Source organism: Mastomys coucha, unplaced genomic scaffold (genome assembly GCF_008632895.1).
Source record: "Mastomys coucha isolate ucsf_1 unplaced genomic scaffold, UCSF_Mcou_1 pScaffold14, whole genome shotgun sequence".
In the NCBI taxonomy this organism is placed as follows: Eukaryota; Metazoa; Chordata; class Mammalia; order Rodentia; family Muridae; genus Mastomys; species Mastomys coucha.
The window spans coordinates 2,543,978-2,613,809 of record NW_022196896.1 but is presented as its reverse complement, the minus strand read 5'-3'; the positions used below and the strand labels follow the sequence as shown (position 1 = coordinate 2,613,809).

The following is a 69,832-nucleotide window of genomic DNA, read 5'->3' as shown; positions in this document are numbered from 1 at the left end:
TTTTGAATATTTAGTGAGTGACTATTCCTAAGATACAAGCCTGATCTTTTTCTCTGTGGTACACTGTGGCCTAACTCAGTACCTAGAATAATGGAGAGGAATTCTCTTATCAAGCACATTGACTGAGATAAAAATACAAGAAGAGATACTTGCTGAGAGAACTAATCACAACTAAAGACAGCTTAGTATGGTCCTCCAAATTTATTTCTAGAATGTGGTCTTACCACCTTACACAAAAGGAACAATCAGACTACCATATGATCAATGGGTTTGGGAAGTCATGCTCTCAAAGCAAGTAATATAGAAAAATAGGGAGAAAGAGAAGCAGCAATTATATTGTGTATATTCTAACTTTAGAATATACTTAACAGACTGCTCCTTAATTCTGCAAGTATTAAAATTATAAGGGTCTCAAATATGCTTTCTCAATTTGATAAACACAGTCTTATTGCTTTTGTGGTCAATGCCCACCACCACTACCAACAACTCAGCCATTTTCTCCCAGCCACCTGATATGGCAAACAGAAAAATCTTGCCACTCCTTAGCTCTCCTGTATGCCAAGGCCTATGGGGAGGAATAAAAGAAGTATCCTTCTCTGCTGTCAGAAGGAAGGTGGCTTTTCATGCACCAGGAACTTCTCCAAACCACCCTCTGTTGTCCTGGAATAAAAAATAAACAAGATCTTCTCTTTCACATCATGATTAAGGCAAGAGATGGAATAAGCTAGGGTTGTCTTATCTTCTCCTTCCAACTGTTCCATCTACTAAAGCACCATATTTTCTCAAGATTTCAAGTAGATTTGATCTACTTTTCACTATCAGTTTCCTCATAGGAAGTTGCTCCACTATTGAGAAAGTCCCTTGGGTTGAATAAGCATGGGATTTCCATGTGGATAGTGTTCTGTGTCCAGGAATGAGACTTGCTTTGGGAATTGGTGGTTCTGAAAAACTTCTCTGAGGTGGGGGAAATCTTTTAGAAAATATTCTTGGGAAAGTTTCAGTTGATGTTGTTCTAATTGTAAGTACCCAATACTCAGTAATCTCTGAAGAGACAACTTCCAACCTTCCCTCTTTCTTTCCTTCCTCCCTCTTCTCTCCTCTTTTTCTTCCTGTTTTCACTGTCTTATTCACTTATGATGTCATTGACTACATAATGCATCAACACTTCAATTCTCTCTCTTTTTTTAAGTGAATAAAATCACATCTTCCTCCTTCTCCCCTTTTTCTTCCCATTTCTTTTCTGTTTTCCAGCAAATGCTACCCATCTTTTCATTTCATTACTCAGCACTGCTGCTTAGACTGTAACAGTGCCGAAAGCCCAAGAGAAAGCATGAAGTAGCTTGCTGTGAGAATCTCAGGTTTGAAAGGTGTCTTTGGTCTCAGGTACCCAAGGAAATGGATGCTATTCAGTCACCAGCAGGGTTCTCACAGCTTGTTAGTGACACTGGACCCAGATCTCTGGGCTCCTAACCTAGGCACTTTTCTTGCTCTGTGAGGGGTTTTTCTATGTCCCTGTTAGCCAATCGTGGACATCACCTGCATAATCTTCCTCCCTTACTATCCCAATTCCTACACCATTGCCTCCCCAACCTGAGGCTACAGTTCCTCCAGTCTTCTTAGCGAATGACATAGGAGTATGGTGTAATCCTTCTTTAAAAACTCCTTCCCAGGAGAGGCTTGTTTGCCAGCCACGCCTCTTTTACATGATCTTCAGTTTCCACATTCCTTAGTTGATTTTTGAAAGAATACCCTGGTACTTACTTCCTTTACCTTCCCCTTCTCCCATCACGAGTAGCTTAGTTGAATTGTCTTTAGCTCTATCAACAGAATCATTGAGCCAAGGACTCTTGAGCAATAAAATCTAAATGGATTACTTCATTTCTCCAGTTCTCTGGTTCTGGTTTAGTTGCTAAATTTTGTTGTTTGTTTGGTGATTGGCTCATAAGAAGCAGCCAAAGTGTTTGCCTGACTAGACTTAACCAGCAGATAAATTAATTTCTCCCACCAGAGGCTTGATCAAATATACTTAGTATAGCTTGACAATGGAACACGACATAGCTTTAAAAACCATGGTCAGTCACCTATGAGGCCTCTACCTGTGGTAGAAGCACGACTTGAACCCAGGAATCTGAGACCAGACTTTGCAACCCAGTGAGATTCTGGTATGCTTTGAGTCTCCAATGCCCCTCTTAGGCGCAGATTTGATCACCTAGTTCCCACACAGTGGTGCTATTGGGGGAGACTGTGGAGCCTCTAAGACATGGGGTCCCCAGGGCTGAGTCATACTTGCTCTGGGTTCTGGCTTGCTTTCTCTGCTTCATGTTCACTGAGCTCTGACGAGCCTTCACAGCACACTCCTCTCAGCACAGAGTCACTGTCCATGCCTCCCCAGCCCACACCAACCACTCCACACTTAGACTGTCCATGTCAGGGATTTTGGTCACAGTGACTAAAGTAACTAAGGCAGACCCCTTGTTAAAGTAATTAGTTAATAACTAATGCAAACACAAAGAGCTGGAGAGATGACTCAGCAGTTAGGAATCCTTGCTGTTCTTCCAGAGGACCCAGGATTAGATCGTAGCATACTTATAGAGCTCAGAATTACCTATAGCTGTAGTTCCAAGGGTATCTGTGAGCACCAACACACATTTTACACACACACACACACACACACACACACACACACACACACACACACACAGAGTAAATCTTAAACTAAAGATACAAAGTACCTAAAACAAAACAAAACAAAACAAAACTCAAACAAATAAAAAAAGTGAATAAAATCCTAGTGAGTTGATAGTTAAGAAGAAAATGCATATTATTAAGCAGTATGTACTGTAGGATCCCAGTTTTAATATTTAAAAATGCTACATTGTTACTACACAGAAAAGGACAAGTATAAAGTATATACATCATATTGATAAAAAGGTTTTTTATTTTTGGTTTTTCGAGACAGGGTTTCTCTGTGTAGCCATGATTGTCCTGGAACTCACTCTGTAGACCAGGCTGGCCTTGAACTCAGAAATCCACCTGCCTCTGCCTCCCAAGTGCTGGGATTAAAGGCGTGAGCCACCACTGCCCGGCTAAAAAGGCTTTTTTCAAGAGAAAGAAATAGGCATTTTTTTTTTTAAAGTATAGAATAGAGTTTATTTAGGGCATAGGGAGGGGAGTTAAGAGGGTAAGAGAGAGTAGATAAGTGGAGGCTGGCCAAGACCACGTGGAGAGAGGGGAGAAGGGAACGGGGAGAGAGGGGGAGCAAAGAGGCAAGAGAGAGGCAAGAGAGAGGCAAGAGCTTATTTACTTTTATTTTACTTCTTTATCTAGAAGACTTTCAATTAGGGTCAGTGAGATGCCTCAGTAGATAATGGCACTTGCCACCAGTCTGACGTCCTGATGATGCGGAACCCATACGGTCAAAGGAGAGAAGTAACTCCTCTAACTTGTCCTTTGATCTCCACATGTGCACCATTGTATCAAACATAAGCATCAAAGTGTGTGTGAGTAAAAATGTAACTAACATTTTCAAAAACTTTCAATTAGACTTTTATATTAATTAATTTAAAAGTAGCTAAGGGGCGGACCCTGTGTTGAAGTAGTTAATTAGTTAATTAATTAACTAATGAAACCACAGGGGGCTGGAGAGATGACTCAGCAGTTAAGAATCCTTGCTGTTCTTCCAGAGGACCCAGGTTCAAATCATAGCATACTTATACAGCTCAGAACTCTTTATTAGTGCAAAACACCTAGTGTGAGCCACGTTGGTGTGGTATTACTTGCTTCTGTTCCTAAAGCCCAGGCTCCATCTCTGAAGAGGGCACACGGGACCAGGGTGACACAGCTAGGCTTTGTTTGATACCAAATGAATGTGCTGAGTCCTTCCATTGTGTCTAAAGAGCTCTGTTTTGAAGCTCAGTGCAGGCTATACTCAGCGATTCTGCGGGCACTGCACGAGTGGTAAATAAATCCTGCCTCTCCAACGTGGTCTGACTGTAGGGACTGAGTCAGGTTTCTAGTGCTCTGATAGAACACCAGGACCACAAGCAGCTTGGGGAGGGGACGTTTATTTTTATTACACTTCCAGGAAACCTATTACCGGGGAAGTCAGGGCAGAAATCTGAGGCAAGAACGAAAGCAGAAACCATGGAAGAATGCTGCTTACAGGTTTGCCTCTCATGACTAACTCAGCCAGCTTGCTCATAGCACTCAGGACCACCAACCCAGAAATGACACTGCCAATAGAGAGCTGGGCCCTTCCACACCATCCATCAAGAAAATGTACCATAGGCTGGGCCGCAAGCCAATCTTGTGGGGGTATTTTTCAATTGAGGTTGTTTCCAAAATGACTCTAGCTTGTATCAAGTTGATCTAAAACTACACAGCAGAGACTTGCCAAGCACTCTTTTTGCCCCCACCCAAGCTCTGCCTCTCATTTTGTCTTAGTGACTGGTATTTGCTAGTAACCCCTCCGTGTAACTTCTCCTGGCAGGAACATGCTACCACAGACCATACAATGTTGCAAGCTATAGTGACTTCAACCCTCCTCCCCACTTTCAACCTGTCATAATTCAGATGGGAGCAGCTGAAGGAGCCCTCCCTTCTGCGAATTTATACTTGAGTTCACCATTGAGATCACCAGCCAAGAATGATGCACACTGGGGCTCTTGCACCATTCTCAAATATAGGAAGCCCACCACGGTGGGGGGAAAAAAAAGAGATGACACTGAGGGGACACCAAGAGAAATCACTGATGACAGTGTTGGAGCTTCTATATCCAATAGCACCTGGAAACAGAACCAAAAGCCATGTATCCTGCTATTTTAAGCTACTTTGAGTAGGATGCCTTTAGCTCGCTACAGTGAGCGTTTTAATACAATTGTTCTATAGGAGAAACCTTAAAACCATTAAGAGTTGCAAAGATGCCCGTTAGCAAGGCCTTCTGCCTCTACATCTAGGTCTAAAGGCTTTATTGATAGAGGGTAGAGACCAGTGCTTACTGAGCATCTACTATGTGCCAGGGTCTGTGCTGACTGTTGTCATATACAATCTAATCTCCCAGTGATCTTGGATGGTAAGTAGATTACCTACGGAGTTTTAGAAATTTGCTCAAGGTTTACCATGTAGTTCTTTGGTGCTGAACCCATGACTTTGTATCTTTTCACATCCACCAGCGCTATGTGCCTGCTGAGTGTTTAGAGAATAGGGCTTGGTGGAATAAACATCTTCGGTGCTCTGTTGACAGCTCTGAATATGTCTCTGATTCCCATGCATCTATGACATGGCTGGCTTCCAAGATCACAAGTGCACATCGGGTATTATTTCACTGTCTGTCACAAGGCTATTTCCACAGCTGCAGGAGCTTGTTCAGTGCAGGAGCAAGCACATTGTCTGCCTCAGTGAGGGAGGCTAACACCCCCAGGGACAATCAAGTGGGAATCCGAGTCACTAAGTAAACAAGGATCTTTATGTTTCTAAAAGATCAAAGCAAAATGAGCTCCACTTGCATGGAGTGGCTGCTTGCCAAGTTCATTCATGACAAAGTTATTCAGGCAAAACCCTCAAATTCCCCTCTATGTTCCAGGCGGCCTCATCTCTCTTTTCCAATTCCTAGAATCACTTTCTAGATAAAATGCTTGCCCTCTAATCATCAGCGTTCCGGTTGATTTGGTGTGGCATCCAAATCAACAGTCTTGAGACTCATGTGCTCTGCCTTGAGGAGGGAGGAGAAGGTTGTTGCTGTGAGACCTATCAGGAAACAAGCCCACGCTTCAGGGAAGAGAGACCCTGGAACAGAGGCCAGCTGCAAACTGGGGACCCTCCTAAGAAATACTCCCTACACAGAACTTCCTTGGAGAAAATACTGAATGTGGATTAAACACACACACCTGGAAGGAAACAGAACAATGTTGACTGTTTCTTCTTCCCTGCTTATGCTACCCAACAGTCTTGGCCAGCCCCTCAAGGGCTCTCAATTCCTGTCAGTACATATAAGGGCCATGTTCCTCTGGAAGTTAGACAGAAGACAATTAGCTCTCATTCTTTACCTGAAGGAAGTTCCAGGAACAGCAAGGTAGTTTATGGTATGGCCAATGAGATTGTGATGGTTGGTCTTGGATGTCAACTTGACTGTAGTAAGAGTATGGTTCTGGGGAAATGCATCTCTGTGTATCTGTGGGGGATATTTCCAGGGATGACTGATACATTGGTGAGTGACTTGGGGACAGAAAGGAAAGACATGTCCTGCATGTGGGTAGCACGATCCAAGGGGCTGGAGGTTTAGACAGAAGTTGGAAGATGGTGACCTGCATGGGAACTGCAAACATGATCCTTTTCTGAGTCGGAGTGTGTGTGCCTGCCGTTATCATCCACTGCTATCACACTCCAGCTTCTTTCCCTATCAAGGCCCAATACCAGCAATTCTCCAGAGAGCTTCCTGGCAGTCAGCACCGGACTCAGATGCTTGAAGTGTCTAGCGTTCTCTGCTTTTCCAGAATGTTGTTAGGAATTATTGGGTTACCCAGTTCTGATTAGGTAAGCCAATTCTATAACTCTGTTTTTTGTAAAACACATTTTATCAGTTCTGTTCCTCTGGAGAAACCAGTTTTATACAATGGAGGAATGTTTTCTAATCAGCTAGGTGACTTGGTTTGCTAGTTACTTTTTGTAGTAGAAACAAACCCTTATGACTGTTGATTTCATGTATCAGCTTGACCAAGTTAGCTGTTGCTCAGGTAGCTGGTTAAATGTTAATTCTGGATGTGTCTATGAGGATACTTCAGGAAGAGGGAGCACTTCAGTCTCTGATCCAAATGTGTAAGGGCATTATAATGGAGAAATAGAGTCCATAGAGAAATTTGTTCTTTCATCTGGTGCTGGAGTGTTATACTTCCCATATCCTTGTAGATCAGAGTATTGGGTTCTTAGGCATATGTACTATGGGATTTATACCAACTGCATCTCCATCCCTACCAAGCACATCCATCAGCAGCTATTAGGCTGAAATACACCATGATCTTTCCTATATCTCTAGCTTGAAAATGACAGATTGAATTACTCAGCCCCCGGAAACACATTCCTCATTTTCTATAATTTCCATAATAAACCTCCCTCTGAAGCTATCTAGAGATTATTTCTTACTGGTTCTGCTTCTGTGCAGAGCCATGACTAATTTGCCCCCTCAACTTGGTGGCTTAAAGTGCACATCTTAGTATCTTGATGGGAATGGGAACAGAGCTCTGCTCTACAGATCCTATGTGGAATTTAGCTTGTAACGGTCACCATGGAACAGTAAGAAAGAGGAAGTGCTCTTCCTCCCCAACTGGCTCTTGACCCTCCCATCTAAAAATGGCATGCATTGTTGGCTATCGTTGGCCAGGAGTTCTACTGTAAGGGGAAGTACAATCCAACTTCCAGGTTGAGAAAAGAAGAAAAGCTGAGCGTCTTATTGTTTTACCACTAGTAAAGAGACACCATGGCCATGATAATTCTTATAAAAGAGAGCATTTAACTGAGGCTTGCTTAGAGTTTTAGGGGATTAGTCCATTATTGTCATGGAGGGGAACATAGCAGTATGCAGGCAGACATTGTGCTGGAAGAGCTGCTGAGAGTTTTAGATCTTGATCCGCAGGCAGCAGGAAGAGAGAGTGACACCGGGCCTGGCTTCAACTTTTGAAACCTCAAAGCCCAGCCCCCCTGTGATTCACTTCCTCCAACAAACAAGGGTGGCCACCTTCTCAAGTGGTGTCACTTCCTAATAACTAAGCATTCAAATTTATGAGCCTATGAGGGTCCATTCGTATTCAAACTACCATAACGAATGTGTGTGGAAGCGTCTAGCGTGTCAGTGCAGTCATTTAATCCATATGCCAGTGTTGTGTTTGTCCTGGGAATATGCTCTTAAAGAGGCCGTAATGAAGGTTAAATTAAAAAGAAAAAAATCTGTAAAGGACCTGGCACGTGGCCATGATTCAGTACCTGAATCATGTGCAGGCTGTTAATTTGACTAAGATTTTTTTTTAATACACTGCCAAGATTTACCCCAATCTTTCCAACAGTTGTAGGATATCGCAAGTACTTCAGAGGAGTCTAACCTTTAAGAAAAACAATGGTCTCTTTTCTCTGAATCTCTCCCAAATTTTGTTCATCCTAAAACATGGACATAGCAAAATGCACCCCACATTAAAGGGAGCTGACTACACTGAAGAATGAGAAAGTACTTTGAAGGAGAGCTTTACAAATATAAATTATGATTGTACTTTTTATATATAGCAAATATTGTTCTAGTACCTAAACTCAGTGTAAATACCTTAGAACAGTATGGGCTTCAGTAGAAAGAACATAATATTGTCATAATGCTTGAAAAGCTAGGGCTGGATATGTGGTTATTATAATAGTGTGGGCTCTGTTGGCCAAGTATGTCATTACAGTTTCAATGGAGCCATTATCTTGTTAACAGAACACATGGTGAAACCTGCAGGGGCTTCCTGTGACTTCATGAGCGTGCCCACACTCTGGCTTTCCCTAGGGAATGCTGCTGCCGGAGGTGTTTGCAATCTTGTCTACTCCAGCCCTCTCCACACCTGCACTAGGCTGCTAAGGCATTTTTAGTGCGTAGTCATGAGATGGGCTGTCCTGGTGTTGACACCTCTGCTCCTTCCTTGCTTCTTGGGCACTGACCCTTAGTTTTTAGAAGGTGTTCATTATTTTTGCAGATTTTGGGCCAGAGACTCTTAGTGCTCAGCAAGTGATTCAGCTCATGTGAGCCCTGGGGTTGTTTACATTCTCAGGAACTACTATTGCAAAACCCCACAGTTTATTTTATGAAGTGAGGTTATTTTTGCCAGATGAATTAACTTGGTCAAGTTATTTTTAAGTTTTTTTTTTCTTAGCTCCCTAGAGAAGGTCTAGACTCTTTGTGTGTCTAGGAAAAAAAAAGCTGAGTCTTTTTGATGAAAGTTAGAGAAAAAGTCCTGCTGAAGTAGATCAAAGGTTCTTAGCCTTGAACAACAACAACAACAACAACCCCATGTGCACCAAGTGCTGGGAGAAGACTCTCCATGGTTTCCAAGTATGGTGGCTCAACAAGATACAAATGCATGTCAAGCTGCTCCAACAGATGTGCATGGGAGAAAGCCCAGCTGGATATTCTTTTCAGAAGGAATACCTAAGACTAGCCCCACCACAGTCAGCAGCAGGGAATCTAAGAGCCAACAGGAAGCTGAACTTCACACCCTCACTTGGGCTAAAAAGGCATGAAATGATGCATCAAACTACCTTGCAAAAACCTTTAACAGAATTTTAAATAGAAACTTAGACAATTTGTTTTTAATTTTTAAATTGTGTGTGTGCCCTGCCTGAGGAAACAGAAGTTATCAGACTCACCTGAGCTGGCTTTACAGGCAGCTCAAGTTGTGAGCCCCAGATGTGGGTGTTGGCTGACCTCCAGATCTCTGTAAGAACACTACACATTCTTACTTGTGTCCTAATAACTTATAATTTTTATATATGTGTATTTGTGTGTAGACATGGGGTGGGTATACAGCACAACTAGTCAGTACCATTTTTTCCTCCCACTCTGTGAGTCTGGGGTTATAACTCAGGCTGGCAAGTGATGTGTTAGAATAGTGGCTCACCTGGACACAGCACACTAATCCCACACAGTTCCATATGTAAGAGGTTTTATTGGGAGAGAGAGAGAGAGACAGAAAGAGACAGAGAGAGACAGAGAGAGACATGGATGGCGGTGGAAAGAGAAGGGGGAGAGAGGGGGCAGGGGCACTCCCCATATATATATGTGTGTGTGTGTGCGTGTATGTATATGTGTGTATATATATATATATGTATATATATATATATATATATATATATATATATATATATATATATATATATATATATATATATATATATATGTGGTGACGTGGTCACAGGTAAAGGTGGGAGGTGAGCCCAATGGATTCTGGGAATATGGTGACTATTGCCTTGGCATCAGGTCTATGAGGCTCACCTATGTAACGTCATGGGTTTTGGAGGTCCTGATGTCAACAGCAAGAGTTTTTACCCACTGAACCATGTTGTTGGCCCTACAAATAACACCTTGGAAAGATTAGCACGGCTCTTGTACAAGGATGATTTGTAGCTCTGTGGCTTGTTCTGTATTAGCAAGACATAACTTTCTACCCTACCTCTTTGACAACATTGTACATATACATTGATTTCCTCTCATCCCCACCTTCTTATATCCCTCAACACATTTCCTTCCCACCTTCATGCCCTCTCCTTTTCTATTTATTTTTTATGAGACAAAAGCTCAGTTATCCCAGGTTGGTCTTGAACTCACAAAGAAGCAGAGGAGGAACTGGTTCTGCTGCCTCCACTTCCCAAGTTCTAGGATACAGATGTGTATCACTTTGTCTGGTTCTTGTTGTGTTGTGAATTCAATCTAGGGTCTTTGCATGCTAGGCAAACACTCTACCAAGCTACATTCCTAGCCCAACTAACATTTAGAACATAGAGTTGTGTCTTTTGTATGTTCAGAAACTCCTTTAAAAACCTGATGGTAGCCAGGAGTGGTGGACCACACATTTAATCTTATCTCTCAGGACAGAAATACCTCTGTGAGTCCAAGCCACCCTGGTTAGCATAGCAGGTGCTGTATCAGCTAGGACTACATAATGAGGTCCTGTCTTGAGGGAAAAAAATGCTTATGAAAAAACCCACTACCTGGAAAAATACATATGAATGTAAGCTTTTGTTAACAAGTTTTTTGATATCATTATGATGATATCTAAGATCTGCCATGGAGATCCATAAATCCCTTCACCTAAGAACTGAGCCCTCATTCAGCTGTTCAGAACTTACTGGGGCTTCAGTGATACAAGGGCTCAGTCTTGTGCAGCTCAGTCTGCTGGGTGACAAACTCAAAGCTGTACAATGTGATGAGTCAAGGGCTAAGCTAGAAATACAAATAAGAAAATGAAAAAGGTGCAGTTCAATAATCCGTAAGTTTTCAATCAGGTTGTTATTATGCAACAGGCAATTGGGTATTAGAGCACATGGAGTTTGAGTGTTCCACATCCAATGTGAGGGAGGCTCTGGAAGATTCACTTAAGGTCAGTTCTAATGCACAAGGGATATACATGCAGGTGAAGGGAGTGATACCCCAGGTAGGAGAAGCAGCATGTGAATAGGTTTAGTGAGTTGGGGGGAAAGCTACAGACAGTTATCAGGGGTCCACTGGCCCAGATCCCAAAGGCACGCTTTATGGATTGTGGACTTTATCAAGGTCAAATTTGTCACTGAGGGTTTTTTTTTTTTTAAACCAAGAGAATGAAGAGATCAGTGTTTTCTATTAGAAAGATTATCCTAAAATGACTCACTGTTTTGGTATTCCTTCTAGGCTCCACCCAACAGTTACCTGGCAATAGCCAGGTAGGCCTGGCATGTTATAAAAGGGACTATTTGGCCACTACCTTGCTCTCTCTGTCCCTTTTCTCTCTCTGACTCTCTGATCCTTTTCTCCCTATCTCCCTTTCCCTCCCCCTCTCTCTCCAAGCTTTTTTAACTGACCTCTTCCCTCTTCCTCCTCCTCCTTCCTCTCCCTCCCTCTCTCCCCTTCCCTCTCCTTCCCCCCCCCCAAGTGTTCTTGGCTGGCCTCTTCTCTTCCCTCCTCTTTTCTCCCCTCCCCTCTCCTCCCCTCCCTTCCCTTCTGTCCCCTCCTTCCCCTCCCCCCTCTCTCCCTACCCCACCTCTCTCTGACACTACTCCCTTCTCAATTCTCCTTCCCTTGCCCCTAAATAAACTCTATTCTCTACTAGACCCATTGTATGGCTAGTACCTAGGGAGAGGGATGCTTTAGCATGGGCCTGCTGAGATACCCCCTCCTACCACACAATATCTTGCTCTATAAAACATATTCTGGCTCTTTTAAAAACACAACACAGTGGATAAAGTCCACTTGCCTTGCAAGACTGATGACCTGATTTTGTAAGACTCTGTCAAACCTTAGCTCACAGGAGATCCCTGAGTGAACCCCGTGGAGCCTGACTGATGCAAAAAGCAAGAGGATTTTTATTGTTCCAGTGCACTGGGGTCCTCCCAGACCCGAAGGAGAGGTTGGCGACCGTCCACAGCTTGTTCAATGAGCTTTTATACAGCTTTTGAGGGTAGACTTTGGTAACAGCATGAATTGGTTTATGCCCATTTGAGGCCAGTGCTGATCTTTCTCGGCATTGGTGGCCCCAGGCGAGGTGTGGTCTTAATCACCAGAAGGGGGAACTGAAGTACTTTTGGTCATCTGCAGTAAATGAGGCTTCCTGTAAAGTTTGTATTGCTGAGAATTCTGGGAAGGGAGTGTGCATTCCTGGCAAGGTCTTTCAGCAGCCATCTTAATGTTCTCTAAGGTCACACAATTTGAGCCTCAGAACCTGGAAAAAAAAAGGCAGAGGCAATTGCTTGTATCAGTCATGTCTGTTTTTCTACCACAACACAAGAGGCAGAGACATGGATATTATCTGGAATCTCTTGAGTGAGCTAACCTGGAACATGCAGCCCATAGCCTAGCAGAACCTGTTTCAACATGATGGGAAGAGAGATGGAACTTATAAAAGTGGTACTCTGATCTCTACAGTTCACTGTGGTGCATATACATCTACATTCATCTCTCTCTCTCTCTCTCTCTCTCTCTCTCTCTCACACACACACACACACACACACACACACACACACACACTATGAAGAAGGAAAAGGAGGAAGAGACAGAGAAGGAGGAGAAAGAGAAGGAGACAGAGATGGGGGAGGAGGAGGAAAAGGAGGAGGAGGAGGAGAAGGAGAAGAGGAAGAGAGAAGAAGAAGAAGAAGAAGAAGAAGAAGAAGAAGAAGAAGAAGAAGAAGAAGAAGAAGAAGAAGAAGAAGAAGAAGAAGAAGAAGAAGAAGAAGAAGATGATCAGTTGCCTTCTGTGGAAAAATAAATGGATTAAGGATTAGAGAAGGAAGATGTAGGTTAAATTAAGGATGACCAAAAGGAAGAAAACTGCCAAGTTACTCAGAATGAAAAATCTCAGAGAGCCCAGCACTGGCAGGAGAGATGAAGTGCTGGGAGCACAAAAGTCCTACGCCCACAGATAAGCACCCGGGAAACAGTAATGTTAAACACCCAGAATTATCTCTTCAGTAGAAGAGATACAGAACCTTTTAGCTTTTTTGCCCAGAAGGCTGGGAATGGAGCTGGCTAATAGTCTAAGCAATCCTTGTGCTAGGACCAGGGGCTCTCTTAGGCTCGCCCAAGCAGAACCAGAGATGTTTAATAATCTGGGTGATCTCTGTGCTTTCAATATGCCCATGGGCTGCCCTAAGTTCCCCCAAGCCAGACTATGGGTAGCTGACAGCCTGAATGACCTCTGTGCTCATCTGCATGACAGAGAGCACACCAGATCCTCCCCTAGGCTGTTAAGATAACAAACGTACTACAGAGCCCATCTTTATGGAAGAGGTCACATGTACTTTGAAAAGAGTTTAGATGTTGTCATGTTTTAAGTGTTGTGCACACGGGCTTGAGTGAATTGTCACTAGGAAGCTTTTTTCCAAATTTTACTGTGCTTTAAATATGCCTAAACTAAACTGCCCAGTGTCAGCCTCTAGAAGTGTGAATCAACACCAGCAACTGAGTTGTGCTGAAGCAGATTTCCTCCTTACCTCACATGGACGATTATCCTTCTGGCACTAGAGTTTGCCGAGACCCCACCATGGAGTAGCATAGACACATCTGAGAAACAGGAGATCTCTGCAGACTACCCAACCCATTCTTTTCTACTGATTCTTACCTGAGGAAATGCACTGTGCAGTGAGGCAGTGATGGGTCAGGTTAGCAAGATAATCTTGCTACTGAGGGTGTATGTATCATTAGAATCAAAGGGATAGACTTGCTATGATTTAATTATCAGATATGAGAACTCTGCATTAAAATGCTTAAGGACCACAATGATGACGATGACAGTTGCTTGCAAACACAATTTGACAGAGCACTGACTCTCTGCACCAGTTGCCTTCAGGTATTCCATGCACACTGGAGCACTTTATCTCCAAGCAACCCTATGATGCAGGCTTGCATCGTATCAGGATGGAATAGGATATAGCACAGATTGTTTAAATACCTTGTATAAGGTCACTCCCTGAGGAAGCAGAGCAGCATGAAAGTCTTGTTTCAACAATTCTATTTGCTTGGCATAGCACACATAAATACACCCTGCATATAACTCAGTATTAACATCAAAAATGACTTTCCCCCATTGTTCTGGTATTCTCAAGAAGTGCAATTCAAAGGCTTCTATTCCACTTTATCTCTAGAAAAGTCTTAGGAGAGTTCAAGAAGAAAAAAATGCTGTTTTTTGTTTTTTGTTTTTTTTTTTTGCAGATGCAAGCTCTTAAGATTAGAAAACGAGAAAAAAAAAAAACCAAGCAATGGTGGTTTTAAACAATGAATGTTGTTTTCTTTTAGCCATTAGGGAATTTTAAAACTTGACAAACCCATTCAGCTTTCAAAGCATTCCACATTCCCCACCCACAAGCAAATGCCAGAAGGTGCCAGTTTGAGCCAACTCCGAGTTCAGGAACAATTTTCTAAATACTGGATCAGATTTCTTCAAAGTCCACACACCACAGATGAATACTTCCATTGTCTTTAATTGGTCTGATGAAATGTACCTATCAATTTATCAACTAATTAATTAATCTTAAAAGTACACTTCAGCAAGAGATGAGATAGTAAGGTACAAACGCAACCCAGAAAATGATAGGGGATTACTACTTCAGAAAGATTAAAATCGCTGCTCAAGATCTTTGAAATTTTAGAGTTAGGTTTTGTATAGTCTTAAATTCAATGAAAGACTTTCTGGGGTGGGGGGAAATCTCTGATTACACAAAGAAAGCAATTTCCTCAATTTGAATGAGAGTTCTTTCTTTTTTTGGAGAAGAAAAAGAAACTGCTGATTACAATTATTATATTCACTCAAGTACTGTTCACTGGAAATGTACTCTGTGCCTAGCCCCATGCAAGGCACTAGAATATAGAAACTGCAAAGTATAGATAGATCCTATTGCCTAGCATATGTGAGGAGATGAACAAGCAAAGAAATTGTGTAATAAAAGATTGTGTGATAAAAGAAATATGTTCTAGCAGCCTGGGGAGCAAGGCTAGAGGGGTGAACCCATACTGTGTTGCTAAGATTTTGGACTTAGTCTTTAAGTGATGGAGAGCCATTAAGCAGAATAGGCAATCACACAACATTAGAAGGATCATGCTGTTATCAACGAAGAATGGGCTAGAGGGTAGGGAAGCACCACAGGCAGAGTATATTCCACTGTTCATAAAAATCATTCCAGAATTTCTGAGGTCTCCATTTCTGTTCTTCAATCAATTTCCCCTTGCCCTAAGACATAAGCAATTCATAAATTCCTTTTTTAAGATTTAGTGTGTGTGTGTGTGTGTGTGTGTGTATGTACATGAGCCCATAGAAGCCAAAAGAGGACACCAGATCCCCTGGTACTGGTTATTGTGATCTGTTCTATGTGGGTACTGATAGCCAGACTCCAGTCTTTTTCAGGAGCAGCAAGAGATCTTAACTCTGAGCTACCTCTGCTACCCCATATGTCACTTCGAGTCTTTTGAGGTTTTCCCAGTATCTACAATTGCTTTATAATTGAATTTCTCGGTAGTTACATGTGGTGGATTGAAATGTGTTTGAATGCTTGGTCATAGGGAGTGGCACTATTAGGCGACGTAGCTTTGTTGGAGAGCAATGTCATTGTGGAAATGAGCTTTGAGGTCTCATACATGCTCAAGTTATGCCCAGTGTTGACATTGTCTCCTTCTGCTGCCTGTGGATCAAGATATAGAATTCTCAGCTCCTTCTCCAGCACCACGTCTACTTGCAATGCTGCCATGCTTCCTGCCATGATGATAATGGACTGAAACTCTGAAACTGTAAGTCAGCCCCAATTAAATGTTATCCTTTATTAGGGTTTTTGTCATGGTTTCTATCATACTTTCTATAGATTGAATTTACATGTATTGAGACTTATTCTATGGCTTAGAATATGGTACTTGGGTACATAGATGTGCAAATATGTGAGTATATTTTAATTATTATTATTGTGATAAAATACCACATCTAAGGTTAATTTTTCAAACATAACTGACTAGAACCAGATTTTTAATTCAAAATACCACCTAAATGAACCTTGTAGAGTTTGTGCTTCCTTATGAAATGTCATAAGCTAGGCCTCCACTGTATGCACTACTCTTAGCATTATCTTTTAAGTTCCCAGAATCGCTCATTATGCTTAACACTTGATGGCTTTTTCCAGCCCAAAGCTCCATAATATCCTCCAAACAACATGGTCAGGTTTGTCACAGCAATATCCCAAGAACCTGGTCCCCATTTTTGTTTTAGTTAAGTTTTTATTGCTATGATAAAACATCTTGACCAAAAACAACTTGAGGAGGAAATGGTTTATTTGGCTTACATATCCACAGTCATAGTCCCTGGAGGGAAGCTAATGCAGGGACTTATGGCAGGAACTGATGAGGCAGAAGCCACAAACAAACAAACAAACCAAAACAATAATAAGAACACTGCTTACTGGCTTGCTCCCCACGGCTTTCTCAGCCTGCTTTCTTATACAGTGCAGCATCATCTGTCCAAGGGTGGCACAACCAAGGCACAACCCACAGTGGGCCCTCCCATATTAACCATTAATCATGAAAATGCCCCCACCCTGGCCTACAGGCCATCTGATGGAGGCATTTTCTCAAATGAGGTCCCCCTTCCCAGGTAACTCTAGCTTGTGTCAAGCTGACAAAAATCCAACGAGGACAAGTTTGGAAGCTTTAGGAAGTGAGTTCTAGCTGGACGAAGCAGGTTGTTGTTGAAGGTGTATTTTGTCCTCGGCTCCTTCCTCTTTCTCTCTGAATCCTGGCTACCATGATATACCTGTAGAGCACACAAGTACTCATAGATAAGCACTGGAGAAACCAGGAATGTTAATCATGCACTGTTGTCTCCTCAATAAACTTTACATGTACCTGTTTCCCACCAAGAAGGCTGGGAGTAAATGTTAAAAATCCTGGTGACCTTTGCTCTCTGTAGGGCTGGGCTTCACTGAAATTCCCCAGAATGTTTATCTAAGACTCTCCCCAACTAGATCTTTATCTTTATCTTTGTTTTTCAGTTAGTGGGACCCATCCTTAGGAGGATATCACATGTATTTTATAACTTGCTGGCCTCCATTAGAGACCACAAGAACCTGGGCTATAGATAGATCCATCTTCATGGTAAAGGTCTCATGTACTTTGCAAAACACTTCTGATGTAGTCATGCCTTAAGCTTTATTGTGTACATAGGACTGGGATAGTGTTTTCCAGGAAACTTTTCTTCCAAAATTGTACTGTACTTAAATATTTCTAAAATAAACTGGCCTGGCGTCATACTCATGCTGAGCTGAGTCCCCTTCTCGTCTCACAGAGTTCATTCCTTTGCCAGCAGTGGAGCTTGCAGGGACTCCCTGGGTAAACAGCTTTGCTCCTCTTGTACACTCCCAAGCATGGACAGAAACAACAGACCGAGTGACCGTGGACCCCATGGATCCAAATGTGTATTTCCGTCTTTAAGGTAACGTTTCTCAGGTGTTTTAAATTAGTAGGGCTATTATGGAAAATAGTATACAGAGATTCCTTAAAAAGCTAAACATGGGGGCTGGGGAAATGGATCTGGATAACATGTTTGCTATGTAAGCAAAAGGACTGCAGTTCAGACTCTTAGTACCCACATAATAAAAGTTGGCCAGGCACCCCATAATCCCAGTGTCCGAAAACTGAAGACAGAGGACCCTTGCGACATACTCTCTAGACTAGCTGAACCAGCAAGCTCCAGGCTCAGCAAATGACCCGACTTCAGTAAATAAAGTGGACAGTCACGGAGGAAGATATCCAATGTCAACCTGTCCTTCACAGGAATGGGCCATTTGTGTATGCACATACTCATGCATTTATGCCTACACATCGAGTGTGCATAAACACACATCTGCCAGATGATCAATTAATCCCATTTCTGGACATATAACCAAAGGAAGTGAAATTATGCCAAAAAGATCACTGTCTATCATATTTACAGTGCCTCTGTTCTCAGAGGCTAAGAAGTCCATATAGATATTACCCTAGATATCAGTTTTGTGCCATTCAACAGATGAATAAGGAAAACATGATATACAAAGACAAATGTGTTATTTGGCTATTGAGTGAAATCATGCTCTTTGCAATGAGATGGATGGAAATAGGACTGGAGAATATCAACTTAAGTGAGATACCCCAGATACAGAAAGACAAGGCTCTGAGTGTTCCCTCTCAAATGTGGTCTACAGACTTACTGAAGGTGGAATAGAAGCCAAAAACAGTAGGGAGGGTAGACCAAAGGAGAATGGTTCTGACCAGAGGATGGCCATGTACAGAACCACTAACTGTGTGTATATGAAGTCAGTGCACGTTAATAATAAATTACAAGCTTACATTATAATAAAAAGTGGTTTGAAAAAGTCTTATAAAAGTTTGAGAACATAGACTTGAGTTTTTCAGTGCCTTTCGACTCAACAGTGCTGAGTACCTACCACAGGGAGGAACTGTGCTTAGAGATGACTGAACAGCTGGGGATGAAATCGAATGTGAGTAGTTATTGGCTCTGAGTCAAGCGTTAGCTCTGTCACATCTAAAATGCCAGCTCTGGTGGTGGCAGCCTGAGACAGTCTTGTGGGAAGTGCTGTTAACTGAGGCCAGCAACACTCTTCATTCCTTCAAGCCACCTAGACTTAGCAGATTGGGAGGAAAATCAGTTTGTGCAATTCCACAACAGTTAGTGTAATGCCACTATTTTTCTGTTTAGCTTGCAGTAGTTTTGTAAGGTTTTTTTTCCTGATCTGAGAGCCCCATGCTTTTCCAGTGTTAGGAGTTGAGGCCAGGGCATGCTGTCTACTCCTGAGCTGCGTTCCCAGATGTTGTCTCTGAACATCTTCACGCTGCAGCTGATCGATCTCCCAGCTACTATGAAGAGTTCTCTTGGAGTGAAAGTGTCAATCTCGTCATTTTTTGCTTTCCAAATTAAAGCACCTAAAAGTGTTTTGTTCAGCTTTCGGATTTTACATTGGATACCTGTATCAATGACTTGGAAAGAATAAATCAGTTTAGATTATATTAAAATCACTGTAATAGGAACTTAAAAAATGTGGGTGTGCATTTATGTTTTAGTGCACACATGGCATGGCACATGTGTAAAGGTCAGAGGACAAGCTGCGGGTTTCTTCCTTTCCCCATGTGGGGCTATGATGTAACTCAGGTTGCCACATTTGGCAACAGGCACCTATACCAACTGAACTGTCTCTCTGGCCTCAGTAGGAAATTTTTCAAAAGAGAATTTAAGAACTATTTTGCATGTGAAATATGAAGGGAGAAAGTCCAGATGCAATACTGGAAATTAAAAAGAAAGCTTTATTTCTTATCTTTTTAAAGACAGGATCATAGTCTCACGTAGCTCAGCTGGTCTTGAACTCTGTATTTGAGGCTAGCCTGGGGCTTCTCATCCCCCCTCCCCTATCTCCCAAGTACTGGAATTACAAGCATGCACTAACACACTTGGCATTTTGATTACTTTTTTTAGATGTAAGATTCTAGCATTATTCATAAACTTTAAATATCTTCTTTGAAAAAAAAGATTAAAACCAATGGGTTAGATTCAACACGATTGTCAGAGGAATAGGAAGCTAATCACACCCCTTTCATAGCAGTATTTCCTAAATAATGAACTAAAACACACAGAATTTCAAAGGTATTTTATTCAAAATTCCCCATCTAGGAGAAAAGATATATAACAGTGTTTACACATGCTTCAATAACTTATTCACTGTACAGCTTACATTCTCTATAACAACACAGTAAACCAGCAAAAGACAACAATTAGCACTTAAATAAGATTCTACTGTGTAAAGCAATGAGTGTGGCACACTAGAAGGTGGAATCTACCCGTTTTCCATGATGGAGTGACTTGGAGTTAGTTCATAAGCCATCATGGTCAGTGTACATTGTTCTGAATTGTAATGTCAAAGCCACTGTGACCTTTCAGAACAGAATATTTTTTTCTTGCTAAATCTGGTGGGTGAGGAAAGGGTTCCATTTTTTTTTTTTTGTCTTCAGATGCACCAGAAGAGGGCGTCTGATCTCATTACGGGTGGTTGTGAGCCACCATGTGGTTGCTGGGATCCGAACTCAGGACCTTTGGAAGAGCAGTCAGTGCTCTTACCCGCTGAGCCATCTCGCCAGCCCCAAGGGTTCCATTTTTATCCCTTTTGTAAAAAATAAATATATTTTCCCTTTTTACGCTAAACCCAGAGTTTTAAATGAAAACACTTATTTGTGTTTGTGTATACTCCTACACTGCCGAGCACAGAACTTTACTAATCAGTACTTCACAGCCAGCAAGACACTCAAACATTACAGGAACAGAAACAGACCACTTGAGTTTGCCATAATAGCACCTAGAAAAATAGCACGGGGTCAGATTTCTCCTGCTGTTCTTACAATGCAGGTGACATGAAAAACACCAGAGTATAGGCAGAAACGAAAGCAAAGAGGCAAGAAACTTTCTTGCTCTTCAAAGATCTTATCAGCGAACGTACTCTGACATATTTTACAAGGACTTCTAATCTAAGCAGGCACACGGCAGCCGTGCAAAGGGAGGTCAGATGAAAGTGACTGGGCCCTGAAATCTGACCCTCTGCCAAGAAATTATATTTTCCAAGATTGGGAAAGGCACAGGAGGTGCACATTTTAATTTGGCTCAAAAATAATGAAAATTAACCTTAAAAGTTGGCAACAATTATAAAAACAAATGCCACTTTCTTTGACAGAACTATAATAAACCAACAAAAAGCATACCATGGTTCACCATCTTCAGGGCCCATGCATGACTCTTCGGCATTTCTATACAGACTGAATCTGAAGGACTAAGTCTCTAAAGGAGGATCTAACAGCTGACTTCACCTAGAACTCTGCTCTATCAGTGTCTTCTTTCAAGAACTAATCTGTAGTCACACTAAGTTCCTTTCTGTGGAATTGCAAACTTGAAATGCTCTAGTTTTTAGTTGTGGCAGAAGTGATTCTACATACCACAGATTGTACACACCACAGAACACAGAGGGACAGGAAGAAGCCAACTCACACTTTACCTGTAAAAGCTAACTAGGGTTTCAGTGTGATACATGTAAACCATGAATCATGAGTTTCAAAACAAACAAACAACAAACCAACCAGCAGTTATGGTCAAGTGTATATCCCATCATTCATATCTTTAGAAGACAGCAATAGTACTTAGGATAACTGTAAACATAAGGCCCTAAGAGAGTACATCTATTCTAGGAAAAGACACATTCACTGTCAGATGCACCTGACTTCCAGTACAGACCTCTACTGACAAGTGTAGTGTACCCTGTCCTGCAGCAGGACCTGGGAGGAAGGACGTGTCCACACTGCTGAGACACTGTAACAGCAGGTGTGACTGTGAAGAGAGAGACACAGCAAACCACACGTTTAAAATGTCATTAGAACATCACGTTCTTGTACACTAGTATAGAAAGGTCTCCCAAAGATGAATGAGTGTAGGCCTGGCTTAATTTTCTCAGCTAGAGCCATTATTATGTTAAGATCGCCCTCTGCTGTTAAGTCAAGATCTATCTTCAGGTTCCGAAGAGACTTAAAGGGCTTTTTCCCCTTCTGCCTATAAATAAAACAAAACAGACAAAAAACCCAAACATTATAATTCAAACAATGTTCAAAGGGAACAAACAGAAACTGTCAGTGCACAAAGGCTCCCTCCAGAGGGGCTGGACTCACGTATCATCCTCTATGTATTTGATTAGTGTCAAGGCTTTCCTGTGAAGAATGAGGAGGAACTGTGCTAGGAAAGTACTCCTGAGAGACAGGCCAGGCTTCAAATAGAAGACCTGCAGGGACACAAGACAGTATAGTTTCCATGGCATTGTTGACAGGATCCAACACACATCACCCATTACAGCCATTTCTTCCGATTTCCAAAGGGCAGGACTGTGGTAGTGGCAAATGTCTGCAAACCCACTGTCAAGTTTTTGAGATTCCCTATTTTAATGCACATAGATCTTGCATTCTACATCAAAATATCTCCTTATTTTATTATGAAAAATAACTAAGTTAATGATTTCAGGTTGTGTGGAGTGGAGGATGAGGGGATTCTCAGCTTCAGAAACATGGGATTACATGCCTACAGACTGTCCTCTAACTTTGTACTGTCACACCCCACACAGACCCACATCCACAAGTCCCAGTGAACACGAGCTCTCCTTATCTCAACTCTCTGTCTATGGCACAGGATCTTGGCCTGATTCCCAGAGTGGTATTATGACAAAGCTCTGGTTACGTCTAGAAACAAGCCTCATACAATCCATCACCATCTCCAAATGCGTAGCTCAGCAGATATTTTTAAAAACGGAGACAATAAAGATGCTACCACTTAAGCAGAAGTAAGCTAAGTTTTAAGAATATTGTCAATTCAGTTAACACAAATGAAAGCACACCCCTCTTCCTTGTCAACTACAAAAAGTCCCAAAGGTACAGGACTAGACCTAAAGGTACAGGGCTAGACCTAAAGGTACAGGGCTAGACCTGAAACTACTACTAGGATGGAGAATGCTGCTTTTAACTGTTAATATACAGGCTATTTTCCACTAATAATTCAAAGAGAAATTCATTTACAGACTTTAGTACTTTAATTGTTTGGTGTGCTTTATGTATTCTGTAGGCACTGTGGGACATATTTTAAAAGAATATCTGCACTGTTCTTGTGTGGCACTCATGGTGTCATAGTTACCTGATCCAGGAAGGCTTTCACGAGAGTGTCCCTGTGTAAGACATCTTGGAAAATATTCCTAAGGACAAAAAGGTTCAGATATTAAATGGTTTTACAGAGTCAGGTTCCACAACCTCTTGCTCTAGTCAAAAAGCTGAAGTTTTATAAACAGACATGTAAGAAGACAGATGTGTATCTGGAATGCATACTTAGTTTGCATGAGGCCCTGAGTTCAATATTCAGTGCACACAAAATAAATGCAAATATACATATATACAAACACTCAATGTATACAATATAAACACACACACACACACACACACATACTCAATGCACACAAAATAGGCACAAACACACACAGATCCATTTTAACTCAAGGGTACATTTGTACACTATTGGTGTTTTTTTCTAGCTAGTGTTAAGTTGAAGCTATCCAGATAGGGCATGTGCCTGTCTATCAATGTGTTTTAGAACTCCTTACAAATTTGGCTCAGGTCAAGCGATACCATCTGTAAGTATGAGCCAGCAACATAAGTTATTACTACCTCAGCTATGGCTGGCATGTAAAGTCCAGACAAAATGGCCAATTGAGGTGACCCATTTCAGCATGCTGGTCAGACCAGAAGCTAATTAACAAAACTGTTTTTTTTTCTCAGACCCCATTCCCTTTCAATGTTTTAGTTCTGTCTTTCCCTAGGCTTTGTATTCATGTCAGTGGGAAAATATAACATTTATCACAACAAAATAAATGAAAAACAAGATTCAGATGGTAGAGATCACAAGACTCCCGCCCAAGAACCTTGGGGAAGAGGGAAATACACAGAAGCGAGCAGGAGAGCAGCATGCTTCTCAGTCTTAAGGGGATGAATGTACCAACTGGAGGAACAGACCCAGGAGGGGATACCAGCACTTCATGGTTACTGGCTGGAAATCAACAGCATAGTCACGGGGTTTGTGGATCTGTTAGAACTTAAGTCCAGCATTTCCCAATTTCTGTTTTACTCAAAGAGATCTGGATCACAAAAAGCTGGAAAAAGAAAGACTATCTCCAAGGAAATGCCATTCTTCAATGTATTACCAGGCTGCTTTTACTTTGAAAAGGTTAAAATTAAAAATAACTTAACTGGGGATTACTCAGTGGTAATAACTATTTGCCCAGTGTGTGTGAGTTCCTGAATTTGAAACCTCAAACCTCCCAGACTCAAAAGTGAATTATTATTTAAAATACACTGACATTATCATAAGCCCACAATAATAGAAGATATAATCTTGTAGCTGAAAATATTTCTGACAATTTTATATTCAAAACATTTACTTAGAACTGGAAATAAAATTCTAAAATTCATGACATGATTTTGTCATGCCAGAATAGCTGAACAATTGTTTTTTTTTTTCAAATCATCCAAACAAGCATATTCAAAACCAAAACACTAACATGCTGCAATTCCATTCAAGTTTACCTCATTTCCTGAGAAGAGATTCTAAACAATCAACTCAACAGATAAACAGGACTTCAAGTGTATTAGTAATGAGGAAGATGCAGGCATGCAGACTCAGTGAGAAAACTTCTATGTTTTCCAAGATTGCCAGTATGTGAACTAGTGACATAAGAGTTCAATGTGAGCAATTCCTCTCAGCTTTTCCAAGCAATAACAAGAGCACAGCAGAGCTGTGTAAAATGGGTTCCTTTAATTCTGCAGCTACACACTGGGACCTCTGGGCATTGTGTTCCTACTTGTGCCTCTGGCCAGCAGTTTACGGTGGCTCCTGGTATACTATGTGTCTCTTGTTTCAGCTCTGCTTTCTTCTTCAGACACATGGGTTACACCCATTTGCTCCAGTTTTTTGCTGCCTAAAGCCTTCCAACCCAGATGATTACACTTAACATCTTTTCAAAGGACTAGCCCATTTAAAGCTCTTAACTGATTCAAGAGAACAGTAATACTGTCTCATTATTCTTCTTCAGATTTTAGAACACCATTTAAATGCCACGGACTGGGTTGCTTTGGGGACCCCTTGTTTCTCGGGGTGATAAAAGTTCCGGCCTGGTGGGCAAAGAATTTGGCTAGTGACAAACAGACTGCTCTGATAAAAAGTGCCTGACTGCTATCTCTAACTTTAGAAACACCCTGTCTAGTAAGACAGCTTCTTAGTAAAAACTCCAAGCTAATTACAGCTAGGAAATCTATTAGGATTATTGAAACACTGTGAAGGCCAGGAAATAATGTTCAATCTCAGTTTTAGCTAATAACAAAATATTTCTTAGGGCACCTTTATGCCTGAATAAAGAAAGCACGCAGACCTCTGTACAGATTATAGCAGAGATCAATCTGGAACACCTCTGAGTTAGGAGATGTCAGTGACTGACTACTTCAGGAGGCTGACTCCTTTTGAAGTGTATGCCTCAGGTCGGTGATCAGGTTTTTAGGCCTGTCTCAGGCACAACTGAAATAGACGAACCATGTGTGACAAATGCTTTCTTGAAATTTTATAGTTAAAAATAATTATAATTTCCTCCTAATTAATCAACAATTATTCCTTTTACTTTGCTGATCACATTTTTTTCTGGTAAGAAATAAATTGCAAAATATAAAATGCAAAGAAAATACTGTTCTCTTCATAAATATTAACTACTTATATATGTTTGATATTCATACCCAGAAAAAAGACTTAGAATTACTTCAGTTTAGCATACAATGACCATTATATACTAAATTTCTGGCAGCAGGGGCTGGCACTTTCTGATTGATAACTATTAACGTGGCACTTCACTAAGTACCCAGGAGATTAGTATATATTTGCTAAGTATTTATTTTAGAGGAAATCTTAACCCATCTTAGAGGCGACAATATTTTAAGGAATGAAGATTTAGGCTAGGTATGGAGGCACATATTTTTAATCCTTGCACTTGGGAGGGAGAGGCAAGTGGATATCTGGGACTCTGGGGCTAGCCTGATCTATACACTGAGTTCCCAGTCACCTAGGTCTGCCCAGTGAGACTGTCTAAAAATAATAGCAATAAAAATTTAAAGTTAAAAAAATAAAGAAAAAGTGCCTGAGTATGTGCTTATCGTATTTCTTTTCTCTTAAATACAACTTGCACCGTTTTCACTTGAAAATGACAGAAGTTTTATGTTGTTTAACAATGACATCTAAGGCCAAAGGTCACATACAAATCAGGAGTGAAGCTCTCATCTGTGTAGATGATGGTATCCTGGGCCATGTCCTCTTCTGAAGTTGCCCTCCAGAAGGCTGCCAGCTCTGACCTCATGTATCTGCGCTGGTTATAAATATGTTCATGACACGGTGGCATCTGCTTGACAGTGTTGACATCCACGTCAATATGCGTGGTGGGATATGGGGCATACATAACTTGCCGGAAGGGTAGTACAAAACTGCCCGTTGCATCCTGTCAGAAGGAAGAGAGAACTTACTGACCACATGCCAACTTTGGTAGCCCAGCCACTACCAAAAGTATACAGTATACCATTAAAAAATGGGTCAGACCATGCCATGTATAATCCAACTGTAGGGTGTGGGCACTGAAGGAAATACACACAGCAGAAAAAGACTACAAAGACCTATGCCAAGTATTAATGCGATTACTTGCTGGTCTGTAAAATTATGGTTGCCTTTCTCCATTGTCTTATCTTCTTTCTGTATCTAAATGAATATGTATGTTAACAGGTAAAATATTTACTTCTCTCTAGGTAGCCAGGCAGCCACTTACCGTGCAGCAAGCCCTGCTGTATATAAAGTATTGTGCTGAGTGTAGAATATAGAGGCTGACAAATTTTTCACTCTTAAAGGCTGGGATAATTACCGTATAGCAAGGTATTTTCTGGAAAGCTATACAACTCAGTTGTTCTTGCTACTGCTGGTTCCTGTTGTGGTTTATCAACTTGTGATAAACTTTGTGAGCAAAGAGATGAGAAGAAGTTGGAGATATCCTGACAAAGAAGATTGGACTTGCTGCAAGGACCCAACACCCCTAATCAGTAGGAAGTAGTCTAAGGAGATGTGTGCAAACTTCCACTGCTAACCTTCTTTCTCCTAACTAGTGTTGTGGGGTTGGAAGGGATTAGGGTGGAATACAGGTGGGAAGGGATGTGGGGGTATAAGAACCCAATAAACAGCTCCAGCAAATGCACCAACAGGACCGAGCTCTGCTTGGAGAACTCGCAAGTATTTCCCTCAATCACAGCTCTGCACTTGCCCTGTGTCTGGTGTAGAAGGAGCTCTTTCAGAAATAACAGCATCTAATTGGACAAGGAGGTGCTAGGAAATACTGTGTACTTCACTGTGACTTTAAAGAAAATTGGTGGGGCTGGCGAGATGGCTTAGTGAGTAAGAGCACTGACTGCTCTTCCAAAGGTCCTGAGTTCAAATCCCAGCAACCACATGGTGATTCACAACCACCGCTATGAAATCTGATGCCCTCATCTGGTACATCCAAAGAAAGCTACAGTGTACTTATGTATAATAATAAATTAATCTTTGGGCTGGACTGAGCAGGGTTGACCGGAGCTAGCAGAGGTCTTAAATTCAATTCCCAACAATCACATGAAGGCTCACAACCATCTGTATAGCTATATATGTACTATATGTACTCAAATACATAAAATAAAAATAAAATGAATCTTAAAAAAAAATTGGTAAAATTAAGATTTGTAAAATCAAAGTTAGAAATGTGTTTTCTTTAGTTCTGAGCTCATGATTTGAAACCCAAAAACTGATTTTCATTTTGGGGGTGAAAGTGGAGACTGATCTCTGGGCCTTTAACTTTCTAAGTAAATACCAACCATATTAATAATTCAGTCACCAAAAGCTAAATTTTTATTTGAAAGAATTCAATTTTTAAAAATGTTTTTAATTTTGTAAATTTAATTATAAAAAAATCTTGAAAGTATATATAAATATCACACACCAAAATTAACCAGACCCAATGCCTATACAAATGTATGAATTTCTACAGTTAGAATAGGGCATGTGAAATATAAGCTGTGGGGCTCCACATTACCCTTTCAGTATCAAATGTATTTCATGAACTTACCCACCACCTACAACAAAAAATTCATGACAGAATTAAACTATAAAAATACACACACACACACACACACACACACACATCTTCCATAACCTGTATCCATTACATGAGTCTAGTCCTTTCTAATCCCCTATACATGTTATATTTAATTTTTAAACTTAATATAATCTTAGCACTCAGAAAATTGAGGCAGGTGGATCACTGTGAGTTTAAGGCCTGTCTACTTTTATTTCAGCGTGACAAAAGCTAGAGTCATCAGAGAGGAAGCAGATTCAAAGAGAAAATGCCTCCAAAATGCCTAGGCTGTAGGCAAGTCTGTGGAGCATTTTCTTAATTGTGATTCCAGAGGGAGAGCCCAACCCATTGTGGGTGGGGCCAGTCCTGAGCTGGTGGTTCTCAGTTCTATAATGGGCTGAGCAAGCCTCGGAGCAAGCCAGTAAGCAGCTTTCCTCCATGGCCTCTGAGTCAGCTACCTCCAGATTCCTGCCCTGTTAAGTTCCTGTTCTGACTTCCTTTGATGATGGACTGTGATGTAGAAGCATAAGCTGAGTACACCCATTTCTCCCAGGTTGCTCTGGTGGTCATGGTGTTTCCTCACAGCAATAGTAACCCTAACCAGGACAAAAGTTGGTTCCAGGAAGACACAGTTACAGTGCCAATTTGGCAGCAGCATGAAGGGCTGGGACAGGGTTTTCCAGAAGGCATGCTTTGAATCAGTGTACAATATATGAGTAATTTTCTTTGATACCAGGATCCACAGGTCCAGGAATCAGGTGGTAGAAAAGAGAATGATTCCACTCACTATCACCCTGTAGGGACCCATGGAAAATTTTTGCTCCCTGTTCCCGAGACCTTAAATTCTGCTAGCCTAGAACAACGTTACATTGAACTGGAAGCTCAGATTTTTTCCTGCAACTTTGGACTTCTGATGCCCCAAGTCAACCGGCTAAGAAAGGGATAATGGTGTTAGGTTGGGTGACTGATCCAGATTACCAAGGAGAATTGGACTGCCTTTCCACTATGGAGGTAAGAAAGATTATGTCTAGAGTGCAGGAGACCTAATCTGGGCCACTTGTTCTGCCAGAAGCCTATATAAGGGTATGGAAAAAGGAAGCTTTGTTTTCTGCCTGATTACCCTTGCCTTGCTAGCAAGACTATTTCTCACCAGCATTGGAACCTATTTCTTTGGGATTCCACTGTATAAAACCTGCTGAGACATCCTTGGATTCTTAGACTCCATTCACAGCCTGCTATTGTTAGATTAGCTGGATCTTGGCTTGTAAGGCCAAACGTCTAATAAATTCCATATATATAAGTTTTGTTACTCTATAGATCCCTGACTAATACACATGCATCTACCCAATCAACATAGAGCAACTGCTGCATTTGCAGGGTACAGTGACATTTCAGTACATGCATACAAAATGTGATTCACTCAAGGTGTCATACCTAGCATCTCAGATAGTTATTTTTTTTTGTTAAGAACATTCAAAATCCCAATTACTAGGTATTTAAAAAACAAAAACTAGAGCTGGAGAAATGGTTCAGTAGGCAAAGTACTAATGTTTGTGTAAACACGCGGACCCGATCTATGTTAGGATCCCAGCACCATGGAGTCGTCGCAGCAGCCTGTACCTATAGCCCAGTGCTGCGAGACGTATGGGCAGGTAGATCTCAGAGTACCACTGCCAGCCAGTCTACTCCAAGGTTAGAGAGACCCTGCCTAAAAAAACACAGTGGAGAGTGATAGAGTCAGACACCCTATATCAATCTCTGTCCACACACTTCTTTCCCTCTCCCCTATACACAAACCAGAAAAATACAATAAACTGTCACAGTTATTCCAGTGCTACAGAACACTGTAAGCTAGTCTTTTAGTTGCTTTAGTTATTTAGCCCTAAGCCACTCTACAGGTTTCCCCAGCACCTCTTCTAAGTTCTGGTAATCTCTGTATTTGCCTTCTACGTGTATGAGATAGATGTTTTAGGTTTTACACATAGTGATAACGTGTAGCATTTATCTTTCTGTGCCAGGCTTGTTTCACTTATCACAACTGACTTTCCCTGGCGTGATGAAACACTCCACTGTGGATATGTACCATTCATTTGCACATGGGCATTTAGATTGGTTCTGCATGCCAGCTATGGTGAGTCGTGCTGCAATACAGATGAAGGTGCCTGGGCTTCATCCACATACCCATCCATTTCCTTTAGGACTTGTCCAATGGTGAGATAGTTGGTTCAAATGTCTAATTGTTTGCTCATTTATCATAGTGCTGAACTTTGTATGTTCTAGGTGACTGCTTTACCACTTCTGGTTTTTAATTTAAACTGCCATTCTGTCCTCTTGAACAGCAAATTAATAGTTTAAATACCCCAAGATGTGACAAGTACACTTTCCCTATATCCTTGAAAGCATTTGTCACTTTTTGTTGTTTTGATAATACCCATCTAAGTGGGGCTTTGAATTTACCATATACGCAGCAATGCTGAGCAGTGCTTCATATCTATCAGTTATTTTCATATCTTCTTTGGAGATGTCTACTCCATCAGTACTTGCTTATGTTATGCTGAGATACTTACATTGACCTGTGTGATGAACTGCCCACAAGTATCTTTCTCCTCCTATGGGCTAGCTATTATAGCACTCTGCAGGCTGCTTTCTTGCTTGTGTAAAAGCTTTGCAGTGTGATGTCATCTGTCAAGTGTAGGTTTTGTTTTTATGATTTGGGGAAATATACTAAAAAAATTAAAACAACAACAAAACCCCTTTTTCCCCAGATGGGCGTGTTAAATTGTTTCTCCTAAGTTTTCCTCTAATAGCTTGTGAATAGGATCTCAGGTTTAAGCATCTCATCTAGCTTGATCTGTGTCTGGTGAGAATGAGCCACTTTGGCTTTTCTTCACAGGATGTCCAGTTCTCCCAGAGTACCACTGTAAGAGAGCTCCGTATCTCTGATGTACATTCTTACTGTAACCATCAGAGCTCACTCACCGTAACTCGAGGACTCCAATCTGGGTCTCTGAGTTCCGTCAGTGTCTGTTGTGAAGTTAGGTGCTTCTTTGCTACCAGTTTTGATGTTTCCACATAGATTGCCTTGCCTACTCAAGGTCTATACTAATCAGATTCCATTAACATGCCAACGCACCCAGAAAACTCAGCTTTAAAGAGGAAATGTCTCTTCTGACTCACTGTTTCAGTCTACAGGCAATAGTCTACCTTACTTTGGATTCATGGAGAGCCTAGATAGAGAGGGGTCAGGGTGCAGGCCAGGTTCCTTTCCTCCTGTACCCTTCATAGGCATGCCTCCAGTGACTTAATGAGAGACATCTCAACCAGGCTACACTTCATAGCTTTTCCATCCCTTCCCAACAGTGGCACCAGCTAAGATGAAATATTCAACATAGCATGTGAGCCTTTGGGGACACTGCAGGTCCAAAGGGCAGCAAACCGAGGGGTGCTTCTTTCTAGTTTTGTTAAGAACATCTTCACATTTAGAGAGGAGCTGTTCCGAGTGTGCAGAGAACTCTGGGTCTGATAGGCATTTCAGCAGCAGTCTTTCAGTCATGAGTACTGGATGTCTTTCCTGCATTTGTCCATTTTTACTTCTTCCATTTTATAACTGTCCCAGAGGACGTCAGTCACTTCATCTACGGGGCTCTTTTGTCTGTAGCTACTGGGAGTGTAATTACTCCCTTTGTTCCTTGTTCTCAGCAATTTCATTTCTGGTATCCAAAAAAATTTTTTTTTGAGGGGGTGCTGTACATCCTGCAACTGACTGAGTTTGTCATTTAGGGGGAGTCTAGGGCATCAGGCATGCTAAGTAAGCACTCTTCCACGAAGGTAAAGCCTCAGCCCACAGTCTGTTTTCTTTTTTGCTTATGACACAAGGCCTGAATAAAGCTGTGAAAGTTGACATTATTATCTTGTTTCTCCTCCTAGATAAGTGACTTCAGTGGCTCCCTATCTGGTATAATGCTGGCTGCAGATCTGTCAGATGTAGATAGCTTTTGCATCACAGAAGTAGGAATGCTCCTTGAATATGCAAATTTATTTAGGGTACCTACAACAGTATTGCTTTTGTTGTTTTATTTTGCTATGCTTACATCCTTAAGAATAACTATGAGAGAACCATGCAGTGATCATAAAAAGCAGTTTCTTTATGGCTGTGTGTATATGCATGTGCATATGTATGAACACACACACACACACACACACACACACACACACACACACACACACGTTTGGATGCATGCATGTAAAGCCTGAGGTTGATGTTTGGAATTTTCCTTGATGGAAATAAATAAATTCCATCTTATTCTTTTTGAGCAGGGTCTCTCAATCAAACCTAGAGCTTGCTGGAAAAATTTTGTTTCCACTTAATTATTGAAAAAATGATAGCTGGGTGGTGGTGGTGCATGCCTTTAATCCCAGCACTTGGGAGGCAGAGGCAGGCGGACGTCTGAGTTCAAGGCCAGCCTGGTCTACAGAGTGAGTTCCAGGACAGCAAGGGCTAAACAGAGAAACCCTGTCTCCAGTAAAAAAAAAAAAAAAAAAAAAAAAAAAAAAAAAAAAAAAAAAAAAATGTTAATTTATATTTATCTGGTTTGCTTAAAAAGGAAAAAAATAAACAAACCAAATTTAATCTAAAAATTAAAAATATAAGTACTAGAAACAGATATTTGCATACGTTTTAAGAGATGTTTTAGTTTCTTAAAACGAGTAAGTATGGTACATATTCATATCTACTCAGTAAGCAAAAGAAACATTACCATTTCAGAGGCTCAATCTGATTCAAGCATGTATTTAAAAAGAAAACACTAAGGCTAGACACATAGCTAGAGGGAACCAAGTAAAATATAAATATTATCCCATGGTATTTCATGGATGATACTAACTATAAATCCCTAAGACATACACTTTATGCTCAGAATGATGAAAACAAACTAGTCCCCAGACAATTAAAAGTATAATACATTAAATGCTAATATACTTTACAAAGACTCTCAGTAATTACTTGTAAAATTCAGTTTTACTTGTTGCTTTACACATGATAAATGAATGAATGGCAAGGGTACCTTTAACAAGCCTTGGACAAAGAGCCCCGATTCGTATTTAAAGGATGATTCTGCATCACATAGCCTGGAGCATTTCCTCTCTGCTGGTGTCAGAAAAAGGCACAGTGTTCTTACTATCTAGAGAAGAAAAGATTCAGTATTGAAATGTGAAGTCAAAAGACCATTGCTTGCTTATAAAATAAATTTAAATAGGAATTTTTGTTGCTATCATTGCAACAGTTCCCAAGTAAGGAGTATCCTTTGACAGGGCATGGGTCAAAACACATGCTGCTTACACAGGCATCTTGTGGTCAGTTATATTTAGGAAGTAGCTGGTAAATCAACTGCATGGTATCTCAGAACTTGCTACATTCGAATAACTATTGTTGCTCTCTAAGTGAATAATATTTGTTCTTTTTCAACTGTATTTGGCCATGAAACCTTCATCTGAGTGAGCAGTCATAGCCTAGTGCAATACTTGGCATACCTTTATCCAGCACCAACTGCCTTTCGAGTGGGCAGACCACTCGAGAGAATAAACCACACGTTTCAGTGAGGCAACTACCTTCTGATGCAAAGTGGCAAAAGGGACTGCCCAAAAACTTCCACAGAAAAAACCCTACTCAATTTTGGTGGGTTTAGAAACCGCTGCCAGTAGGAAGAGTGGCCTAGAGATCTGTACAGAGAAAAGTAACCAGCTGTGCAGCTGTGCTGGGACTCTGACCACAGCCAGACACAGCTTCAAGACAGCGCTTTCCAACAATGCTCTTGCAGTGGCAACTTGTCTCTCAGAAATGAAATGATAAAGGACAAGCTACTCAACCTAAAAGATGAGAGATGGAAAAAACATTTAGTAAATGAAGCCCAAACAATGGAGCCTTTCTCTTTTCATAAAGCCAACCAAGATGACCCCCGTCCCCAATGGAACCTAGGCCTTCAGTATCTCAAGTGGAAAGCAACTTTTTAGGGTCATGCATAACAGCTCTAAATGCCTAGCTAAAATATAATGAGAGGTCTAGTATTCTGTCATAATTGACTGAATGAGAATTATAAATTTGGCAAATTAAAGTTCATAGAAGTACATGGGCTGGCTCTCAAAAAAAAAAAAAAAAAAAAAAAAAAAAAAAAAAAAAAAAGAAAGAAAAAGAAAAGTAAAAGATGAGTAACTTTGTAATGCAAATAACCACCCCTAACTTATTTCCATGTAAAACATTTAAAAAGAAATTAGGGTTGTTCCAGTTGATATGAATATGTATTTATATGTCTTTAGTGACTATAAAGATGGCCACTGTCTTTTGACACTAACCCTCTGGAAATGTTTGATTACATTTCTTGGCTCCTCACCCCATTATTTACATGGTATAAACTCACAGATTTTGTAGAAATCACCTCCAGAAGCTGAATGAGTCATCTGGTTAGCTATTTTATACTATCTGCTTTTGTGACTTCAAGTATTTGTCAATATAAAGCTGTGGTGTGTAGTCACTCTATACTTCATGGTAATATTCATCAGTACAGTTTCCTATACCTCACATATCCAAATTGTTATGCCCTCACTTAACAAGTTGTTTAGTAGGTAAATTCATACAGAAATAAAAACCAACAATTGGAAAATAGGAGAAAAATATCTCATTTAAAGGTCAGGCAATATGGTGTATACTTTTAATCTCTATAATTGGGTATAAGAGGAAAGTGGACTGTGGTGAGTTTCAGACTCGCCTGATCTACACAGTGAGTTGCAGGCCAGCCCAGACAAAATATAGTGAGACCTTGTCTCAAAAAAGAAAAATCTCATTTAATCATTTTTCTCAAAACAATCTATGAATCAACTAGGAGTTATGGATTATCAAAATTAATGTGGTAATTGAATTCTTACTCATTCTATTAGAGTCAGTTCTGCTAGAGGGTGTCAGAGGAATTTGGTAAAATTACATTGCTTCTATATACTACTGGGTTATTTCAATTGCAGGCTACTATTTAAATGATCATTCATGATATGCGAGTGATGATAAAAGTGAGATCCTGTTGAACTGTAGAATGAATTACCTTATTTACTTTCTCTGCACTGCTGCCTACTACGACAGAACAGCCACAGGTCTGCAGATGTGAGCTTATGGCACTGTAGGAATGAAAACATCGGCAGGGTTACAGCTTCACAATGAGAAAGCCCAGCAAGGTTCAGATAACACACAAGAGCTTGATGAACACCAAAGCCATCTGCATGATGTCATCTTTTATTCGTGTAAAACCTTGCATTTTCAAGGGACCTTTCATGGATATCATACCATCTTAAGACAACTCGAGGCTGGAGTGATGGCTCACTGCTCAAGAGCGCCTGCTGCTCTTGCAGAGAAGATCTGGAACCCACATGGTGACTCACAACCATCTAGTGCCAAGAAAGCTGAAGCCCTCTTCTGCCTTTTGCAGGTACCAGGCACACATAAATATGGTGCACATACACATATGCAGGTATTCAAACACACATAAAATTAAACACATTTTAAGAAAAAAGATACCCCAGTTAGGATATAGATGATATTATTTTATAGTGACTTCTTTAGAGAGAAAGGACACTTAAAACAATGTCTGAGTGGCTGGCACCAGCAAACTCTCAAGTGCTTCTGAGTCAAGCATCCAGGCCTTGATGTTAAGCACGTTCACCTGGTATTTCATTGTGAGTTTAAAGGAAGGGAACACAGAAGTAAACACTTTAACAAAATCCTTTTTCACTTCTCTCCCATTGCTGGTGACAGTCTGCAAGTGTAAAGGAGACTATGACAGGAGATGAGGCACACATGTGGAACACACAGCTGCTCCGTCAGGATTGGCTATTCCACTTACTGTCTTCTTAGAGCAAATATAACAGGATGCATTGGCTCCTGGCTACCGGGTGAGTTCATGTGCCTAGCAGTGTCCTAGCTGCTTTATACTATCCATGTCACTTGGTGCCTACAAGGACCCAATAAACTAGCTGTTACCACTGTTCATGTCTCACAGGTAAGAAAATGGAGGTATCGCTTTGGGTAGCTTCACCAAGTTTTCCCAGTTGTAACCTAGCTGAATGGTATTAGAGTCCATGTTCTTAAATGTTAAATTACACAGGAAGATGAAAAATGTCAGTCTAAAATATGACTGATTTCCATTTCTAGACATAAAGAATTCACAAGAATTTAAAAAGTAACTCAACTTGATAGGTTCCTAAGGGTTATATTCCATAAGAAACCAGACTCAAACACAGACCAGAACTTCTCTGGGTACTAAGGAAACTCAGCCTTTTTAGACCGTGGGAAGAATAATGTCAGATATGCCAGTACTGTATGAGAACAACACGTGTAAGCCCAAATGTGTAACACTGCCCCTAAATAATAGGAGGAAGTAGGTTTTCTACCATTTTTTCCTCTAAATCTTGTCATGGGTGAGCATTAAGTTTTTTTTTTAAGATTTATTTATTTATTTTATGTGTATAAGTACACTGTAGCTGCACAGATGGCCATGAGCCATCATGTGGCTGCTGGGAATTGAACTCAGGACCTCTGCTTGCTCCGGCCCTGTTCGCTCCGGTAAAATACACTGTAGCTGTCTTCAGACGCACCAGAAGAGGGCATCAGATCTCATCACGGATGGTTGTGAACCACCATGTGGTGGCTGGGATCTGAACTCAGGACCTTTGGAAGAGCAGTCAGTGCTCTTACCTGCTGAGCCATCTTGCCAGCCTGAGCATTAAGATTTTTATCTGCTTTACTTAGCATTCAGAAAAAGAAGTAAAATTCTTACTTGAGAAGAAAGCCTTCATGACAGCTGTCACCAATGTCATCATCATTGAGTACTGTATCAGCTATCTAAAATGTACACATACAAAAATTAGTCTGTTAACAGTGTTGAGAGAACTCTTAATAATAACTACGCCAGATTCTAGAGCCAACACGAGCCAGCACTCTCATCATGAGCATCAAGGCTACCTATAAAGTGTTGCTGTCTATGCACTTTTCAGAAGAACAAAGGGGAATTGGCCAGGCAGTGCAAAGGACACTTTTATAACTTCCCCTTCTTAGCTACCAGAATCAGGAGACCAAGCTTAATGACAAATCAGCATTAGGAACAGTGTCTAGAGATATTTACTCATGGAAAATGTGATACTGAAATATCCTCAACAGATGGTCAAAGAAACTGGTAGTTGAAGAGCTGGAGAGATGGCTTAGTGCTTAAGAGCACTGGCTGCTCTTCCTGAAGACTTGGGTTCAATTCTGAGTACACACACACACACACACACACACACATACACACACATACACCACACACATACACCAACCCACTATCAAGGAAACTCATAAAAGATACAAGACACTTACATCAATGTCTTCAGGAACACTGTGTGATTTCATAGATGCAAGCAGCTCCATTACAGGAATGACTTCCCCAGTAAGCATAGGAATGATACTCTGACCCTGGATCAAACATAATGAAGTGAACAAAATCACAGTGTGGGTGAGCTGGGCAGGAAAAACATTTCAAATGGAGGCAGAGAGTAAAACATCCTTGATTGGAATTGCTCAATGCAGTCTCCAAAGCCTCCCACTCAGAAACCGTTGCCAGGGTTGTCATGCTCTTTAAGCTTCTTTTCTGGTGAGTATGGCTTACCATACACTCTCACATGCAATATTTAAGCTATGGTGCTGCCACTAGAAAGGATCTTAGAAATTTAACTAAGGTATAAAAGCTCCTGTTAAAGGCCACTTTTAAAAAGTGAGAAAAATTAAACGTGAAAAGATGTTGAATGCTTAGAAAAAGGAATTCACCAGGAAGGCTCCTTTCAATACCCAGCCTTCACATTCAGAACAGGACATAATCTATCCAAATGCATACTGAAGTTACCACATAGAGTAAGAATCAGTAAGGTAGAAGAGTCTCCATTGGAGAACTTTGTAGATAGTACTATCATTTACTGCACCTGCAAAACATGACCTTGAGTTTCTATTTTGTGGCATCTGGTTTGTAGCACAACTGTGGCACAACTGTGGTGTGTGACGTAAGTGACACAACTTAACGTTTATAACCATGTTTCCCATCAGTTTATGATCACCTAAATAAGATGTTGACGTTGTCAAGTATCTATCAATCCCAGCTAAATATATTTAAAATTATCAACTACTTATATTCACCTCAGTAATAAACTTGTTCACTCAAGTTTCATGAAATGATTATTTAAACCCCTCACATCTATTTTAAAGTTAGAACCCCAAATTAAGGGTTGAGGATTATATACCACTTGGTGGCACAGCAGCTGCTTGGCATGTATGACGCCCTAGGTTTAATCCTCAACACACACACAGACCAGGGAAAAAATCCATTTTCAATGTCCTTATCATAGAAGGTGCTTATTTCCTTTGGAAAATTCATCCTAATTTATAAGTGTAGAAATGGAAAATTTTATTGACTCCCAGGAGCTCAAACAAGCTCAGGATCAGAGGATCAGAGGTGAGGAGGACACAACATCTGTACCAATACCGGGAGTAACTGGGGTCAGCAGGACCCAGGCATGCAGGAACTCCGCCAGCCCAGTGGCACTGGTTCCCTCCAGTCTGTCTGGGCTGGTGCTCTGAGCACACCTTGGGCACAAATTTTGCAGCCAGTCCCACAACAGCCAGAGGAAGCTCCACTCTTGGGTGCTCTAATGGGCCCAGAATAACAGGATCCCAGAATCACAGGATCAAAGAGACAGCTTTACTCCAAGGAGTTCTGGCACAACCAGATCACAGGTAGGACAGGCCCCAGCCATTTAGCCCAGGATAGGTAGCACTAAAGATAACCAGATGGCCAGAGGCAAGCATAAGAACATAAGCAACAGAAACCAAGGTTACTTGGCATCATCAGAACCCAATTCTCATACCATAGCAAGTCCTGGACACACCATCACACCAGAAAAGCAAGATTCAGATCTAAAATCACTTCTCCTGATGATGATACAGGACTTTAAGAAGGACATAAATAACTCCCTCAAAGAAATACAGGAGAACATGGGTAAACAGCTAGAAGCCCTTAAAGAGGGAACACAAAAATCCCTTAAAGAACTACAGCAAAACACAATCAAACAGGTGAAGGAAATGAACAAAACCATCCAGGATCCAAACAGGTGAAAGAAATGAACAAAACCATCCAGGATCTAAAACTGGAAATAGAAAAAATAAAGAAATCAGAAAGACAGACAGCCCTGGAGATAGAAAACCTAGGAAAGAAACCAGGAGTCATAGATGCAAGCATCACCAACAGAATGCAAGAGATAGGAGAGAGAATCTCAGGTGTAGAAGATATCATAGAAAACATTGACAGAACAGTCAAAGAAAATGCAAAAAGCAAAAAGATCCTAACCCAAAATGCTCAGGAAATCTAGGACACAATGAGAAGACCAAACCTAAGGATAATAGGTATAGAAGAGAGTGAAGACTCCCAAGGTAATGGGTCAGTAAAATATCTTCAACAAAATTATAGAAGAAAACTTCCCTAACCTAAAGAAAGAGATGCCTTGAACACACAAGAAGCCTAAAGAAGTCCAAATAGACTGGACCAGAAAAGAAATTCCTCCCATCAGTTAATAATCAAAACACCAAATGCAGTAAACACAGAAAGAATTTTAAAAGCTGTAAGGGAAAAAGGTCAAGTAACATATAAAGGCAGGCCTATCAGAATTACACCAGACTTCTCACCAGAGACTGTGAAAGCTAGAAGATCCTGGGCAGATGTTATACAGACCCTAAGAGAACACAAATGCCATCCCAGGCTACTATACCCAGCAAAACTCTCAATTACCATAGATGGAGAAAACAAGATATTCCATGACAAAAGGAAATTTACCCAATATCTTTCTACAAATCCAGCCCTACAAAGGATAATAGTTGGAAAACACCAACATAAGGAGCAAAACTACACTCTAGAAGAAGCAAGAAAGTAATCTTTCAACAAACCCACACAAACCTAATTCCATCTCTAACAACAAAAATAACAGGAAGTAACAATTATTTTTTCTTAGTATCTCTTAGTATGAAAATTAATATTATCAACATATTCTAATCGATTGAAATTCAAAACTATGAGGAATTAGAAACTGGTTGGCTGTCATTCAGTGGTCTCTCTAATTTGGTAATAGGAGACATATGTCCAATATTGTACAATCCATATACACTTTCTGCTGGTTTGTATGGCAGTTTCTCGCTGGGTTCCACATAATGGTCTTGAAATCAGGCTTCTCCTATCTCAGTATCTCTATTAGTAGGATTGTTTATTTCATGTTTTTACATTATACTATGGTTTTCAGAACAGCTTACAGATTTCAAAAGTTTATATAGCCAAAAGAAACGTAGACAATTAACTTGGGAGGTGGCTTGTAAGAGAACAACAAAGAATTAGACTGAATGCTTTGCTTGATATTTATTATTGTATCAAGTTTGAAGAAGAAGACTTTTTATAAGTTACTCTTTCTCTGAGATGAATGGTTTTCAAAAATCATCACAGCCAATGAACCAGATTCTTACCCTCACCTAATGTCTATGCCACCCTCCAAGTAGAACCACTGTTCACGAAACAGTTGGTGAATGACTTCATGGATAGACTATCTTAATACACACACCATTTCTTAAATGAATGTAACCTGTTCTCTGTGGGCTGAGAATAAAATCACTCACTCAAGTCAAATAGCTTTGACCATAGCAGGAAATCTGTATCCAAAAATCGTGTCTACAATTCATTCCTTGGCGCAGCAGAACTGTCAACTCTCAGCTTAGCTACAATGGAGGTAAAAATCCTTTGGTGATGTGAGGGTCATTGAAGTACAGCCTTATTACAATGAACTCCAATGTCTAAAAATTGTTCTTATTTTGGGCTTATACCACTGTAAGAGCCAAGATTTTAAGCTCTACTAAAAACAAAACAACAAAACAAAAAGACTTTATCTATTTATGTTCATTTAAAAAAGCACTAGTAGTGATGTATTATTTTAAAATATACAGTTAATATATTTGGAGTTATTCCAAATTTATATTAAGACAAATGTATGTATTTTTAGTATTGTTATAGACAAGCATCTACATAAGACTGTTCCATTGATTGTTGTTTTATATCAAACAATTTTTATAATACTCATTTTTATTGTTACAATATTTTATAAATTTTAAGGACTATGACAAAATAAAAAAAAACGAAAGGTATTGCAGGTTTTGAAGGGGGGTCTCTGAGAGGAGTTGGGGTACAAAAGGGAAACAAGAATGTGATGTAATTCTATTTACTTAAAATATGTTTTTAAATGTTAACAAATTCAGATAAATTAAAATCATGTATCTTTTCTCATCATAATGTAATAAAACTTAAATCAATAAAAAAATAAAAAAAAAGAAAAATTTTATTTCAACATTTCACCCTACAGTAATGTCCAGAGTAAATTACTCAATGTTTCTGCATTTTAGAATAATTGCTGAAATGTCTGTTTACAAATACAATTAAGACATGGAATTCAACAATGTATGTCAAATTTCCTTCCTTATTAAGTGATTTTGTCAGGCAAGAGTCCCAAACTATTCGTGGCTAAAGTCGTTTCAGTGTGCTATGATATACTGAAGCAGTATTAAGATTTATAATAGTGCTGTTGCAAACACTTTATATCAGCTATGTAATTAGAAAGCATCTCGTTCTTTTCAGAAATGGTAAGTTTTATCTCTGCTGGGTTCACGCATATACAGCACTTCAGACATGGACTGTCAGACATTTATCATCACCACGAGTGAGTGAAGTCTCAATGGAACTCAACAACAAGAACCTTACAGGACACTCCCTGGGCCAAGTATATTAAAACCACCACAGCAGGCTCTCAATATTCTTTTTTAAAGATTTATTTATTATTATATGTAAGTTTATATTATTATATGTAGCTGTCTTCAGACACACCAGAAGAGGGCATCAGATCTTATTACAGATGGTTGTGAGCCACCATGTGGTTGCTGGGATTTGAACTCAGGACCTTCGAAAGAGTAGTCAGTGCTCTTAACCACTGAGCCATCTCGCCAGCCTGGGCTCTCACTTTCAAAATCAAAATTTCACTGAATGAAAATTTTATTTGGTTCTAAATTTTCTTATGTTGAAATGACTTTCCCTAAGTACTCCAGAAATATAGTTCAGTGGTTGGTGAAAGTGACTATACTTGGAGACCCTGCTCAATGATCAGCAAGCAAAGATTGAACTTTTTTTTTTTTTAAAGATTTATTTATTATTATATGTAAGTACACTGTTGCTGTCTTCAGACACACCAGAGGAGGGCATCAGATTTCATTATGGGTGGTCGTGAGCCACCATGTGGTTGCTGGGATTTGAACTCGGGACCTTTGGAAGAACAGTCAGTGCTCTTACCCGCTGAACCATCTCACCAGCCCAAGATTGAACTTTTTAAAGCATTTAGTATCAGGTCTTTTCCTAAAATATTTCCTATGGCACCATTCATCATGGTATAACACAATAATTTTGTAAAAGTCATTTTATGTCTTTTTTTATTGTATGTGTGTATGTTTTGTTAGGGATCAAATATAGGATCATGCTACAGAAGCTAGGCGAATATTCTACCACTATTCCCTCAAACTCGCAGACATACTTAAAATGATGATGATTATTATTTTTTAAGTACCATTCTCCTTGGCCATGCTAAGGAAAATGAGAGAAAAGGCCACATAGCCATGTTTAATTACTGGAGTTTGACAAGGACAAATAGTGAGGGTGGGTGGCATCCAGGGTAACAGGAAGAAGATAAAGAATGTTACTGGCAAAGTTCAACATTCACTCTGCCACAAATACACATAAAGTTGAGTTTTAAAACTACAACATAAGCCTTTTAAGAAAATGGTGCCTCCAGCTGGCTCTGCAGTCCTAGAACAATGCCTCAGGGGTGTGCTCACTTGCTTCAGACAGACAGCAGCTCCTGTGAACAGAGCTGCAGAAGGAATAACTTTTAAAAATTGCCTTTGCACAAGGCTTGCCCAGGTCTGAGTCAGATGAGGTCTCAGTGCTGAGGGGAAGTGTCGCTAAGCCTGCATGCCTAACCAGACACTATCTCCAATTGATATGGGTCGTAAACAAAAAGCTAACTGTCTGCACAAGTCTTCCTGGATCTATGCCCCACTCTTTAAGGCCAGGCCTCATGCCCAGCAGACAGACAATACAAAGTCAGTGGTATTTTTGAAAGTGCTTTACTCAGAATGCTATGTCAGGGCTTCTTTTCCTCTCTTACATATATATTATGGTTTCCAGTTTTGTGTTTTTATGCAATTTCTGTGTATGCAAATATCGTGTCTGTGTCTATATGTGTTTCTTGAATTTTTCCTTTGGCTCTTTCCTAATTCTATTATTTACCTTGTTCTATTCTGGTTTGTTTTTATTTTAACTTATTTTACATTATTGTTATTGTTATTACTATTATCATCATTATTATTTTAGATGCCTAATTTCATCCTAATGAGAGAGAGAAAGAACAGGTATGGATTTGGGTAGGTGGAGATTATAGGAAGAGACAGAGGAGGAGAAGCCATAATCAGAATATATAGTATTAAAAAACCTATTTTCAATAAAAAAATAAATAAATTGCATGTAATATCATAATTTTACTGTAAATAAATGACCTCAAACATATTTTGGCTGATTGAAAAAAACGTGGCCAAATACTAATTTGTAGATGTAATTAATTTTTTAAAATAATTTTTTTTTCTTAATTCAAGTCTTCAGGTTTAGGCTGCAGAAGTTTTTGTTCAGTTCATTCTATACAGCTCAACAAGAATACTCATTTTCAGGCTCCTTCCGTCAACTGAATGGATCTTCAGGTCCTTACCAGAAGGACCCACCAACTTTATCTACAGACATGAGCAAAGGGAAGCTGTCATGGGCAGCATGTGGTATGCATTGTACCTGATCTTCCATCCTCTCTGTGCCTTCCAAGACAATTTTCTGGACATTTTCTTGTCTTTCCTAAGAAAAAGAAAATTTTTTACTTTACTTTAACAAATCCATTTTGATGCTTGTTCATTTTTCAATGTAGATATGTTCTATCATGTACAGTTCCAGGAAAATACTTTCTATGCAGGTGGGGAGAAAGGATGGAGACAAGAGATTAGCCCAACAAGTTCATGCTCTCACACAGAACATAAAATACAATCAAAGCATCCTTTATTCTACAGTAAAGAGATACTTTAGTCAAAAATAGCCCACATAACACCTGCAGCTTCAAAGGAAAATAATTACACACTATTTAAATCAAACAAGATGGACTTGCAGCTGAGGAGCACAGGAATGGTTGCTGTAGTCTGTTTATTCACGGGACTGGAACTCACCAGGCAGACAGAAGAGGCTGGCACTGAACTCAAATCCTTTTGCCTCAGACTTGAGCACTGGGATTACTTGCCTGTAATACCACCTGCAGCCAAACTGTTTGAATCTAAATGATTTTTGGTAAGTATGTCAGAAATAAGGAAGGGAGTCTGCATTAATAGGTATAATAGAGAAAACTATTCTTTTAAGAAATGCTACTTCCCTTGGTGTAGTCGGTTAGAGGCCTTATCAAATTAGTCATGTTTTAATGGGTTTTTAGGATGATATTAAACTAGCAAGAAGGAAGGAGAATTAGGTTTGTTCTTTAGATATGCTGAAAATGCACAGCAATGTAAATATCAGGAGAAAACAGTATTTCCTTTAGCTAAATTTGCAAATTGAAAGGAATAACTCCCTAGAATCCACTTGGTCTATCCTCCTCATTATACAAAACTGGGAACACGGAAAGCAGCTTAGTTACTAAAGGCTGTGTGGCTGACAGATTATCAAAATCTGTGGACATTTATACTCTTAAACTGTTGTAAGAAAAAGACAAAGCCACACAGGAAAAGGAAAACAAGAAGGCCTTAGATTCAAAGCTTCCAGAACAAACTCAGACTAAACGTTTACTTTCTCTAAGCTGTGACACGATCTTACCCTCCATTACGACTGTGAAGACCAGTCATGAGAGCAGAGCTTTCTGTGCCCAGGAGACACAACATAACAGCTGTATGGTGTTATCGGCATATAATTTCCAAAACTTAAGTGTAAATGTACCAGAAAAAACTTTCATTGGCCAGGCTATCATGAACAAGCTCAAAAGCCCCCTTACCTTATGCATCCATATCCTTCCTTTCCGAATAATGTGTGTTAACCTGTCAACACACACTCTGTGAAGTGGGAGGTAGAAACTAAGCTCGGTTTGCGGAAGTATAATTGATAGTCCATACGTGCTCCGATCTCCGTTCCAGTTTCCATCGAAGATTAATGAGACAATAATTACGCCTTTTTCAGATAAGACAAAAAACTTTACATCTATAGCCCCACTCTCTGCATTTCGAAGAATTTCTCCATTAAGAGTGTGGTTGGCAAGAAAAGTTATTTCTCCATCACTGAGAAGTACTTGGTCTGTCTTTGGAGCCCAAATGTGCCTTACTCTAGGACCAAGAATATTATCCCAGTAAGCAAAGGTAGCCGCCAACAAGGGTGATTCACCACTGAAAGCAATCTCTGTCTTGGCAACAGCAGGAGATGGTGGGGGGCAGATAGTCGACATCCCTGCATCCCAGGTCTCACATTATCCAAACGCTTGCAATAACTAAACAGGGACATACAAAAACAGTGATCAGGTTCAGCCATTTAAAGATATCCATTCCAACCCCAAATGACTTAGAAAAATGTCACATACCAAAAGAAGCAAAGAATGAGCCTTTATTATCTCCAAATGTATAACCTGCACCCAATTGTAATGACTGGATATTTGGTCCCTAAACTACTTCAACTAAAGAACAAAACAGGAAGGGGAGGACCCTGCATGAGTAATTGGGACCTTAGTCACAAATAGGTAAAATTAGGTCAAATGGGCCCTTAGAGGGAAGAATGGGCTCTAATCCAATGACTGCTGTGCTTAAGAGGAGTGGGGAAGGAGACCAAGAGGGATACAGACTACAGCAAAGCTAGCCAGCTGCACGAAGATAAAGGGCAGGAACTGGGATGCTGACCATGGACAGAGAAAGTCCCATAGATTACTGTTCCCCACCAGAGGTGGTGTTGAGACAAGGAAGGTTTCCCAAGAAGCCTTCAGAGGTTCATTCGCGTTCCTGACAATCACGACACTGGCATTAGGCTTGGAGTTTCTGGAACTGCGAGGGAACAAGCTGCTGCTCTTTTAAGTCCCCTAGTTTGCGTTTTCTAGGTGCTCCTAGAAAAGTAATTTTCAAAAAAAATCTGGCAGCAGAAATACCATAAAACACTTAAAAAGATCTAAGATCAAAGAACAGCAGCAGCCCTGCCATCTCAGTGAGCTCTGGCTACTAAGGTACCGAGGTCCAATACTACAGCTTAAAACCACACTGAGACAGGAAGGGAAACACAAGCAAGGGCTTAGAGCAGAGGGCAGCACAGCAATGTGAAGGCTGCATGTGAAGCTGCTAAAATCAAAGAGTGTCTTTTCAGTTACTCAGAACTCAAAAGACAGACAAGTAGGGAAGAGCAAACAAGCTCAGAGCCAATCCAGAGCCAGGGTTACACATGTGGATCTTCCTTCAAATAATTAAATTCTACACACTGTATATATAAAATCACAAATTTTCTAATTAAAAACACGTAGTAAGAGATTTAAAGTGGGAAAAACCATAACAAAACGGTAGGATTTATGTAAGGCACTGAAGGGAGCCTTTGTGATTACTTTGGGAGTGAATATTAGTCACAAACGGATGTCCATGTAAATAAATGTCTATTTACTGTGCTCGGCAGACCTTTCAACAGTACAGCCTTCCACTGAGCTCAGTGACCATATTCAACCCTAAGATGCATATAGAGGAAGGAAGGACATAGCTAATTCCCACAAGTGGTCCTTGAACCATCCTATTTTCTCTCTCTCGTTCTCCATCTTATCAAGAGCTCAGAGTCTCGTGCAAAGGAGTAACTTCTATATTTAGAATGCTGAGTGAGTGTTTCTATCATAATATGATTAGCCCTACAGAACTTGGCAAAACACATAACTCTAAGGAATAGTTTACCTAGAGTTTTTAAATGTGCATTTTTAATTTCAGAAAATCACTTTGGCACTATTTTCTTTTAGTAGTACTCTGAAGAGACCATGGCTATATAAGTTGTAAAACTTGTTTAAAATATTGATTCTTTTGGACACAGTGGAGAAGTCAGCCTTCAGTGAGGGAGCAGAGAAGTGTAATTTGAGTGGAAACTGTAATGGTGCCACTGCTGTCCTCATTAATAGCAGTGAATTGCAGGACCACATAACAAGTGAACTAACTAAACATACAACCATAAAATTATATTGCAAACATATTTCTATTCCATTTTTCCCTTTTGTTTGAAAAGGTGAGTAAGTCTAAATAAAAAAGAAAAGCACTTCTTGAAGCAGTATTGAGCCCCAGAGCATAATCTTAAAGATTTATGGGAAAACTTTTGACTTGATTGGGAAACTTATAGCATTATATGCCATTTATTTTATTTAGTCTCATTCCTAGGCTAACTATAAGGACTAAGGGTAATGTTGGGTTGTTTAGCTTCCAATGCAGCCCATTCTCAAAGAGTCCTCTTACTCCTAGGGGATGAATTAAAACACCTCAGTGGATGTCTAAATTGCAAAGAGTACCCATATATATTTTATTTATTATAAGGTATAATTTACAAAATAGGAAGAAAGAGATTAATAACAAAATATAATCATTAAAGCACACCAGAATGATAAGAATTATATGAAAGTGGTCTCTTTCTGAAATGTCTTATTCGATGGGACTCACTCTTTCCTGTGATACAGGTAATGATACACACTACAGGATAAGATGTGACATGACAAAGTGAGGTGAGTGCCATAGGTCTGTAGGTTCCTGCTGACCTGATGGTCAGAGTGATCACAGTGGAGGTTTGATCTTTTGCTATGTTAAATACTGGTTGCTCCCAGAGACCACATCTAGACCCAGGTGACTACATAACCTTGTCCCCAAGTTATCCTGATTGGTGAATAAAGATGCCAACAGCCAACTGTTGGGCAGAAGAGACATGGGTGGGGTTTAGGGTTCTCAGGCTTGGGGTCAGAGGAGAACCACAAGGAGAGAGAAAGGTAAAGCAAGAAGACACCATAGGGTAAAAAATCTTAAAATAATGGCCATGTGAGCTGGCTAATTGAAGTTAAGAGCAGCCCAGATGAAGCACAGCAAGTTATCTAATGGGATTATTGGCTGGGTGATACACATAATAGCACAGAGGATAGATATCTGCTCAGCTCTTGTGTTGATGAAGGCTTATTGTAAATATAAAGGTTGTATGTGTCTTTTATCTGGGAACTAAATGGTCAAAGGCGGGGTAGAAACCCAGGATTGGGATTCAAAAGATTCAGTGACAGATCATCTGTTTGGATGATCCTAGATCACTGAGCTACGTCAGCCCTGGTGGTTAGATGTCAGGAGGAGGAAATGTTTCAGAAGCTGCCACGGCTGAAAAGTTTTCTGCCCAATTCCTTTGAAAAAACAAAACAAAAATCACTTTATTCAGAAGTTGGTGTCTCCTTTGAGCTCTTCCTTTTGTTGTGGCAGCAGGTATAGTCACCTGGATGACTCTATACAGGTAGGTCTGTATTCCATAGCTCTGTATCACCTGAGGTCTGTATTCCATAGCTCTGTCCTTTCATGCCTTTGCAATGTCACACACGCCAGTCACTACCACTGTGTTTCTGGGTCCACACTGCAAGCTGCTTCAGTTTCTTCTTCCCTTTTTTTTTTTCTGTAGATTAGTAAAAAAGTTCTTCTAATTCCTCATTTGTGAAACCTCCCAGTGGCCTTCAGCATTTCTGCACGTCAAGCATGCTAGCAAAGCCTTCAGCAACTTGACTTGAAACTTCTCTGTTAAGTTTTATCTTTTTCTAGTTCACATATACCCCTGTGTCAACGCAGCCATCTTGTGAATGGCTTGGTGACCCTCATTTCTAGAGAACTTTACAATTTATTCATTTAATTATGATGTATATTTATTCTTATTTTACTCATATATTATTATTATTATAATGCATATTTATTTAATTTTACTTTTTGTCTGTATGTATCTCAGTGTATCCCATGCTTGCCTGGTGCCTGTAGAGGAACCTGGGTCCTCTGCAACAGCAAGCGCTCCTAACCCCTGAGACATCTCTCCAGCCCCTTGAAAACTCTGGCTGAAATCTATAAATAAGCCTAATGCCTTTGGCACAGTGTGCTGGCTTCAACTGCTCAGAACAGGGTTTTCAGATTATGCCATCCACCTACAAATTCATTGTTTTAGGATTATTTATCATGTATTATAGTTATAACTTTGTAAAATTAATGCAACAGCAAGACCAAACCAGTGTAACTTCCCCCCTTCTTCATAATTTCACACAAGATTTAGTCTTACCATGGATCTTAGTAGTACCAGTATAGCCCCCCTCCAAATTAGAGTGAGAACTTTCACCTTTTCACTTAAAAGCACTTCATGGCTTATCTCAAGCAAATCCAAATTGCCAGTATCATTATCCTCTTGCTATGAGGCCATTATTAAATAAGCAACCTTATATCTAAAATATCTGAGTGACTGACTAACAAGCAGGTGGTACATATCCAGTGTGGATATAACAGACAGATGTTTGGACAAAGGAATTAACCATGTCCTGGGTAGGACACAGCAGAAGGTACAAGAAAGCATCAGACTGTTCAGAATAGCATGGAGCTTAAAACTTAGAAATTGTTTATTTTAGGAATATAGTATTTTTGGATACAGAAACATGAAAAAGGGGAAATTCCTATGACATAAAAAATAAAGTCTTATAGAGAAGTATAATCGGGGAAGCTATAAGCCTGATACTTCTAACACCCGAAGTTAGCGTTGGTGAAAACCCGTATACCAATGTGGCCAAAAAAATTTCATTTCAACCTCACAGACATTTGCTTATGTGTTTTCTGGCTACTTCAGAAGGTTAACATTAGCCACAGAGTCTTCTGAGGGAAGCCAGAATCCAAAACAGAGTGAGGCGAACGCTCATCACTTTATCTATAAACAGAGTTTAAGGGTCAGGAGGGCGTAACCAATACTTCCAAAACTAATAAAGCCCTTTGTATTTTCTTTAAACCTTTGCAAAAAAAAAAAGAAAAAAAAAGTCAGCTACAGTTTTCCAGGCTGCTTTGAGAAGTTCGTTTGCCTACTGCTACTGTGATCAAGAATTATACCATAAAGCTTCCACTTCTTGTGGGAAGGTGGGGGGACGGCCATCAACCAGCCCTCTCAGCCAAACAGGAACAAGACCACTGTAAAGACAGGCGGTGGTGGTGCACGCCTTCAATCCCAGCACTTGGGAGGCAGAGGCAGGTGGATTTCTGAGTTGGAGGCCAGCCTGGTCTACAGAGTAAGTTCCAGGACAGCCAGGGCTACACAGAGAAACCCTGTCTCGAAAAACCAAAAAAACAAAAAACCAAAACAACAACAAAAAGACAGTGGACTACTTGCCAGACCAGCCTTTGTCACTCTCCACAAATGTTCAATTTCAGTCAAAACTCACATGCATATTCATGACACCAGGACTGTGCCAGTTTCTTAGGCCGGCTAACCTAACACTTTGGGGTCTAGGGCAGGCTCAAAAGATAGAAGTTTTATTCATTCGGTCATTCTCTAAAAGCAAACATTGAATGGTCAACATAGCCAAACACACTGTTTTAACAACTTTTTAAGTTATATTTACATCTGTCTCTTGGAAATTTAAATGCTTGTTGAATCTTCAATCTGCGGCACAGGCTGTAATCCCTCTCTCTCTCTCTCTCTCTCTCTCTCTTTGTGTTCTATGAAATAAGAGCACCGTCACCTTGAGGCAGTTTCCAACTGATTCAGACTGATTCCGGGGTTTCCCACAGTGCCAATGGTCACTGAGGAGCTAGTTAGCAGTGTCTCAAACAGAAAACCCCAGTTCCTCCTGATCCACGGATTATTTTAACTTGCAGTGCCTGTAGTAAACTTTCATTCAAAACAAGTAAATGAAAATTTCCAGAAAAATTACTTGTAGGTTTTTACGTGACACATGGTACTGTGCAGGGTGATGAAATCACCTGCTTTCTTCTCCTGGGTTATGATTCACCCTTTTGTCCAGCATACTCATGCTCTCAACACTGTCTGCCACTACTCCTCCATCCTCTTGGTTATCAGATCAGGTGTCCAAGTACCAAGGTGCCTGCATTCAGGCGATCCTTGTTTTACTCAACAGGGGTGAAAGTACAGTAAGTTACTCTGAAATACAAAGCGGTCACATTCACAGGACTTTTACAGCACGGCTGCAATGGCTCCACTTTATTATCAGTTATTTGTAATCTCTTATTGTGCCTAGTTTCTAAACTTTATCATCTGTGTATGAAACGTAATGAGGGGAAAACACCTATATTCACATGATGTGTGTGTATGTGATTCCCGAGATTTCAGGCTATACTGGAGGCCTCCTGGAATGTCCTCTTTAAGTAATGAGGGGAAGATTACTATATTTCAAATATTGATTCCATATTATTAACATAATCTCTCTCTGTGTGTGTGTGTGTGTGTGTGTGTGTGTAAAGTTTTCCAAGTGAACTAACGACTCTATCTCAAAGTATTTTCTAGTCTTTTCTGGGCCCTTTATATAAAGTAAAAGTACTACTGAGACAGACTGTGTACCCCTTTTACACAACTGGTGACGAACGGGAACAGTGTGACGAGAAATTTATCCATCTGCCGGGAACAAAACTCTACAAGAGCCTAATAGTCCCCATACCAGAAAGCGCAATCCCTCCCAGGCAAAAGCACTCCTGGCCAGACAGACCCCTGTGTGGACAGACTTAATCAGTGCGCTTCTCTCTGCGGCCGATTACCATCAGTCAAGTGATGCCCAAGTCACAATGGTCACTTCCTTTCATAAGTCTGTGCAACCGCGGAACTGTGAGGCAACCAGGTCATGTCCCACAGAACAGGGGAACACCCTGGTTAAGAGAGCAGCCCGTCTAAGTGGGCACCCGCACTCCTTAAAAACTTGTGCGAAATTCTGCCTGCGTGCGTGCTGTCGGTCCTTACTCCATCCCACCCGCGCTTTCTCCTCCCGGGCGGGGACCTTCGAGAGCCCTGACTGGGTCGCAGGACCCGCCAGCGATCTGGCTGTCGCCCGGCCAGGCCCGTAGGGGCCCAGGCTTCGGGAGGTGGAGGCAGGGCCCGCCGTACTCCCCGAGGGTTCTCCCTCAAGGGCCCGGGAGAAGCTCAGCGTCGGGGAGCGCGGGCGGACAGCGTAGCCGAGGCCCATCGCCATCCCCTCCGCACCGCCGCGGCCCCCGCAACTCCTGCAAGGCCAAGGGCTCTCTCGCTCGGAAGACAGGGAGGAGTTCACTCGGAAGGAGAAAGAAACCCCGCTGGGTACCCGGAGCCGGCCGGCAAGCCGACCGAGGCAGCTGCCCCGCTCCGCCCGCGCGTCTCACTCACCCACTCGCCGCCGCTGAGCCTTCACCGCCGGCGCAGGGACCGCAACCGCAGCCCGCTCCGGGCCCCGCCCACGCCCCGCCCCTCCCGCCCACGCCCCCGGGCCCGCCCCGTCGTAGCCCCGCCCCCAGCCCGCGGCCGCCCCAGATTCTGCAGGGCTCTCGGTGGGGATCTCTGCCGTCTCGTTTCCCTCTTTTGTCTTTGATCACCGTTGTGGAGTGACTAAGTTGCGAGCTGAGGCAACAAAAACGCACCTCCCTAGCAACACTCTCCCTGGACGGTCTAGGCACCACTCCCGCAGAGAAGGGAAAGGGCAACTGGGATGGTTGTCACTACAAACGCCATCTTTCACGTGGGCGGAACTTGTCTCCGCTTGACGCGCCGCTGTTTCCTCGTGGGACTCCGTAGGTTCCGGCGTCGCCTTTTGTGTTTGCTTTGCCAGCCAGGAGACGCCAGTGGCAGCTGGCCGGGCGGAGGCTGTCTTGCGCTTTGTAGCTTTTTCTTCCAAAAGCTGTTCAGGAAATACATGGGCAGAGCTGAGCCCATGTATAGATAGTGCCATCTGCGTTAGGGAAATCTGCTGGACCCACGAAGCATGGTTAATGGTTGTAAGTGGTTTTGTTTTAGGGATTGGCAGGTAGTGGGTGCTCAACAAATATTTAATGAATGAGTGGATTTCTTTGAGTCTGTGTGACACAGTTAACTGCCGTAAGGCGGTGTGGAGACTGTACACGTTCACCTCCAAAACAAGCACAATTTGTTAATTCCCCCACCCTCTGTGAGTAGTCACCGCGTTTTCTTCTAGACGACATTTTTGCCAAGTAGCACAGTGCACTTTGTTTTTTAACCTTTGGGAAAATAACACCATGACGTTTGATATGTTTAAAAAATCTTTTTTTGGTTTGTAACTGTATTGTGGCTTCTCACTACAGATGAGTAGTGTTTAATATTTTCCAGTAGCTTTTCATCATTTATAGAAAAAGAAAGGTGTTAATAACAGAATACCTATCAACACTACCTCTGGTGAAAATAGAACTCTTACCAGATATTGTTTGCTTTTTTTTTTTTAAACCCAACAGTTGTCATCGTATCAAGTTCTCACACTGTTTTGTGCGGTGCTTTTCAGACTACACAAAAGATTATGCTTCGTTTATGTGTAAAGTTAAAAATGCATCGAGACGCACAGAAATAGTATAGATCCATGTCTGGAAGGCTAGGGTAAAGAGTGAGATGCTGTAGGTCAAAGTGAGTGAGTTTGCAGGTAAGGCAGCCAAGTGAGTGAGGCTAGTGTGACTCCAGAGCCCACTAAGTATAGAAGATATTTGTTTGGTGTCCCCTTCTCCTTTAAAACCTGTCTGTGGTGATTCTAACTAGCATAACACTACACTTCAGAATAAGACTGGAACTTTGATTGAGTGCCTGGGGAAGGAATATACTTTCTCGGATTTTTTTTTTTTTTTTTTTTACTTCAAAATTTTGCCTAGAGACAAAAACAGTGTCCATCAAATATCTGATTTTGTGTAATATCAGTCTTAGAATAAATGTTTTATTTAAAAAATAATCAAACCGAGAAAGGACTAGGGATGTAGCTTAGTGGGTAGAGGCCTTGCCTAGCATGTGTGACTCCCGGGGTTTGCCCTACCATACTTCTCTCTTTTTCTCTCTCTGGAGAAAAATAATGAAATGCCAAGACCTAAAATATTGTATGACCAGAAAAAATGAAATAAACCATGTAAAACTTACATTTTGGGGCTGGAGAGATGGCTCAGCAGTTAAGAATACTTCCAAAGGTCCTGAGTTCAAATCCCAGCAACCATATGGTGGCTCACAACCATCCATAATGAGACGTGATGCCCTCTTCTGGAGTGTCTGAAGACAGCTACAGTGTATTACATATACTGAATAAATAAATCTTAAAAAAATATTTTGCTGTGTTTTTTGTGACCAATGAGTGGAAACGTTTTCTTTCACATCAGATGGAACAATTACTTAGGCATAGGTAAAGTAGCTTATATATTTTTAATTGGATTGAGCTAAATTTTATTAACCAGGAAGAAAATAATAAGTATGTATGCTGGTCCATAATTATTGTATTGCCTGAAAAGTGTAAGGTAGTCTAGAATACATCTTTCCTCCAGAGAACCAAAGAGAAAATGATACTAATTGTATATAGAAATATGATCCATGTTACTGGTGTGGTAGATTTTTAACTCCTATCCCCACAAACTTTTCAAATAATCTACCTCAAATAACTCTAGGCTTTAAGTGAAAATATGCTTGCTATAGAATTATACCTCCAGGGCTGAACATGTAGGGCATTTGGCAGAGGGCTTGCCTACCATGTACTGGTTCACTTCCCAATACTAAACAAACTGGCGAGATGGCAAACACCTATAATCTGAGGCAGGAGGATTATCCTAGGCTATACTTCATGCTGAAGGCTATCAAGGGGGGATGCCATCTTAAAAAAAAAAAAGAAAAGAAAAAGAGAGGGAGTATCTCTTCAAACAAGAACCAAGAACTCTATCCCCTATTTCCAGCCGGAACAGCACCCTTAAAGACCCGATACAGAAAAATGTGAACTATCATGTTTCATTAATGTTCAGTCATGCAAACACTCCCCAACAAGGGGAATTTCTAATGCAAAATAAGGGACTGGGCTCCGTAAACACAACAGATATTAAGTATTGTCTCTGCTTTAGACTAACTATGAAACTGGACAGTTCTTCACTTCTTGGTGACTCAGTGTCCACAGTGCTAGCTTACTGTTGTGGCTTAGAGGAGGGAACGGGGAGAGAGAGTCCAGTGTGACCATGAGGTAAGACTATGTATTCATGACAAGGGGACATTTTGTTCCTCTTGTGTGCGGATGGCAAAATGCCCCCAGAAAGCAATGGCTGCAGCCCTTTTATTAGGCGTGGAAATGACTACCATAGGTACATTGCACTCCTCCGAGAGTCCCTCCATCTGGAGCTTCCTTTCCTGACCACACAGGAAGCTTGTAAGTGCAGTCTTTTAGCAGGACACTGTTGCTCTGCAGCAAAATAGCATGCCTAGTAGTCCGTTACCTGGTTGCTGTAAGGTTTGTGTGCAATCAAGCGAGCTAGAAAAGTAGATCAGTACATTCTAGAAGTGATGGTTTTACTTTCATTTTTTGTAACTACTCAGAAATACTAAATACAGAAATAAATGACTTACAACTCTCTTACACCCTACACATATTTATAGCTCCAATAAATATGTCAGAACAGAGAGAACCTTCTTGCCATATCAAAACTGCCAGTTGTCAGGAAGGCTTTTCTCCATTTTCTCTTCAAATGTGCTTCAGAAATGTGATGTGCATTCCTTCAGGGCTGGAACCAAGGGCTTGTTGATTAGCTCCTACTTACCAAGATTATAGGAAATTAGTTGTGACTGAGACTGGCATGTGAACAATTTCATGATAGACACAGATGAGGAATATTGCTGTATAAACCACAGCCCATCTCATTTCTCTTAGGAAATGCAATGTTATGTGGTTGCCTTCCTGAATCACCAAAGACTTAATAAATATGCATTTTATGATACAATGCCTTCATTTGAAGTATGAATGGAGTCTTTGTGTTGAGTAGGGTGAAATGATATAGAAAACCCTTGAATTTCTGTCTGGAGCTAACACTTTATAGTTCTAACAACACATGATGCTGCAAAGAAAAAGTCATTAGGACACAATACACATTTCTTTTCTGCTCCTCCTTGGACTTATGATTTTATGAACAATATCCTTAGTGAGAGTTCATCCTTGACTGGGTGTTAGATCCTGTTCCTTCACATTGCTGCTCTGCACCTTACCTTTATATGTAACTATATCTAAGGACAGAAGCCTCAGGCTGAAGAGTTGGCTTGGCTGTTAAAGGCTAGCCTCACAACCAAAAAAAAAAAAAAAAAGATGTAACCCCCAAATAGAGTCTCAGAGGGAGGAACTGCACCTCATAAAACACAGGAAATCATATAATCACAAAGACTATAAAATTGTTTCTTTAGAAGAAGAGAGAATTTGTGGTTGTACATGTCTAATACTTTGATAGACCAGAGATGCGGCCAGCAGTGCAAGCTGATGGTGCTGGTCCCATGCAGAGGAGTTACAGCAATAATGCACACTTTCCAACTCCATACTTCTCAGGCTAGCTCTGAATGCTCCTGACCATCTCTGTCAAGTGTCACCATCTACCTGCAACCATCAGCAATTCTGTAGTTATGTTGATATTTTATTGCATTTAATGGGGGTGTGGTAGGCAGGGTTTTTAGTATTTAGTAGCAGTGTGGAATAATTGACTGTCAGTGTTGTCATGTACTAATTGAAACACAAGACCATATCGTTACCTGTGGATTCATTTACGTTTTAGCAGATTGTAATTGGCACATGTCAGATGACAAGTTGAACCATCATTCCAGTTACTCAGAAATGTTATCCTTGAGACATTTTTTTCCTCTTACTCCTTCTTCCCCTACACCTAACAGGATGTCACTCTGGAGCCCAGGTTGGGTAAAACTTGGAGCAATCTTCCTGCCCCAAACTTGGTTGTTTCTTTTGAAAATAGTTCATTTAAGTGTCTGAGTCATATTGGATAAACCAAATGAGAAACTGTGGGGAAGCTTCTGTCTTTTTTAAAATATCAATTAATTTTCATATATCTCCATTGCAGTTTCCCTTTTCTCCTCTCCTACCCCATCTCCCGCTTCCCCATCCACTCCTCCTCAATTTCCATTCAGAAAATGGCAGGCCTCCCAGGGATGTCAACCAAATACAGCATATCAACTTGCAATATGATTAGGTACCTCCCCTCATATTAAAGCTGAATAAGGCACCCAGGGTCCTCAGAGCGGGCAAAAACATCAGAAGCAGCTCCTGCTCCCTATGTAAGGCATCCCAGCAAAACCACCAAGCTATACAACTATAACATATATGCAGAGGGCCTAGGTTAGATCATATAGACTCCCTTATTGTAAGCTCCGTCTTAGTGAGCCCCTGTGAGTCCAGGTTTGTTGACTCCGTGGATTTTCTTTGTGGTGTCCTTGACCCTTCTGGATCCTACAATCCTCTGCAAGCCTCCCCCCACCCTTTCTGAAGGATTTCCTGAACTCCATCTAATCTTCAGCTGTGGGTCTCTGCATCTGTTTCCCATAGTTGCGGGATGAAGCCTTTCTGACGACAATTGGGTTAGGCACCAATCTATATGAGTATAGCAGAATACCAGTAGATATCATTTTGTATTAGTCAGGGTTTTCTAGAGTCACAGAATTTATGGGCTGTCTCTCTATATTGAGGAAATTTATTATGATGACTTACAGTCTGTAGTCCAACTATCCCAACAATGTGATGGCTCAGATTAAAGGTGTGTACCACCATGCCTGGGTCTGGGACTTGGTTTGTCCCAGGCTGATCTTGTACTTAGAGATCTTCTTGCCTTAGTCTCCTAGGACTAAAGGCATGTGCTACTTTGCCTGGGCCTAAACTTTTCATGGCCACTGTACCTCAAGATCTACATGCCAAGATCCAGGTCAGAAACTTGTGTCATCCACACGCAAGATCTGAATCACAGGTGAGCTCTTCAATTCTGGATTGTAGTTCATTCCAGATATAGTCAAGATGACAACCATGAATAGCCATTACACATTTCACTGAAAAAAATTTTTTCCCAGTGGTTTTTGGTTCTATTCTAGATCTCTGGGCCACTCAGCTACTGGTTTCTGGTCCTCTAGGCAGTGTTAAGGGTAGGCTTCTTCTTGTGACGTGGGTCTCAAGCTGGACCAATCATTGGTTAGCTACTCCTACAATTTCTGTGCCACCTTTACCCCAGAACATCATGCTGGCAGGACAAATTGTAGGTTGAAGGTTTTGTGGCTAGCTTAGTGTCCCAATCCTTCCAATAGAAGACGTGCGTGGTAACAGAAATGTTGAAAATTTAACACATAACATGAAATGTGTTACTTTGATACATCAACACCATATCAAACCTTATCCTTGCACATTCAACTTTGTGACAAAGAATATTTCTCTACAAAAATTTATAAACAGTTTTTATGTAATTAAAAAAGGATTAGTTTCAGATGTTTAATTGCTTCTTATACTGTTAATTAGTGTACTGTATCTCCCATTGCTAGGAGTCTGAGTTGCAGTCACCCTAAAAGATTCCTGGAGTTTCCTTGCACTAGGTCTCTACCTTGCCCCTGAATTGTTCCCCCAATTCCATTATCTCTCCATCCTTTTCCCACCTGTTCTCTCCTGTTCTCAAAAATATCTACTATACGTCCCCTTCCCAAGGAGATTCATGCATTCTCTTTTTAAGCCCTTCTTGTTACTTAGCCTCTCTGATATTACTTTACAGTTATCTACTTACATGTCATACTCCAGCCACCAATTTGGGAGAGACTCCCTGCCAAGACAAGAGACAAGCTTGAGGTGGAGACCCCCATGTCTACTAGAAATCCCATAGACTGTGAAAAGACCAGGTAGGGTGCTCTTCCCTAAACTTCCCCACTCTCACTAAGTCAGCATCCCCCTACCTATCCCCAGGCCTGCACCCTCTAACTTGCTGTGCCCCAACCTCCAATAGGGGCATAGACTCCCTGGCCTACTAGAGACCTCTGAGATGAGGGGGAAGTTCAGGTAGGCTGCTTGCCAAACTCCTCCTCTATCTCACAGTTTCAGCTTCCTTCCCACTATACTCCCCAGTCCTGCACCCTTCCACCTGCCTTGTCTCAGCCTCCAACTGGGGTGGAGACTTTCTACTCGACTAGAGAACCAGCAGATTAGGAGAAGCCCAGGCAGGGTACTTGCTGGCCAAACTCCCTCACTCTCTCACTATCTTGCCACCCCTTCCCATCACCAGTCCTGTGTCCTTCTACTTGCTTTTCCTCAGTCCCCAACTGGGGCAGACACTCCCTGTTCTATAAGAGACCACATAGACTGGGAGAAACCCAGGCCACACAAACCAGAAGACGAGAAAAGAAACAGAAAACAAGGAACGATACACCCATACAACAAAGACAAACTCAGAAATTGATACTTAGATCTTTAATTACCTCAAACCCAGATGTCTAGAGGCCAGCATAAGAATACAAGTAATAACAGGCAACATATAATGTCACCACCATTCCCAGCTGTACTACCACAAGCCCTGAATATTCTAACACAACAGAAGATCAAGAAAAAGACTTTAAACCAACTTTATGAAGAAGATTGAGGTCCTTAAGGAGAAAAATCAATAAATCTTTTAAGGAAAACACAAACAAGCGACTGGAGAAAATGAATAGATTCCTTAAAGAAAGCCAAGAAAAAAAAAAAAAAGACCTGAAAATAGAAACAGAAACAATGGAGAAAACACGAACTGAGGGAATCCTGAAGATGAAAAAATATAGACTCATTAACAGGAACTACAGACACAAGCATTACCAAAGAATACAAGGGATGGAAGAGAGAATCTCAGATGTTGAAGATACAATGGGAGAAATGGATGTATCAGTCAATGAAAATGTTAAGTCTAAAAAATTCCTGACACAAAGCATCCAGGGAAACTGAGACACTATGGAAAGACCAAACCTAAGAACAATAGGAATAGAAGAAAGAGAAGATTGCCAAAGGACTAGAAAATATTTTCAACAAAATCATGGAAGAAAAATTTCTTAACCTAAAGAAGGAGATGCCTATAAAAGTACAAGAAGCCTACAGGGCATCAGATAGATGGGCCCAGTAAAGGAAGTCCCCCTCACCACCTAATCAAAACACTAAATATTCAGAACAAAGAACAACAACACTAAAAGCTACAGGGGATAAAGAGCAAGTAACAAAACAGTAGACCTATTAGAATTACATTTGACTCCTCAGTGGAAACTCTAAAAGCCAGAAGGGCTTTAGTTATCCTGCAGACTATAAGTGACCGCAATATCCAGCCCAGACTCCTATACCCAGCAAAACTTTAAATAAGGAGAAAACAAGATATATGGTCCTGTGTTCTGTCTCTTTGCAGGATGCCTCTGATACATAAGCTCAGGGAGAGCTGGGCAAAGTCCAGGACTGGGAGTCTGTCGCAGTCCGAGTTTCCCTTTGGGGCATTAGATATATCATGTATGCCAGACTGAGGAGGGTGAAACAGAATCTGGGATGGAGGTTCCACAGGGCTCTGGTCTGGCCAGGAATGCTGGGAGTGTTACACTTTTAAAAGGGAAACAAAAGATTCTGGGTGGTCTATGTGGGGCAGATACACAGGGTCCAGGGTCCCATGGGCAATGTCAGCAGCCCAAACTCTGAGGAGAGCCTCTATAGGCTACTAGGAGCCTGGCCAGGCAAGCAGGTCCAAGATCCAATGATGAGTGCCACAGATGAGTGCCGGGGAAGGAAGGGGTGCACAGAGAGGCAGAGAGAGAGAGACAGAGAGACAGAGAGTGCCAGAGAGCCCTTACCCAAGTGTTAGAGCTCAGTAAAGGCAGACACTATCAGTCGATCCTTGGTGAAGTAACTTGTGTGCTTTATATAGTCAAGTAATAAATGAACCTTGGGGAATGGGATGGGATTTAGAGGGCAAATGCTCTCTATTGGTTGATGTTTAAGATACTGGTAATGCTCTATTTGCATGGGGAAGTATCCCAAGTGCTGAGTTACATGACTGCCCATGGTCACCTTAGTTAGGGGTCAACTTAGTTGGGGGTCATGGTTATGTGTTCCAGAGCAGTCACAGAGGCAGGGAAGGAGCAGCACCACTCCTGCTGTCTCAAATCTTCGAGATTCCAGGGGTTGGAGCACACTCCATCTCACCAGTTCTGATGCCTGTCTGGTGGCACCGTCTACATGCCCTACAAAGATATTCCATGACTGTGGTAGTTTAAATACAAATGGTCTCCACAGATTCATGTGTTTGAATGCTTGGCCATAGAGAGTGGCGCTATTAGTAGGTGTGGCCTTGTTAGAAGAGTATGTCACTTTGAGGTTGTATATGTTCAAGCTATGCCCAGTACAGCACACAGTCTTCTTCTGCTGCCTGCGGATCAAGATGTAGAACTTTTAATTCCTTCCCCAGGACCATGTTGGCCTGTATGCTGCCATGCTTCCCCCCATGATGATAATGGACCTAACCTCTGAGACCATAAGCCATCCCTAAAGTAAATATTTTCCTTTATAAGAGTTTGCCAAGGTCCTGATGTCCTTTCACAGAATTAGAAACTGTAACTAAGACAAAGCCAAATTTAAACAACATAGAAGGTACTAGAAGAAAAACTCCAACCCAAGGAGGTTAACTACTGTCTCAGTGAGGGTTTCATTGCTTGAACAGACATCATGACCAAGGCAACTCTTATAAAGACAAACATTTAATTGGGGCTGACTTATAAATCTCATTCTCCTTCACTGGGGACCTGTGAGCTCAGTCCAATGGTTGGCTGCTAGCTTCCTCTGTATTTCTGCTCTTGCAGAGCAGGAGACAGCCGTATGCTGATCATTCTATCAGCAAGCACTTCCTGGCATCCATGATAATGTCCATGTTTGGTGGCTGTATATAGGATGGATCTCCAGGTGGAGCAATCTCTGAATGGCCTTTCCTTCAGGCCCTGTTCCACATTTTGTCTTTATATTTCCTCCTGTGAGTATTTTGTTCACCCTTCTATAAAGCACTGAAGCATCCACATTTTGTACTTCCTTCTTCTTAGGTTTCATATGGTCTGTGAATCTTGGGTATTCTGAACTTTTGGGCTAATACCCACTTATCAGTGAGTACATACTGTGTTTGTTCCTTTGTGACTGAGTCACCTCACTCAGGATGATATTCTCAAGTTCCATCCATTTGCCTGTGAATTTCATTACATCATTGTTTTTAATGACTGAGTAGTATTTCATTATGTAAATGTACAACATTTTCTGTATCCATTCTTCGGTTGAGGGACATCTGCATTGCTTCCAGCTTCTGGCTATTATAAATATAGCTGCTAAGAACATAAGCATGTGTCCTTATTGGAGCATTTTCTGGGTATATGCCCAAAAGCAGGATAGCTGGGTCCTCAGGTAGTAGTACTATGTCCAATTTTCTGAGAAACCACCAGACTGATTTCCAGAGTGGTTGTACCAGCTTGCAATCTCACCAGCAGTGGAGGAATGTTCCTTTCTCCACATTCTTGCCAGCATCTGCTGTCACCTGAATTTTTGATGTTAGCCATTTTGACTGGCGTGAGGTGGAATCTCAGGGTTGTTTTGGTTTGCATTTCCCTGATGACTAAGGATGTTGAACATTTCTTTAGGTGTTTTTGAGCCCTTCGAGTTTCCTCAGTTGAGAATTCTCTGTTTAGCTCTGTTCCCCATTTTTTAATAGCATTATTTGGTTCTCTGGAGTCTACCTTCTTGAGTTCTTTACATATATTGGATATTAGCCCTCTGTTGGATGTATGATTAGTAAAGATCTTTTCCCAATCTGTTGGTTGCCATTTTGTCCTATTGACAGCATCCTTTGCCTTACAGAAGCTTTGCAATTTTATGAGGTCCCATTTGCCGACTATTGATCTTAGAGCATAAGCCACTGGTATTCTGTTCAGAAACTTTTCCCCTGTGCCCATGTGTTCCAGACTTTCCCCCACTTTCTCTTCTATTAGATTCAGTGTATCTGGTTTTATATGAAGGTCCTTGATCCACTTGGACTTGAACTTTGTACAAGGAGATAAGAATGGATCAATTTGCATTCTTATACATGTTGACCACTAGTTGAACTAGCATCACTTATTGAAAATGCTGTCTTTTTACCACTGGATGGTTTTAGCACTTTTGTCAAAGATCAAGTGACCATAGGTGTGTGGGTTCATTTCTGGGTCTTCAATTCTATTCCATTCATCTACCTATCTGTCACTGTACCAATACCATGCAGTTTTTATCACTATTGCTCTGTAGTACAGCTTGAGATCTGGGATGCTGAATCCCCTAAAAGTTGTTTTATTGTTGAGAATAGTTTTTACTATCCTGGGTTTTTTGTTATTCCAGATGAATTTGAGAATTGCTTGCCCTCCCTCCCTCCCTCCCTCCCTCCCTCCCTTTCTCTTTGTTCTCTCTCTCTTTCTTTCTTTTTTCTTTCTTTCTTTCTTTCCTTCCTTCCTTCTTTCTTTCTTTCTTTCTTTCTTTCTTTCCTTCTTTTTTCTTTCTCTCTTTCTTTCAGATTTATTTATTTATTTTATGTATATGAGTACATTGTGGCTTACAGATGGTTATGAGCCTTCATGTGGTTGTTGGGAATTGAAATTTTTAGGACCTCTGCTCGCTCTAGTTGGCCCTGCTCACTCAGTCCCTGCTCACTCCAGCCCAAAGATTTATTTATTATTACACATAAGTACACTATAGCTGTCTTCAGACACACCAGAAGAGGGTAACAGATGTCATATGGGTGGCTGTGAGCCGCCATGTAGTTGCTGGAATTTGAACTCAGGACTTTCTGAAGAGCAGCCCGTGCTCTTCCCTGCTGAGCCATCTTGCCAGCACAGAAATGCTCTTTCTAACCCTATGAAGAATTGAGTTGGAATTTTGATGGAGATTGCATTGAATCTGTGGATTGCTTTCTGCAAGATGGCCATTTTTACTATATTAATCCTGCCAATCCATGAGCATAGGTGATCTTTCCATCTTCTGAGATCTTCTTTGATTTCTTTCTTCAGAGACTTGAAGTTCTTGTCATGCAGATCTTTCACTTGCTTGGTCAGAGTCACACCAAGGTATGTAATACTATTTGTGACTACTGTGAAGGGTGTTGTTTCCCAAATTTCTTTCTCAACCTGTTTATCCTTTGAGTAGGGGAAGGCTACTAATTTTTTTGAGTTAACTTTATATCCAGCCACCTTGCTGAAGTTGTTTTTCAGCTTTAGGAGTTCTCTGGTGGCATTTTGGGGTTACTTAAGCATACGATCATATCATTTGCAAATAGTGATATTTTGACTTCTTCCTTTCCAATTTGTATCCCTTTGACCTCCTTTTGTTGTCTAATTGCTTTGGCTAGGACTTCAAGTACTATATTGAATAGATAGGGAGAGAGTAGGTAGCTGGTCTAGTTCCTGATTTTAGTGGGATTGCTTCAAGTTTTTCTCCACTTAGTTTGATGTTGGCTACTGGTTTGCTGCATATTGCTTTTTCTATGTTTAGGTATGGGCCTTGAATTCCTGATCTTTCCAAGACTTTTATCATGAAGGGTTGTTGGCATTTGTGTTCTCTTAGGGTCTGTATGAGATCTGCCCAGGATCTTCTAGCTTTCATAGTCTCTGGTGAGACATCTGGTGTAATTCTTATAGGTCTGCCTTCATCTGTTACTTGACCTTTTCCCCTTACTGCTTTTAATATTCTTTCTTCATTTTGTGCATTTGGTGTTTTGACTATTATGTGATGGAAGGAATTTCTTTTCTGGTCCAAACTATTTGGAGTTCTGTATGCTTCTTGTATGTTGATGGGCATCTCTTTCTTCAGGTTAGGGAAATTTTCTTCTATAATTTTGTTGAAGATATTTACTGGCCCTTTAAGTTGGGAGTCTTCACTTTTTCTATACCTATTATCCTTAGGTTTGGTTTTCTCATTGTATCCTAGATTTCCTGAGCATTTTGGGTTAGGATCTTTTTGCTTTTTGCATTTTCTTTGACTGTTGTATCAATGTTTTCTATGTTATCTTCTGTGCCTGAGATTCTCTCTTCTATCTCTTGTATTCTGTTAGTGATGCTTGCATCTATGACTCCTGATCTCTTTCCTAGGTTTTCTATCTCCAGAGCTGTCTGTCTTTCTGATTTCTTTATTGTTTCTATTTCCAGTTTTAGATCCTGGATGGTTTTGTTCATTTCTTTCACCTGTTTGATTGTGTTTTCCTGTAGTTCTTTAAGGGATTTTTGTGTTTCCTCTTTAAGGTCTTCTACCTATTTCCCTGTGTTCTCTTGTATTTCTTTAAGGAAGTTATTTATGTCCTCTATCATCATCATGAGATGTGGTTTTAAATCAGAGCCTTGCTTTTCTGGTGCTTTGGGTTAACCAGGGCTTACTCGGGTGGGAAAACTGGGTTCTGATGATGCCAAGTAGCCTTGAAGAGCACACTTCCTAATAGTGCTTCTTTTCAATGGCCAAGCATATTCAAACTGCCAGAACTTCACGCATAAAAACACAGGCAATAAATAATCTCACACCACCAAAATCAAAAGAAGAGAAGTGAGCACACGCATGTGCGCGAACACACACACACACACACACACACATACAGAGACACACACAGAGTCACTACTACTACTATCACCACTAAGAAAAACAAAGAAACAGGAATTAACAATCACTGGTTACTAATATCTCTCAATGTGAATGGACTCAATTCCCCAATAAAAAGACACAAGCTAGTAGAATGGATTAAAAAAAGGATTTATCCTTCTCCTGCATATAGAAACACACCTCAACATTAAAGACAGACATTACTTAAGCATTAAGGGTTGATAAAAATTTTTCCCCAGGCTCATGTCTTCTTTGTCACCAGCTTAGCTCTTTTCTTATCTCTTTACTAGTTCTTTAACTCAATAGAGAAACAGAAAACACAACTGATATCACTGGGCCAGTTTAAGGTTGTTTAGTTTTTTAAAAAAATACACAGTGGGTTCTTATATTTGCTTTTCCAGTTGTAAAAGTTATTTTGACAAATTTGGTTCTTTCTCTTCTACACAGATAAGGCCTTGCCCACCTTTCCCTTTCCAGTGATTCTTACTGGACTTGACCTGATTCTGTAGATTAGTTGTAAAGGAGTATGGCAGAGCAGTCTACACTACTTCTAACATCATTTTATCTGAGAAATAATTTCACATATTTTGTGAGATTTTCCAATATATTTTAATATATTATAAAAATCATTTGTCTAAAAATGACATTTTTTATTTTATCTCACACCTAGGAATACTATTTCATATGTTCATCTTGGGATTGTCAATCTAGCTATATAATTCTTTCTGATTATATGCTTTTAAAAAATAGAAAAATTGAGCAAAACAAATTTGCTTCAAACCAAAGCTAATTGTCATTTCACTTTGGTGTCCTTCAGTCTTTAATAACATTCCATTTTCTTGAGCCTAGAGCCCTTGCTATATCTTCAAAGTCTCAACATAATTTGGTTCTAACTAGGTTTTAAGGGTTCACTTTTTGTTTGTTTGTTTTCTTGTTTGTTTTTAAAGATAGGGTTTCTCTGTGTAACAACTTTGGCTGTCTTGAAACTTGCTTTGTAGACCAGGCTTGGCTTGAAATCACAAAGATCCACCTGCTTCTTCATGCCGAGTGCTGGGATTTAAGGCATGCACTACCATGCTCCACTGGTGTAGGTAAATCTTAACTCTTGTCCTATGCTATCTCTTTCATGAAGCTTTCTTGAATTTTTCCATTTGCAATAAAATGACTCATTTCCTTGTGTAGACTTAGTGTCTACTAGTAATACAAAAGCCAAACTCTGTTTTTAACTTAACATTTTTAGGGTAAATAGTAGTTATCTGACATTGATAGATATAACATAAGCATTAGAAAATGGTTCAGACTTTGTGACATAGAATGTAAAATTGTGAACTTTGCAGTCATGTCAACCGAGACAAATTTTGACTCAAACATGTTATACCTTGGTTGAGTCACCAATTATCTTTTAGCCTTACATTCTTTCTTTTGAAGATGAACTTGTTTTGGAAAGTAAATGAATCCATGAAGTGTTTAGCCTGATGCCTTCCCCATGGTAAGGAAAGTTAGCAACTACTAACACATGATACGTGCTAGATACTCAGTTGGTGACTGTCAAACAAATCTATTTTGAGACCTTCAAGATGAAGACACTGAGAGAGAAGGGGGGGGGGAGGGGAAGAAGGAAGGGGAGTATCCGAAGACAAGAGAGGAAGAGAGAAATTAGAAACAAGGAGAGGGTAGGAGTAGGAGTATTGCTAAAGTAACATTTTTTTTCTATTCCAGAAATCAAGTCAGAATCCATTATCTAAACACACACACACACACACACACACACACACACACACACACACACACATTCTCACACCTCTCTTCATCAGAGGGAAAGCTTTCTAAGAGGCAGGGCTTTGTTTGAGTCACTTTCAGCTCTGCATCTCAGCATTGTCTATGCTAGGTTCTCAATGTGGAGTGCAATTTAAATTAAGCAAATTTTCATTTTAAATAAAAAACTAATAAAAATATCTTTAATTATTGTATGGACTCATCTCACTTTGCAGAATATTACTAAGCTCCAAAAATGATACATGCTCATGTGGCAATACAGAAAAGCTTAATTTGAGCAGCCTTCCAATTTTAGATGAGTAAACAACAGTCCACTCCATAATCAAGATTTCTAAATAGATTCACACACTGCTACACAAGAGATAAGATACACGGACACATAGGTTTAGCCTGTAGTTATAATCATCTGTTTGAGATTTTTGTATAAGATATTCTATAGTGTTTTTATAAATGCAAGGACATTTGATAAGTTGTTATCACATAGGGATAGTTCTCTCTGTAAGAGTAAAGGTTTGAGTTGCAAGTTAGAAAGTGTTTGCAGTAACATAAAGAATGGATTGCTATGTCATTGTCTTTCATCTTAAAATAGAACATATTAAATAGCTTACCTAGAGCAAAAATACTCAATAAAATACTCACAAACTGAATCCAAGAACACATCAAAAACAACATCCACAATGATCAAGTAGGCTTTATCCCAGGGATGCAGGGATGGTTCAACATATGAAAATCCATCATATAAACAAACTGAAAGAAAAAGCCCCATATGATTATCTCCTTAGATGCTGAAAAACCTTTGACAAAGTTCAGCCACCCTTCACGATAAGTCTTGAAGAGATTAAGGAATACAAGGGACATACTTAAATACAACAAAGGCAATTTACAGCAAGTCTATACCCAACATCAAATTAAATGTAGAGAAACTCAAAGCAATTCCACAAAAATAATAAGCAAGACAAGGCTGTCCAGTCTCTCCATATCTATTCAGTATAGTACTTGAAATTCTAGCTAGAGCAATAAGACAACTAAAGAAAAAGAAGTCAAAATATCACTATTTACCGATGATATGATAGTATACATAAGGAACCCCAAAAATTGTACTAGGGAATTTCTACAGCTGATAAATACCTTCAGCAAAGTGGCTGGATAAAAAAATCAACTCAAAAAAGATCAGTAGCCTCCTTTATATAAGTGACACACAGGCTGATAAAGAAATTAGAGGAACAACATTCTTCACTATTATAGCCACAAACAGCATAAACTATCTTGGGGTAACTCTAACCAAGCAAGAAATGTATGACAATAACATCAAATCTTTGAAGAAAGAAATTGAAGAAGATATTGGAAGAAGGAAAAATCTCCCAAGCTCATGGATCAGTAGGATTAACATAGCAAAAATGGCTGTCTGCCCAAAAGCAATCTACAGATTAACAAAATTCACATCAAAATTCCAAAACAATTCTTTGTAGACCTTGACAGAGCAATTACCAACTTCATATGAAAAACAAAACCCCAGAATAGCTAAAGCAATCCCGTATAATAAGGGAACTTCTGGAGGTATCATCATCCTTGATTTCAAGTTGTACTATAGAACAATGGTAAAAATTGCATGGTATTGGCATAAAAACAGACAAGCTGATCAATGAAATTGAGTTGAGGACCTATATGCAAACCGGAACATCCATGGACACTTGATTTTAGACAAAGAAGGCAAAACTATACTATGAAAAAAGAAAGCATCTCCACTGAGAAAGTGCTGATCTAAGCTGGATGTCTGCATGTACAAGAACTCAAATAGATTCATATCTTATTACCCTGCACAAACTCAAGTCCAAGTGAATCAAAGACCTCAACAAAAAACTGGATCCAATAAATCTGATAGAGGAGAAAGTGGGGAATAGCCTTGAACACAACTGGCACTGGAGACAACTTCCTGAACAGAATATCAATAGCTTAGGCACTAAAATCAACAACTAATAAATGGAACCTCATGAAATTGAAAAGCTTTTGTAAGGCAAAGGATACCATCAAAAGGACAAAACAGCAGCCTACAGGATGCTACAGATCTTCACTAACCCTACATTCAACAGAGGGCTGATACCAAATATATAAAGAACTCAAGAAACTAGGCATCAACAAACCAAATAACCCAATTAAAAAATGAGGGTACAGATCTAAACAGAGAATTTCCAACAGAGGAATCTTTAATGGCCTAGAGGCACTTAAATGTTCAACATCCTTAGTCATCAGGGAAATACAAATCACCCATCAATATGTCTAAGAACAAAAACTC

At 40.5% G+C, this 69,832-nt stretch overlaps 1 protein-coding gene across 2 annotated transcripts; it reads right to left on the bottom strand.

Annotated features, from left to right (window-relative positions):
* Nucleotides 1–20,855: 20,855 nt before the first annotated feature.
* On the bottom strand, nt 20,856–52,895 carry C9orf72 (C9orf72-SMCR8 complex subunit). 2 transcript variants are annotated; one of them, XM_031366392.1, is made up of 11 exons: nt 52,781–52,895; nt 45,184–45,669; nt 43,953–44,012; nt 37,370–37,465; nt 36,795–36,859; nt 35,067–35,139; nt 33,042–33,158; nt 26,090–26,325; nt 22,938–22,995; nt 21,929–22,038; nt 20,856–21,812 (listed from the first exon to the last, which is right to left on the bottom strand). In XM_031366392.1, exons 2-11 carry the CDS (start codon nt 45,625–45,627, stop codon nt 21,626–21,628), a joined length of 1,446 nt encoding a protein of 481 aa, XP_031222252.1. In that variant the 5' UTR covers nt 45,628–45,669; nt 52,781–52,895; the 3' UTR covers nt 20,856–21,625. The 2 variants fall into 2 exon arrangements, with proteins under 2 accessions (XP_031222252.1, XP_031222251.1); XM_031366391.1 differs by lacking the exon at nt 52,781–52,895 and adding an exon at nt 52,530–52,629.
* Between the last annotated feature and the right edge of the window lie 16,937 nt (nt 52,896–69,832).

What these genes read in the sequence shown, in the direction of transcription:
- C9orf72 (XM_031366392.1), bottom strand. Translation starts at nt 45,627, where the DNA reads ATGTCGACTATCTGCCCCCCACCATCTCCTGCTGTTGCCAAGACAGAG. An exon ending in GTGTTCCTGAAGACATTGAT is followed by an intron (nt 36,860 to 37,369) that starts GTAAGTGTCTTG and finishes TGTACATTTTAG; the next exon opens with ATAGCTGATACAGTACTCAA. An exon ending in GTGCAGAGAAAGTAAATAAG is followed by an intron (nt 33,159 to 35,066) that starts GTAATTCATTCT and finishes TTTCTTCTCTAG; the next exon opens with ATAGTAAGAACACTGTGCCT.